We start from the raw sequence: 60,948 nt of genomic DNA on the forward strand, positions 1-60,948 counted from the left end.
TCACCAACATTCGCCCAGTCATTTCAACCCTTCGATCAGTCCATCAACATTTTTTAGACCGATCTGTGTGCCAGGCCCCAGGTGAGGTCAAGGCTGGCGTCAGTTCCCAAGGAGGTATGCCCACGTGCCTAGAGCTCATGTGTGTGTATGTACATGTGCCCACGTGTGTGTGCCATGGGGCCAAGTCCCAGCTCCTGACAAGCAGACAAGCCGAGCTGTCTGGGAGCCGAGGCTGAGAGGGCTGCCTTTTACCCTGTTTCCAAACAACTCCCCTTCCTGTGCCAGCAGCCGCTGCCTCTCCCGTCTGTTTGCCCCTCGCCTCCTCCCTCTTGTTGGGGCTGCCGCTGATGATGAAATTTGGCTTGCAACACCCTCTTCCTCCTTTCCTGCAGGCCGGGGAGAGGATTAAGCCGCTGGAGTCTGAAATCGGAAAGATCCCAGCTTCTGCTCCCCAGCACCTCCTCACGCCCCCTCCCCCTTCCCGCCCATGCAAAACCAGAAAATTAATCTGCCCTTCTGCCTGTGATATGGCGGGCTGCATTACAAGCTGGGCGTCGAGATAAAGTGGAGAGCCGCGGGACGGCAGCCCAGTGCTGCGGCCCCGGGTGGGGCCGGCCGGGGAGATAAGGGCCTCCCAGTCCCATGAATTATTCACGGGGCACTGCTTGCTCTGGCTTGGCAGCCCTGGGCATTGAGATTGCGCCTTCCAGAGGGGCCTGGATAGGATGGGAGGGAGTCAAAGCAGACTGTGGAGGGGTGCCCCTGTATGGGAGGAGGTGGGGGAAAGGACTGGGCTTAGCCAGTGGCCAGTTCCCTGCAGGGCCAACTGAAATCCCAAGGCTCCGGGGCACATCCAGACCCAGCCAAGGCTCCCAGGGGGGCTCCTCATTTTTGCAAACCACTAAGCACGATGAAGCAGCTGCAATTGCCAAGCTCAGGCCAGATTCTGGTGTCTTAGAGTCAGAGATCCAGGCCCTGCCTCAAGGCAAGTTGACCAGAGTGTAGTGCCCCTACTGAGCGCAGGGCACTGTATCTGGGACCTGGGCCTGCTTTGTCCACAACCCCTCCTTACCCATTTGGGTGGAAGCCCCGACAGTCTGCTCACTCTGGGGAGCAGTTGTGTTGGCGGGGTAGAGCGGGGAGAGGGGACGCATCATGTGTGCAATGTGCAGACCTGCTCCCAGGCTATCCAGAGCCCCCCAGAGAGAGAAACCAGGGCGGGTGGTACAGGAGGGAAACGGGAGGTCAGTGCTCAAGGCCGGGGTGGAGTCAGGAGTCTTGGGAGAGGGGATTGACCAAGAAGCTTCTCCGAAGAGCAAAAGTCCCAGGCTGGCCTTTTGTTTCCTTCTCTCACTCTCTGTTCTAAGAAAAGCAGGGAGGGGACCTTAGCCATCTCTTCTTGGTCTCCACGACATCTCTATTTCTTCTTCTCCTTACCCTTTCTCTCTTTCCATCTTAGTCCCTCTCTCTCCATTACTCCCTTGCCCTGCTGTGTTGTGCATCCCTCTGCCCTTCTAATCTCTGCCTTGGCCCACATTTCTCCACCTCTCTCTTGCTGTCTGCCTTTTGCATTCTCTACCTATTGTCTCTTTAGCAATCCCTCCCTTCCAAACCATAACTGCCCCAATGACACATTGACATACAAATCAGAGCATGTCCTGGAAGAAGGGTGGCCATCTGATGCCCCCATCCCCTGGGAGGGAAGAAAGGAAATAAGAAGGGTCCAGCATGGTCTCGGATGTGCAGATGGAACTGCCGAGACTCTGAGAGAAGCAGCAGTTTGGGGAGAGAGTCTCCCCTTACCTCCCACCCCCACCCCGAAATTGATGGATACTGGAGAGAAAGCCCAAGACCCCCAGAGAGCCAGGAAGTGTGGGGACCAGAGGAGACCTTTCAGGGTACAGCGGCAGGGCCTGAGACTAGCAGAACCCACTTTGAACCCACTGACTCCTGTAGCAGAAAGGGAGACCACAACCATCAGCCATTAGCAAGACACATTTACTGACATCCAAATTCACGTTGGAGAGGGAAAGGTGATGAGGGGAATGAGAGAAGGGGTGTAGAGTGAAGGAGGGCCAGCAAGGAAGGAGGATGTGGGGAGGGAGAAGGGATGAGCCCTTGAAGAATGGGGAAGGCAGCGATTTGGGTGGTAAAGAGAAGAAAAGCTGAGTAGGGGAGGAGAGAGGAGATTGGATAGAGAGGAGTGGAGAAGACAGGAGAGAGGACAGTACAGGGTAGGGGGAGATAAGGTGAGGGCAGCAGCGAAATGGTGGAGGGGAGTAAGGGAACATTTGGACCAGAGAAGAGAAGAAGCAGGGGGAGATGATGAGGGTCACCAGGACAAAGTGGAGTCAGCCTGGAGGTGTGAGGGAGGGGTGTGTGGGTGGGGCCCATCAGTCTTGGGTTCCCAGCCCCTTCCCACCCATCTGCTAATTAACTCCTTAATTGTCTCTGCATTTGCTGAGCTGGCAGATGAAGTGGATGCAGACAGATTGGGGCGCTTGTGATTTCACGCATGGGGGAGCAAGAAGAGCTGCCTGGGAGTCCCAAGGGGCCGTGCCCATTTCCCACCCCCACCCCCCCCATCCCCGGTGTCTCTGAGAGGCTGAAGGGTGCTTCGGCACCTAGAGCAGATGGGGCCATCTACAAGGGAAGCATCCCTGGGGGAATTTACCCCTATCAGCCTTTCAGGGATGATAATAATACTTGTCACTGCTGATGGACATTTACTGTTCCTTAGCCACATAATGTCTCATCAGAGTGAGCATTAGCCTGATTTTATGGTTTGTGGAGAAAAGTGGGGCTCAGACAGGTTAAGTAATTTGCCCAGGATCACACAGCAGTGGTGTGACAGAGCTGGGATTTGAATCCAGGTTGCCCAATGTCAATGCCCTGGGTGGGTTCTGGCCTATGCAAGCCTATTTCCCTCTCAGCCCTGGAGGAGAGGGGTTCCAAGGTCTAGGGAACTCCAGGGGCCAGAGAAAGGGAAGAAGTATAGATCAAAAGCTGGGAGGATGCTGAAAGAGCCAGGATCTGTCACTTCTCCCTGGACAAGAGTTGGGTGGACCCAAAAGAGCAGAGAGGAGGAGTGGAGACACTAATCATAGTCCTTGGGGCCCTGAAGTGTCATCTCACTGAGACCCTGGCAACACCAACTTCCTCTTCTCATCCTTGTCCCCAGGAACTCCTGTCAAAATGACCTGCCTCTTCTGTTGCTCTATGCTAGCATCCCTAGCCCATCTCTTTATTTAGCTCTTGACCTTTGCACTAGAGTCAGTTGTCAACATATTTGTGTCCCCTTTGACAGTAGAAGATTTTGAGGGCAGGGACTATGCCTCTACTCAGCATGTCCCCAGGGCCAATCCCAGGACCTGACCCAGGATGAGTCTCTGGAGGCTTGCTGAAATGTATAGGGTACCGTGAAGGGTGGCTATGTGTGCAGGGATCCATGCCACCGAAGGGAAAATGACAGCATGAAGGATTTAGGCTATGTATGAAAAAGAACTTCCTAAGGTTGGTGTCCGGGAACTATGAAGCCTTGATTCAGACCCCATGGAGGCTGAAGAGGAAGGATTCTCAAGACTGGCTGCACTTCAGAGTCCTTAAAAAGTTTGGAGACCTGGATCCTATTCCCAGAGATTCTGATTTAATTGGTCTAAGGTGGGGCCCAGGCATCAAAACTTTTAAAAACTCTCCAGGAAATTCAAATGTGCAGCCTGTGTTGAGAACCACTGTCTTGGATTCTGCCTGGATTTGACAGAAATAATTATTATTATGCTAATATGAACATCTATTGTTTATTGAGGATTTACTAAGCACAAGCCAATTCAATGCATTAGCTCATGCAATCCCCCCAAAATGTTGTGAAATCAGTAGTATCCCCATTTTAAAGATGACAAAACTGAGACTGAGAGGTCAGCGAACCTACCCATACCAATGAGATCTCCTGATTCCCCTCCTCCTGAGGCTGCTTTTGGCCTCAATCAGCCTTTGCCTGCTTCCACCTCAACTCATCACCTTCCCTACACCCCCGCTGCTCCCTCAATTACATCCCAGGTGACTGAAGCAATTTGCTGTCATTTGAAGAGGCTCTGTGTGTCACTCCGCCTGCGAGGCTGGGGAGGTGGGGGAATTACAGATGCTCTAAGACAGTCCTTCCCTCCCCCTGATGACAGTTGAGATTCAGGAACCTGACTGCCAAGGACCCGCCTAGGCAAAAATCCCATTCCCAAATGCCCCCCTTGGGTTGTTTCTAAGTATCTGGGAGAGTGCTGCCACCCAGTGGCTGCCCAGGGACAGGCAGCCTGCAATCACCGCCTGGTATTGCTGGCCAGCTCCCCAACCAGCATCAGAACTGAAGATTCACCCTACCTTTTGCAGCTCCACGACCAGATCCGCCAGCAAATAGATTCTACCCTCCCTCCTCCACAGTCCTAACCCCACATTCCCTCTAGGGGTGTCCGGATCCCTGCCCTGGTTTCCCATGTGACCCTTGCCACCCCCAACTCCTCACAACTCATTCAACTTCTTTCCACTCTGTTAGCCCCTTCTCATCACAGGTTCTTTCTCCACATTAAAGCTCTCCATCATGCTCCAGGAACACGCCTCTCACCTTCCTCCTGCCAGGGCTGCACCAGCCTGCAAGTGGAGTAAAGGAGCTGCCGGAGATAGAATCCTGCCCCCACCCCGCACCCCATCATAATCATCTGATACCATCAGACCTCAACAACCTCTGTGCTAAGAGCCCCTAATGAGCATCAGCAAATTAACAACTTCCCCTTGATTGCTCCTTCTCTGTTAATTGGATAGGGAGGGCCCCCCAAGGCCTCAGACAGGAGGAAGAGAGGGAGGGAGGAAAGAGGAGAAGTGAGAAGGACAGCAGCAGCCCCCAGCTGGGGTTTGGCGCCTCAGACTTCTGTTCCACCCCTGAGTTCAGCCCCCTTTCCATCTTATCCTCATCCTGCCCCCATTCTCCTCCCTCACTCCCTTTCCCCATTTCCCTACTTCTTTCCAAATTCCCTTGACCTCTCAGGAGCTGCAAACATTACCCCCCCCATCCCTACCCCCTCTTTCCACCCCCCCCCCCCCCCCACTACAAGGCCAGCTCAGGGTTTCCAGGATGGGATCTGGGAAGCCAAGGCTGTGCATTTATTTACATATGTACCTGTGCGGGTTGTGTCACATGTAGGTGGGGAGCAGGGATTAGAACAGATGAACACGCCTAAACCTGTGTGGGCCAGGCCCCTGCGGTGTGTGTGGCTGTGAGTGGCGTGGTCTGTGTCTGTGTCTCCACACGGGCAAGTACTCGAATCAGTCAAGTGTGACTAGGAGCTAGTATGTGTGTGTGTGTGTGTGTGTGTGCGCGCGCGCGTGTGCACGCGTGTGTCATCAGAGAAAGCAGCAGCAAGAGGCAGGAGCATCGATCCGAAGGAGACAGCACGGGGAAGGGGACGCTGGGGGCAGACACCCTCCCCCCCACCCCGCGCGGGCGCGCGCGCGCGCACACACACACACACACACACACACACACACACACACAAACCATAGGGCCTCGAAGGCAGGGAGAAAACCTAGGAACCGGAGGGGGGCAGTGCCACCCAGAGCGGCCCACAGGAGGGGGCGAGCCAGAGCGGGAAGCCCTCGGTCCCGCTCCCCGGACCGGGGACCCCGCGCTCACACCCGGCCCAGAGACACCCTCGCAGACACTCGTAGGCGCGCACGCGCACCCTCTCCCCTCCCCCAGTCCTCCCCCTCCCCTCGCCGCCTCCCGGCCGGACGATGGATCCCTGCAGATCCCGGGGCTGAGAGCACCGCGCACCGCGCGCCGCGCGCAGGGCAGACCAAGCCGAGGCGAGCGAACGAGCGCGCGCGAGCGGGCAGACCCCGGCGAGCCGAGCCGAGCCGGGTCGGGCCGGGCCGGCCGCTCCCTGCAGGGCTCTGCGCGGCGTGCCGCGGCGGCCGCCGGCTCACTCTTCCGACCATGAACCCCTCGGCTGCTCGGCGCTGAGTCCGCGTCCGGCCCCGCATCCCAGGACCCGCCGCCGGCTGCTGGGTTCCCGAAGCCCCCTCAGGTGGGTTTCCGATCCCTCTGCTTGGGTGGCGGGGCTCCCCAGCGCCGCGAAGCCGGGACTCTCTCCGCTTGTCGCTTTCCCCAGTATTGGGGCGGCGCGGTGACTGGGGCGGGGGCGGGAGGGGTGGGAGCAGGGGATCTGGCTGCGACGAGAATCTGGACTGGGGGGTAGTACGTCCGGGGCGGGGACAGCTCACTGTCATAGAGAACCGCGCCCCCCCTCCATCCGTCCACCTCGGGCTGCCCTCCACCCCCACCCCCCTCCAAACATACACACATACAGCCTGCGCTGATATGAGAACTGGAGGCACCCGCAGGTGAGGACTCAGGCTGGGCCCCTCCCCAGATGTACTTCACCTCCCTGGTGTTTTCCGGTCCAGGTTTAACTCACCCGGGAGAGCCCAGTCCTGGGGACACCTTTGACCAGGTGCTCCTGACCCATCGAGGGGAGTTTTTGTCTTGGGGTGGAATGGATATTCCTGTCCCAGAGTGACCCCACATCTGGAGGGAACTCCTGTGCCTGCCTATGGAAACATTGGGACTTTCCTCTCACCCTGGAATGACTACATCTGGGGTCTCTCCTGGCCTAGGGGCTTCTCTGGGAGTGTCCTCTCTTGACCCGAGTTGACTCCCACCTTGGCCCTGAGCCCCTGCAATAGGAGAATTCTGTTCTGGGAGTGTGTCCCTCCACCTGCCACCTCTGGGCTCACATATCAGGACAATCTCTGGAGATGGGGATTCTGGGTGAATGCATTTTTGGGGGCAGAGGCGGGACATGTGTACTGTTATCCCAGGGCAATGACAGACTTCCCTCCTCCCCCCAGGATCCCCTCGGCCAGGATGGAACTGAAGGCCGAGGAGGAGGAGGTGGGTGGCGTCCAGCCGGTAAGCATCCAGGCCTTTGCCAGCAGCTCCACACTGCACGGCCTAGCCCACATCTTCTCCTACGAGCGGCTGTCACTGAAGCGGGCGCTGTGGGCCCTGTGCTTCCTGGGCTCACTGGCTGTGCTGCTGTGTGTGTGCACCGAGCGTGTGCAGTACTACTTCCACTATCACCACGTCACCAAGCTTGACGAAGTGGCCGCCTCCCAGCTCACCTTCCCTGCTGTCACGCTGTGCAACCTCAATGAGTTCCGCTTTAGCCAAGTCTCCAAGAATGACCTGTACCATGCAGGAGAACTGCTGGCTCTGCTCAACAACAGGTGGGCAGCTCCCCCACCCCTCCCCACTCCAGCCTTCATTCTCCCCAAACCCCCAGCCTGGTTTCTGGAGTTGCATGCATCTTGGCTCCCAGACTTCCCGTCAGGTAGCTTGCCTCTTTAACCTGCCTTTGAAGCCTAGACAACGCTGCCCTCCAGCCCTCCCCAAAACTACCACTCACTCCAAAGGAGTTGGGGTACTCCAGGGCACTCAATTAATGATACCCAATATATGATCCCGGCACAGTCCAAACAGCTCTGCCCTTACCCAACATGAACTGTGAGATAGCATCATTCTCTCTGGAGTGACCTTTGGCCCCCTGCTGCCCCTATGTCTTGACCTCCTCACTCTGAGGAAGGCAAGCAGGTCATCTTTAAAGGGTAGAGACCATGGCTCCTGTCCTGATCTCTCTGCCTATTTCATCCCTATCCATGTTCCTCTTGCCTATGTGTTGAGATGCCCACCCCCTGGGCAGGCACTAAAGATGCTCCTGTTTTCTCAGATCCTGTGTGGCAGGTCCTCTGGGCAGGTCCTTGCTCTTGCCCAGGCCTGATCCCCAGAATTGGATGCTGTCCTTCCCCTGAGCTGGGTATGGGGATGCTGGAGGCCAGAAGGAGGCAGGAACCGAAGGTTGTGCTGACCTGTGTGTCGCTCACCTCTGGGTTCCAGGTATGAGATACCGGACACGCAGATGGCAGATGAAAAGCAGTTGGAGATACTGCAGGACAAGGCCAACTTCCGCAGCTTTAAGCCCAAGCCCTTCAACATGCGCGAGTTCTACGACCGCGCTGGGCATGACATTCATGACATGCTGCTCTCCTGCCATTTCCGGGGTGAGGTCTGCAGTGCTGAAGACTTCAAGGTGGTGAGTGAGTCCCTTGGTGTGATGCTTGTGTAAGCCCCAGAGGAGGAGGAGGTGAAGAAAAGGCAGGCCTCTCATTGAACTTGGTACACTGGGAGAGGGAGTGGTGTGCCCTGGAGTTTTGCTCAGCACAGGGGTGTCTTTGCTTTGGTGCCCATGGTGACAGGAAAGAGAGCTACAGTGCACACCACACTCAAACACACACATACACACGCAACCTGTGTGTCCCTAACCTGACCCATCTTTTACTGCCTGGGCCACAGGTGCAGAGCTGGGTGGGGTAACGACATGGGAGCTACAGCCTTATTACTCCAAGTGACCAGCAGTGTCAGCATCATTTGGGAGCTTGAAAGAAATGCAGAATTTTGCTACCCTACTCCCAAGACCTATTGAGTCAGGATTTCATTTTAACAAGGTCCCAAAGTAATTTGAATACACATTGAAGTTTGAGAAGCATTGTGAATCATGGAATGTAAGAGAAGCTTTCTCTAAAATAGCCAGACAGGTCATTCTTTCCATGCAACCCCTACACACACACACACACACACGTATGTACACATGCACTGCTGGCTTCCCTCTCCTTGTGCCACATAGCCAGGGTCTCAAGAAGAGCAGATGATTCAGGATGTACATTCATGGTTAAACTGGAGGCTCCCTTTGCTTCTTAAAACAGAGATGCCACACAAACATACCCCACCCCACAGATAAGGCTGTTTTAAAGCCAGAACCCAGAAAGCGTGTGGGAGAACCTACTTTGGCATCTGATGTTACAGGTGGTCCTGAGCAAGTCATACATGTTCCTAAAGAGAGGTAAGAACCAGGCAGACGCTGGAAAAGAGACCGAAGGAGCTGGAGCCCTGTGCAAATAACATCAAAGGAGAGGATGACACTAGTACCTTTTTAGAATACTTTCCAGGCTGTCCCTCAATCCCCTTGATAAACCTGAGAGTAAGATAGAATCTGCCATATTGTATCTATTTTATAAATGTACAAACGGAGACAGAGAGGTAGAGTGAGTTGCCCAAGTTCACATAACTGGTTAGCTATGGATTCAGGATTAGACCTTGTGCCTTGTTAAGCACTAGTGCAGGTTGCACAGGTAGTTCAGTGGTAGAATTCTTGCCTGCCATGCAGGAGACCCAGGTTGGATTTCTGGCCCATGCACCGCCCCCGCCCCCGCCCCTCCCCCGCCCCCACATAAAGTCCCATTGCAGTGTACCCTTTCCATTAATATCACTGACTCTGGAGTCATAATGTGCGTTGCCAATTCTGGCCATTGTTCTTTCAAAACTCAGTCTCCCCTAAGATCCCCTTCCTCTCCGTGTCTGTGTCTCAGATCCTCCCTCCTCCCTGCCCATTTCTTTCCTCCTTGCTTGCTTCCTCTCAGCGTTATGGGGGAATGAATTGCACTTGTTTCTATAGAAAGGTTGGAGCCCTGGCAAAGTTTGTCTTTTTTCCTCCTTGAGGTTACACAGGGCTTTCCAATTCTTTAAGTTCTGGTCTCCAAATTGGTTCCATGGACCTTTGTCCATCTTGCTGGACAGTGGTGTCATGACCACACTACTTGCCAAGCCAAACTGATGGGGAGCTTAGCCTGGGTGCAAGAACCATTTTCTTCTTTTCATTCTGTACACCAGGAGAGTCCTGGATTCCTGAGATCCTGAGAACAAGGGGTTCCCAGGCTCACCTATCAACCATATTCCCAAGAATAGCAGAAATGTAGATGATGGTAGAAGTGAAAGCCAGACATCCCTCACCACAACACATCTCATGCTCCAGGCAGAAGGGACCACCAAGAAAGAGAAAACCCTTTAGGGTGGATGGTTTGTATGATGGATGAGGGAGGGAATTGCTTGGTTCAACCTGGGAGGGTACTGAGGTATAAAGTTGGGATGGATGCACTTAGCCAATTGAAAGTACTTAGTTGAGGCTCTATTTGTCCATGTATCTAGGAGGATTCTACACGGTGATGCTGAGATGTGTTTGGTTCATCGTACTGGAGATACTGAAATGTAGTTGGTTCATGTTGTCTGAGGGGCCAATTCTAAGCAGCCAGATGGAGATATGGTTGGTTCACAAAGTTCTGGAGCAATCTGAGTTTTTCCTCTTTCTGTGGGTGAGACACATGGGCTAGCACCTTGCAGGCCCAATCGTGGCACTTCTTGTTCTAACTTAATCAGGGAAGCCCAGGTTTTCCCTGTTTCTTAACCCCAAGGACCTGACCCTGAATCTGGCTAGACCCAAACCTCTCATCCTGCCCTTCTACCATCTCTGGTTGACCTTGCTGGCAGCCCTTCCATGTCAAGAACTCTACCACTGCTGCCTGTAGGTATGTTCCAGATGTGAACATACCTGGAACATCTCCCTGGTGGAGAGGGAGGTCTCTAGCACTCCTCTTCATCTCCCCAGTCCTAATGGGCTTAGACACTTCTTCAATAGTACTCCAGCCTTGCTTGGTCTCATAATTAACATTTGTCTTTCCATCCTTGTCATTCGTCTGCTCGGCCCAGGGGGTGTGGATCCAGCCGCTGGATGGATGTGGCACTGACATCTGTCTGTAGGGTCAGGGCTTAGAGAAGGCCATCCTAGTCTTCTTCAGCTTTGAGAGCAGAGGTTCTTAACTGGGGGTCCAAGCCCTCCCTGAAAGTTTTTGTAAAACAGTGCGCACAGCACATGGGAACCCTTCTGTGGATTTCCTAACAATAGGAACTCATGCAAACAATTGGAACACGTTCTGGAGGTGGTCCTCCCATGTTGGGGGTCTGCAGCGACAGGTGTCCACAGAGATACTTCTGAATCCAGTTCAGCCACAGGGGATAGCTTGGTGGTCACAGAGGATTTGATGCGGGTCCATTCCCCCAGGAGTGACTGAGTCAACTTGGGAGGGTGTGGTGAAGGCGGGAAACCTCAGCTAAATCCGGGAGAAACTGGTTTGGAAAGCCTTTGGGGCTGAAGAGCTAGAAGGACAAAGAGGAGAATATCCCCCCCAGCAGTCCAGTTGGGTAGGCTTCAGGGCTTCCTCCAAAGCTACCAAAAGAGCAATCAAAGGCCACAGGGCCCCCTCTTCTCTGGCCTCCTCCTTTCCTTCCAACGGAGATGTTTGGTCACCAGAGCAGCAGGGTCTGAGACTCTACGCCCCCCCTCCCCCACCCCTCCCCACCTTCAGGCCAGCCAGGCCAAGGCAAGGCAGGGGTTCCATGGCACAGGCCGAGGGCGCAGCTGTCTGCTGGTGCCTGGGCGGGGGCTCGGGGAATGAGCACAGTAGCAGCTGGTGCCAGCCTCCAGCTGCACCTTATCTGTCCCTGGCAGTGGGAGCGGCCGATGTGGCTAGAATGTTGAGCAGCACCAAGGGGAGAGGGCTGGCAGCTGGTTGCCCGGTCTGCCCTATGTTGTCCCCCTCTCCAGCTGAGACCCAGAGCTTTCTTCGCTTCGGGAAGAGCAGTGGGAATTCATTTCTGGACTCTGGAAGAGGAGGAAGGGGAAGGGCAGCGAATGGAAATCCTGGGGGCGGGTATGCGGTGGGGGATAGTAATCTTTCTCAGGAGGGTGTAGAACTGGGGGACAGAGAATGGGGGAACAGGGGTTCCTGGAGGCACACAGGAGTCCCCTCGAGTCCAGAGTGGAAACAGGAATCCCCTAGAGGGTAGGTGGAGTGGGGGGAGTGGGCACGGTCCTGGAAGAAGGACCGGAATCTCCTGAAGCAGCTGGGAGGTGAGATGTGTGAGTGGGCCATCCTGGGACACAGAGCCGGGAGGAGAGGTCATCTTAAACCGAGCAGAGCCAGGCATGGCCCACCTGGGAGCCAGGACCAGCACGGTGGCTTCCTCTCCCTGGGGACTGCTCCACCTCTTCACTGTCACCCCTCATAGCCCCACACCGTGGCTGGCCTCACCCCCACTCCGCCATCTGCCCATAGAAGTCCGGACCAGGAGTCCCTGGGGGAAGGCCCGACCTTACAGCAGGGCTCTGCGGCCCCAGCTAGGCAGGTGGGGAGGGGCTGCTAGGGGAAAGGCTGGGAGGCCGGGTGGTCTGCGCGGGGCGATGGGAGCATGCACAGATTGCAGAGGTTTAAGAGAGGCTGGTGCTGAAGAGGTTAAGTTCGGAGCAGGGGGCCTCCCTGCCCTAGGGGTTCAAGGAGACCTCCCTCCCGAATCCCCTCATCCTCCCCCCATCTCTCCTTAGGAAGTACCTAAACTAGATGTAGGAGGTTGGAGAGAGGAAACTGGGACATGAAGGGGCAGAGCCAGTTGCAGGAATCCAGGGGACCCTGGGTTGGGGTTTCTCTCTCTCTCCTATTCCCTCTCATACACACACACGCACACGCACACGCACACACACGCACATCCTTACATCCTTTGTGTAACTTAGTTTTCTCTCTCACCTCTCCACTCCCACTTCCAGGCATTCGTCACTCCACCCCTCTCCCAGACTGCTGTCTGCTAAGAGGCTACTCTAAGTTAATTGATCTCCAGGCTGTTGGCTAAAGTAATAGGGAATTGAAGTAACTGAGTGTCTCTGGGGCAGAGCCCAGCAGGGGGGGTGTGGGGGAGCGCGAGTGCCCTGAGCCTTGGGCTTCTCTGGGTGCCTCCGCCTGGGGAGAGCAGCTGTCCTGGGTGTGTGCCCTGTTGTCAGGAAGCGGAGGACGAGGCCTACAGGGAGACAGGAATGCCTCCATTGGAATGGGGTTTGCATCCTAACAATTTCAATCCTGGGAGGATGGTGAGGTAGACTGAATACATAGGACTGAGGAGCTGGGGTTGGGGTAGTGTGAGTTCCCCTTTAGGCATCCCTGAGGCAGACAGAGCCGCTTCTGACTGCCGTGTCCCATGCTAGGTGGAGGTACACAGAGGTGAACAGGCAGACCTGTCCCTGCCCTCTAGGGAGCCTAGAATTCAGAGCAGCACAAAGTGAGGCCCAGTGCTGAGGCGGTTGGCGGGGTGGGGTGGGGTGGGGGGTGGTGGAGGTGGGGGGACACGGACGGGGGGACGAGGATGACACTGAAGGAAGCCTTGGGGCTGCTGGCCAGGAGGACTGAGCTGGGATCTCTACATGGAGGTGTGGTCCTGAATTTCCCTCCAACCTCCCTAGCCCAGCCCAGCTCTTTAAAAATCCCGGTTTTATGGACTGCACTGGTGTCCCCCCTTCCTTCCCCCTTCCCCAGCTGATGAACCAGTCCTATTCTTTCCAGAAGGAGCCATTTCTCTGCCTTTGGCCAGGACCTCCAGGCAGAAGCCTTCCCTCACCGGGTGTCTCAGGAGTCTCCGGGGAGCCTCTGCCCTCTGGCAGAGAACCTTCTAGTTAGGAAGCTTGGGTGGAGATCCTGGGGCAGCAAAACTGGGAAGCAGGTAGCAAGAACCACATTTGGCATCTAGTTCTGATGGAGGATAGGGCTAGATTAGGACTCTAGGGTTCTATTTGGGATATAGTTCCATCTGGCTCCATTTCTCAGCTTCCAGGCCCAATTTCCTATAAGGGCTGGTGCTGGTGGTGGCTCTAAATGGGCTGTTAAATCTTTTTTTTTGTCAAGAGGCAGCCCCTCCTTCAACCTCCCAATGAAAGCTCCCCTCCCCTGGGGCTCTCTAGCCAAGGCCAAGCTGGCCCATGAGTATAATGGATGTGCTGCTTAGCACTGACTTTCCTGGACGCCTGTATTTTAAAATGAGCATGAAACTGCTGTGTTTTCACCTTGGAGGGAAGTTCCCTTTAGAAACTGTAAGGACAGAGATTCTGTCCCTCCTGGCTCTCCAAGGCCACTCACGCCTGAGGAAGAGGAATGGCAGGTTGTGAACTTTCTAAGACCCCTGTGAATTCCTGGAAAGAAAAGCCTTCCCTATCCTTTCCTCAGTACCACCTGGGAGTCTGGGAGGCTGGACTGTGGAGCTTAGTGTTGTGTGTCTCTGATTGGTGTGCCAGGCTGGGAACTGGAGAGACTGGACAGCATCTGACTCAGACTTTGTCTTTTTTTTTAAATATTTTTACTGACAAATCTTCACACCCATACATTCCATACATGATGTATAATCAATGGCTCACAATATCATCACATAGTTGTATATTCATCACCACGATAATTTTTTAGAACATTTGCATCACTCCAGAGAAAAGCAATAAAAAGAAAAAAGGAAAAACTCAGACATACCATACCGCTCACCCCTCCCTCTCATTGACCACTCCAGACTTTCTCTTGACATACTCTCGCATGTGTGCCCCGAGTGTGCGAGCACGTGTGCACCTCCCTGTGTGTGCTGAGGGAGAAAGTGAGTGGAGACTAGGGTGCGAAGAGGAAGTGTGTGGACGTGCATGGGGATACACACAGCTCCGTATGTGTGGCTGCGGCCTAGGGCTTGGGTGCAGACAAACCCTATGGTCACGTGTGGAGCACATACCAGCAAAAGTAATCATTGCCCTCTGTCCTGTTTTGCAATTTACACATTCCCACTCCTGCTTTAACCCAGGTGATCCTAATTCTGAGAGGTAGGGAGATGTTCATGGCGTCATTTGAAAGATGAGACCACTGAGGCTCAGAGAAGTTATGTGATTTGTCTGAGGTCACACAGCCAGTAAATGATAGAGAGGGACCCTGACTTCAGATCTTCTAAGTCCAGGTTCTTTGTATGTTGTTGTGGGAGCAGGTGTGTGTGTGGAGGGGGAGGGTGTTGCGAGCTGCGAGCTCTGCAGCTGCCCTGTGCTTAGCGTGGTAAGAGGCCTGAAGGCAAAAGGAAAGAAGAGTGCAGAGGTGAAGACCCTAGGATACCCCTTCCCCTCAGGCTGAGTAACCAGGTCTTCAGATTTCTGCCTTTTCTTGGCAGCATCTGGCCAAGTTCCAGCTTTAGAAGAACCCATTCCATCTTTCCCCAACATGGCCCCCATGCAGCCTAGCGTTGCCAGAGGAAGTCACTCAACGGGGCAACTTGGTATCACACTGTGTCCATGACCAACATCCTTAAATAGGCCCTCAGCGCTGCCTGGCAAGCTCACTGGGTTTTTCTGGTTAACTTGTCCTCCCCAGTGACTACTGCAGACTTCTCTGTTCTTCTCAATCAGCAGCCCTTCCCAGCTCCCCTCCCACTCCCAGCAGGCGACCTTGCCTCCCCCTTCACAGAGAAAATAGAAGCCTCATACAAGATGCCCCGCTTCCTCTGGGCACCAAACAACAGGGGGAGCATCCACCTTATCTAGGCCAAAATCTCAGTGTATTCTTTCCATCCCATCTGCTTCTGCCTTTTTAGGAACTTTACCCTAACGAGTATGCCTCTCCCTTCTCTGCAGCAAGGCTCTCCCTCTCAAGTGGAACGATTCCACAGACATTGCAACATGCTTAAGATTCTTCTTTCTTAAAATATATGGCCATAATGATGGCATTTATTGAGCACTTACTTTGTATGAGGCTTTTGACTAAGATAAAAACCAAAACCAAACCTTTCTCAACTCTACTGCACCCTCCAGCTCCCACACTATCTCTTGGCTTCCTTTCACAGGCAGAGTTCTTAAAAGTGATGAATATATTCCACCATCTCCATTTTCTCATATTTCACTTACTCTCTAATCCATTGTAGGCTGCCTCCTTCTCCCATCCCATGCTCCACCAAAATGGATCTAAATAAGGCTGCTATGACCTCCAGGTTGCCAAATCCAGCAAACATTTTTTTTATCCTTGATCTCTCAATAACATTCAAAATAGTTGCTTACTACTTCTGTTTTGAGCTACAGTCTCTCCTAGTTTCCCCCCTACTTCTTCTGGCCACTCCTTCTCTGTCCCTTTCCAGTTCATTCTCTTCTACTTGGCCATTAAATGTTGGCATTGCTCAAGTCTCACTCCCAAGCTCTCCCTTTCTTTTAAATCCCAAGTGTGAGTCAGGGGTACAGCTTGATGAATTTATATATTGGTATATCTTACAATGTAGTAGTTTACGTATTACATTGATATATTTTACATTGGGATAAAAATATAGAACATTTCCAGCCCCTCAGAAGGTTTCTTTAGGTCCTTTCCTAGTCAATACTACCTTTACAAGAACCACTATTCTGACTTCTGTCAATTATAAATAAGTTTTGACTGTTCTTCAACTTCACAGAGCATATGTGTACTCCACACAATATATACTATTGTCTGTCTGTCTGTCTGTCTTGGCTTGTGAGATTCAGTCATGTCATGTGTAATAATAGTTGTTTCTTTTTCAATGCTGTGTAGAATCCCATTATATGAATATACCACAATATATTTATCCATTCTACTGTTGCTAGCCATTTGGGTTGTTACTAGTTTTTGCTATTATAAATAAAACTACTATGAACATTCTTGTACATGTCTTTTGGTTGACATGCACTTATTTGTCTTGGGTGTATAACTAGAAGCTGTGTCTTAGTCATAAGGTAGGATTCTATTTAGCTTTGTGAATACTGCCAAACCAAGCCTCTTTTCCTTTTATTTTTTTAACTTTATATTCTATTCTTGGGCAGTCTCATCTTCACTCATGACTTCAATTACCATCTACACTCCAAAAACTGCCAAATTTATGTCTCTGCCCGGCTCTCTCCCCTAATATTGGCCCCAATGGCCAATTTCCCATTTAACATCTCCACATGCATGTCTCCAAGGCTCCTTGAAACCCAGCATATGCAAAGTCAATCCTATCATTTTATCGCCCAAACTAGTCCTTAACCTGTGTCCCTGATCTAGAGAGCCACCCCACCCTCCACCCAGTTATGTGAACCAGACACCAGCTGTGATGCATCAGCTCTCTTACCTCCCCAGACAGGAGCTGCCAAGCTTTGACAAGTTTTGCTAGTTTTGCCTCTTAATTCTCTCTCCAAGGTGTTCCCTCCACCTCCTCTCCACGCTACCATCCTGTTTCAGGCCATCCCATGTCTTACCTAAACCATTGCAATGACTTCCTAATGGGTCTCTTGGCAGCCCTTCTGGCTTCTTCAATTCATGCCTTCCTCTGGAGCCAGGGTGGTTTTTTCAAAACACAGACCTGAATGCTTGAAATCCTTCCATAGGTTGTCTCCAATTGCTCTTGAACAAGAATCCTTACTGTGGTTTCCAAGGCCCTGCCTGCCTCTCCAGCCTGCTCTCACCCACCTCCCCAGCCATCCCACCTCCTTTCAGTTCTTGCTCCTAAGGGTCTTTTCACAGACTCTGTTCTCTGTCTAGAATACAACCCCCTCCCAACAGACCTTACTCTTTACTCCTTATTCTTTAGAATGCAATTCAAACATCACTTCCTCATAATGCCCCTGTCATTCAGTTGCATAGAACCAGGTTATTTTTTTTAATAGCACTTATCATAGTTTGTAAATAAATATTTATTTTTGTGATTCTTAAATTGATGTCTATCTCCTCTATTGGACAATAGCTCCATAAGGGCAGGGTCCCGTCCATTATTTTATTCTCCATTGTGTCCTTAGCACATAGGCTGTCAGTAAATATTCGATGAGTACATGAAAGAATGAAGAAGGAAGGGATTTGGAAGTGTATAACCTAATTCTAGTGTCAATCCCATTACTTTTTCTCTATGAGACTTTAACTGGTAACTGTGCCTCAGTTTCCTCACTTGTCATATGATGGTGAAGTTACTTATAGCTGCTTATTTCACTGGGTTGTGCAAGGACCCCATGAGATCTCAACTGAAAGCCATGAAACATTCCAAAACCAGAATTCAGAAAGATGTAGAGAAAGTCAGAAACCACTCAGTCAACACACAAAGCAGACAAGAGTTACTGGGTGGGGAGTGATGTGGGGAGGGTCAACTTCCTGGAGGGTTCAGAGTTGAGGAGAGTTCTCTGTGTGTGTCTGCGTGGGCATCTCTCCAAAGGTTCTCTGTGTAGGCTTGGGAAGGGGTATGTGTTTTTCTTTGAAACCGCTGTGTGTATACTCACTTGCCCTTCTCTCTGCTGTACTGCCCGGCAGTTTCCTCACCTCCCCATTACAGTGAAACATTTGGTTTTTTCCTACTGGGACTCAGATGAGGGTGGGGGACAGAATGTTAGAGGAGCAAGGCTACTGTTGATGTGTTTTAGTTTCTTGGGCTGCTCAAGCAAATACCATGCAGTAGGTTGGCTTAAACAATGGAAATTTATTAACTCGTGCTTTTGAGACTAGGAAAAATCCAAATCAAGGCATCATCAAGGTAATGCTTTTCTCCTGAAGACTGGCGTTCTGGGGCTGGCTGCTGGTGATCCTTGGTCCAGGGCTTCTCTGTCACGTGGCAATGCACATGGCGGCCTCTTCTGGCATCTCCCTTCTCTTCCAGATTCTGTTGGCTTTCAGCTTCTTGCTTCCTGTGGCTTATTCTCTGTCTGAATTTCATTCAATGTATTAAGACCCATCCTGATTGAATTGGGCCACATCTTAACTGAAGTAACCTCATCAAAATGTCTTACTATAGGTTCATACCCACAGGAATGGATTAAATTTAAGAACATGTTTTGTTGGGGTACATAGCTCCAAACCACCGCAGAGTGTGTGTGGGCCTTGTTGCCCTGCAAGAGGGCTTGGCGTCTGTGTGCAGTGATTTGTGATGTGTAGGTGTGCAATGTGGGTCTCTGTGTTGGAGTGGGGTAAGACGTGTCCAGCCACACCCAATTCACTGTCCTTTGAAACCACTGTGTGTGTACTCACTTGCCCTTCTCTCTGGTGGTGTCCCCAAGGTGGACGCTCCCCCTGCCGCCTTCCCTCTGGAAGTCCAATCTACTTCCCCTTCCAGGACAAGTTTTAAGGAAGGGGACAATGACCTCTAGTGGGCACAGCCCATATGGGCAGCCACAACCTCCCCAGACTAAACCTCAGCTTGAGCCTGCCCCACCCCCAACCCAAATCTGGACCACCCCTCTCAAATTGTGGGGAGAAGCAAAGGAGGTGGACTCTGCCCTCGGAGAGCTGTTAAGGAGGAAGAAAATATACACGGGACAGGAAACAGAAAAACAACCCTTGAATTCATACAGGAGCGCCCGAGGACAACATCGGAAGGCAGAGTCTCTTAATCTCTGCAATGACAGATCTCTGGTTGCCATGGTGTTCCTGACTCTGACTTAATCTCGCCTCCAGCCACGGCAGCATTAGTAATTCCTGGTCTTTCTCTGTTGTTTCTCTACATGGTCTTTAGGTCCTGCTCTTTCATTCTCACAGTCCTTGCCCTCAGGGAGCTCCTGGCCACTGCTCAGGCCTAAAGGACCTTGAGCAGACCTGAACCCTTTGATCTGCTCCCTGAATGGGCACTGACTATTCCCTGATGAGTCAGAGAGAACTTCTTGGAGGAGGTAATGTGTGAGTAGGGTTTTAAAAGATGAGTAAAAGTTTTCTCAATGGAGTCCAGGGAAGGCATGGAACTATGGATGAGGGTATTGTGTCTGGGGAGTAGGGACAGGTCCTGGGGCTGGACTCAGGACAAGGGATGGGGGCCTGGTAGGAGGAAGTGAGGCTGGAGAGTAAACTGCTTCCAGCTTCCTAATGCCTTGTACGTCCTCCTGGTGGGCTTTAATTTTACCAAAAGGCACTGGGGAGCAAGGGTGGGTCTTTAAGCAGGAGAATGGTCCGAATTACATCACACGGACTTAAGTGGGGGGACCAGTTGAGAGGCTGTTAGGCTGAGAGGCTGTTAGGCAAGACATCTTGAGGCCAGTCTGAGGCCAGTAGAGTAAAGATGGAGAGAGGCCAGCTCTAAAAGGCTCCCTTCCTCTGGGCCTCGGTGTCCCTGGCAGCAAAGCTGAGGTCAAAGGTCCCACATCAGTCAGTTCTCTAGAACCTGGCACCCAACCTCCCATCCCCAACGCCCTCCTGGGTCTTTGCATGCAAATGGAGAAGTGAAGAAGTGTGGGAACAGAGGGGATGTGGGGAGAAGGAGGGAAGTATGGCTGGGGCTGGGGGGTGGTTAAGGAATGGGGGAGTCCCAGGAGACTTGTCTAAACCTCCCTACCCCACACTCCCACCTCCTACCACTATGACTGCTCCTCCTCTGGCCCTGCAGAGGAAGAGTTAATCTGCCTTCCCTCCTCCCTCCCTCCCTCCCTCCTTTTCTCTTCTCCCCTCAGGTCACCTTCTTGGCCCTGGAGACCTGGCTGGTGGCTCAAGTTCCTTACCCAGTGGCCCCAGTAATCAGAGTACAGAGAGGGGTGAGGGGCCTGGGGGTAGTGAGCAGCAAATTGGAGGCCGAAGGAGCCCCAGGGACTAAGGGGCTGAGGGATCTGTGAGGTGGTGGTTTTAGGGGGCACCCCAGACTAATTCCTAGCGCTTCCCCCACTTGACCCAGGCACCCCTCTCTCTGCTATCAATTTCTTCTACCCACCATGGTAGAATTCCTCGAACTCTTGTCCTGGACTGTTGGGGGGTAGGCAAGCTGGGAGGGGCATTGGTGAGCTGCCAGGAAGCTTTTCAGCTGCAAGAGGCGAGACGGGGCCCCTCCCCCCAGTGCCAGGAACTGGACATAAATGAGTCTGTGGTCAGTGAGAGACATCTGCTAATGGAACCTGGGCGGCCCCACAAGCCGCAGGAGGGAGTGCAAGAGGCCATACCAGGGGAAGTACTCTAAGTGCAGTTTAGCCTGTGGGAGGGTGCTGACCTGAGAGTGGAGGTGAGGGGAGTGAGGGGAGGAGAAATGGAGGTCAGGGACTGGCTGGAGAGAAATTGAGGGTCAAGAGAATGACTACACGGGAATTGGGGTCCGGGGGAGTAACTGAATGTAAACTGGGATCAGGAAAATGATTGGAAGGAATTTGGGGGTCAAAGGAATAATTAGAGGGGAACTGAAGTCTAAGAACATATTGGGGGAATTAGAGGTCAAGGAAATAATTGGGGGTGGATTATGGGTCAAAGGGATTAGAGAGGAACTAGGGGTCTTAGAGACTGGCTGGACAGTGTTCGAGTCTTGGATATCCTGGAGGAATGAACAGAGAATAAGCTAGAAGACCCAGAGTTGGGGTGGGGAAACTGAAGACCATTCAAAGGAATCGAATGAGGTTGAAAGAGAGAACAAGCTGGTGTGTTGGGGGTGGGGGTGGGGGAGCTGAGAGCTGTGCTGGGGAGGCCCCCCCCTCCATCAGCCTTTCCCACTGACATCAATTATTCATCGGCTAGACGACCAGCCGCCCTCCCTGGCAGGACAGGCTGGCCTGCCTCTTCATGCCCCGCCCCACCTCAGCCACACATCCACAGAGGAAGGACGGCCAGCCAGGCAGTAGAGACCTGGCAGGAGGGCTGGGTGGCCGGTCCTGCCAGACCCAGCCTGGGATCACATCCTCTTCCCCCACCGGCACCTTCCCCCTTCTCCTGCCGATAGCCGGGTGCCAGGAGTCCCCTGGAGAAGATGCCCATTCAGGTCTTCTGCTCTGTGTCGTTCTCCTCCCGAGAGGAGGCCCCAGGACCCTTGGCAGATATTTGGGGTTCTCACCGGCAGCAGCGGAGCAACTCGGAATCCGAAGAAGAAGAAGAAGAGAAGGAAAAGGAGGCAGCGGAGGAGGAAGCCAATGAGGGGGATTTGCCCATGGACTTGGTGGCCTTTGCCAACAGTTGCACCCTCCATGGCGCCAGCCGTGTCTTCGTGGAGGGGGGTCCAGGGCCGCGGCAAGCCTTGTGGGCCGTGGCCTTTGTCCTGGCCCTGGGCGCCTTCCTGTGCCAGGTAGGCGACCGTGTTGCTTATTACCTCAGCTACCCGCATGTGACTCTGCTAGACGAAGTAGCCACCACGGAGCTGGCCTTTCCGGCCGTAACCCTGTGCAACACCAACGCCGTGCGGCTGTCCCAGCTCAGCTACCCTGACTTGCTCTACCTGGCCCCCATGCTGGGGCTGGATGAAAGTGACGACCCTGGGGTGCCCCTCGCCCCGCCGGGGCCTGAGGCCTTCTCTGGGGAGCCCTTTAACCTGCACCGCTTCTACAATCGCTCCTGCCACCGGCTGGAGGATATGCTGCTCTACTGCTCCTACCGTGGGGGGCCCTGCGGCCCTCACAACTTCTCAGTGGTGAGTGGGGGCCCATGCCTGGCCCAGCACCCTGAAAGTGTCCCCCGTGGCTCACCCTGTCTGGTGACTGTGCTGCCGGCCCCCCACACCTCCCCTGGCCCACCGACCCTCTGTGACATGTCTTGGAGAGGCCTGGGCCAGAGTTTGCCTGGGAGCCCAGGGTCCGAAGCTGGGTTAACACTCCCGGGTGCATATGGTACTGTTCTCCCTATTAGAATCTTGAAATATATCTGTACAGTTTGACAATTAGCTACTGCCCTAAGGCCCCTGGTGTCTCTTTAAAAATCCTTCCCGGGCACTTCCTCAGATCTCTAGACCCCCTGGTCTATTAGGGTCCCAACTTTTTGCATCTCTGAGAAATGGAGCTGGAGCTGAGGAGGGGTCTGGGCTGGAGCTGGGGAGGGGCCACCTGGTGTGTGGAGGTGTAGGATCAGGGGTTGGAGGGGATGGGACAGCCCCCACCTCCACCCCGCTGTGCCCCTTGTCAGCATGTCAGCAGCTCCCACAGTGGGGATTTCATTGCATTCTTACTTGTTCTTCCTGTTCTCTCTCCCCCAGACCTCCCTTTCCCCTCAGGCTCTGTGGGTCCAAGGGGCCTCCTCTAAATCCCTTCAGTCCCCACCAGCACTGACCCAGGGACCATGGACCCGCTTTCCAGAGAAGTCCATACTTGGAGAGTCTACCTCAGCTCGGCCCTCCCAGCCAGGTGTCTAGCACCATTTTTGCTGAGGGACTGATTTGTACCCCAAAGTCCCCCAGTCTGGCTTCCAGCTCGGTCTGGTTTGACTCCTCCTGCCCCTTTCCTCCCCTATGGGAGGGAAATATATATCAAAATAGTTGACAGTTAGATAGAAGCACACACCAACAGATCAAAGGTTGACCTCAGAGATGGAGAAACTCTTGGGACCCTACCAGACCAGGAGGTCTGGAGATCTGTCCCTCCCTCCGTCCCCTCCTTCCTCGTGTAAGAGAAGGTGGGTACCATCATTTCAGTGCATGGTGGACTGACTGGAGACAGCATGAACCTGGGGAATTTGGACTACTGGGCCTCAGGTAGGCCAGGAGATGTAGGAACATGGTTGGAAGGAAGACGTCAAGCAAGCAGACTTCCTCTGGTCCTAAAGGTAGAGCAGATGCTTGTCACCCAGAACCACCAGGTGGCAGCAGCTACCCACTGTAGCTGGGGCTCTGCCCATCTGAGCCACCTTGAATCCCTCACAACCCTTGATGGACTTTAAGGCATGGCTGAGAGTTCAACCTGGCAATGGGGCCTGGGGATTAGAAGTCCTTGGAGCCATCTTTCTCTGCCTCATCGATAGTCTCGCTCACAAAATGGGGGAGACCAGGATGTTTTCTGGAGCGGGTTGGGAGAGGCTCTTTGTAGGAAGGAAGAAGGAAGCAAAGACTCTATTTCCTGCTCTCCGCGCTACCCCCCCCCCCACACACACACTACACCAGTCTGTCCTGAAACTTTGTCTCTTCCTTTCTTTGGACTTAGTCTTACTTTCCTTATAACTTGCTTTTCAGACTTTGTTACCATGGAGTTAAAGCACTGCATGTATGGGAAACTTGGGGACATTCAGGGAAGCTGTGGGGAAAGCGCCATGAAGAACTGGTTTACTCTTTGGCTATGGTTGTATAATCAGAGCTGTGATAAGGACTGTGCTGGGGAATGGGAAAAAAGTTAGGGAGACAGCTTCACCGCCAACATAACTTCTGAGGCCCCCACAGTTCTGCAAAAGCATTATTTAAAATGCCATGTCCTGGATGCTCAGTCACAAATGCTGGGAGAAGAGGAACTGGTGCTCAGCTGGGCATGGTCTTTGGCATGGCCACCGGCTCTACTGTGAGGCTCTAGTGACCATAGGACAATGGTGACCTAATGGCTGGAGGAAACCAAAAAGCTTAGCTTCGTTTGGGAAGGGGTTTTGGCGAAAGCAGGATTTTAGATGGCTGGGATGAAATCCAGAAGAAACAAGATGTCTCAGAAGGCTCCAGGAGTTTGGGCCTGTGAGGAGGTGTCCAATGAGGGACGAGGGATCTGGCAGGGAGGAGATCCTGGTGAAGGGGGAATATATGTCAGGGTCCTGGCAGGAAAAAGACTGCATTCAGTTTGACTGAGAAGACTTTAACAAAGGGATGTGTACAGAGTTGTGGGCAGGATGCAGGAAACCAATGAGAGAGGCCGAGGCACTAGTTATGGTGGGAAATGTTATCATCTGTAGGATGAAAGAATACAGGGAGGAAACGGTGCTATGGAGAGGGGCCTGCTGGAAGGGTATGTAGTCACACAGGGTTGAAGCCACTGCCAGGATGTCAGGGGGTGGAAGGGATGGGGAAAGATACATATCCTGATCTCTCTCTCTCCTCCTGCCCTCTGAACCCAACCAGAAGTCCATCCAGGCGGCAAAGGAGTTTAGGCCATGAGACCCACAAGAACCAACACTCCAGGGCACCAGGAGGGCAAAGGAGGGTGGAGAGAATGCATGGGGAGAGGGAGACAAATGGAGAATGGGCTGCACGGGAGAAATCATTCCAGATTTCAGCAGCTGGGGGCTCTGGAACAACCCTTGGTGGGTAGGGCATGCTGGCAGTTCTCTCAGGGTTTCCATTCTGCCCCTGCCAGGTCTTCACACGGTATGGAAAGTGCTACACGTTCAACTCGGGCCGAGATGGGCGGCCGCGGCTGAAGACCATGAAGGGTGGGACAGGCAACGGGCTGGAGATCATGCTGGACATCCAGCAGGACGAGTACCTGCCTGTATGGGGGGAGACTGGTATGTCACTCTCTTCATGGGCTGCCTCGCCCTGGGGATCTTTCCCCCCTAGCTTCCGGCCCCAACCAGGGCCAGGGGACTCTGGGCTCTCCCGTGGGTCCTAGGGCAGAGCTTGGACCCCCCCCTCCAATCCTCCCAGCATCTCATTACTTCCTCACCAACTCTACCTGTCTTCCACACTCATATCTCCCTGGCTCCCTCTTTCTGGCTCTGCTACTCTCCAAGGTAACCAGCCATCTCTTTCCATCAGTGGCCGCCACTCACTCTATAAATAACTTCCTCTTTTCTCGGGCTGCCTGCTGTCTCTCTGGTCTTGGGGGCCTTGGGGCAGAGAGAGATGGGGGGGACAGGGAAGGAGAGAAATGGAGAGAGCCTGAGACAGTGACAATCTTCTAGAAATAATTTGAAATACTCAGATGCATAACAGACGCCAGGTAAGAAAAGAGGTGTGTGGGATGCAGGGGTGATGGCAGAAGCAGGGGGATGGTGAACAGAGAAGGAGGCTGGGGGTGGCCTAGGACATCTTAGACCTCCCAGCCCCAGCAAATGCTGTGCTAATTCCCAGGATCCATAGGAGGTCCCCAGCTCCTATGGAGGGGACCAGGGTGGCAGAAGCCGACACACACACCCCTTCGTTCCTGCAGATGAGACGTCCTTCGAAGCAGGCATCAAAGTGCAGATCCACAGTCAGGACGAACCTCCCTTCATCGACCAGCTGGGTTTTGGTGTGGCCCCAGGGTTCCAGACCTTCGTGGCCTGCCAGGAGCAGCGGGTGAGAAGGCAGTGGGAGACTGGTCCCAGGGTGGGGTGTTAAGATGTCAGGCTGGAATGGTGAGTGATGAGTAATGGGGGGGACAGGTGTGCTGAAGCATGGCTGGTGACCTGGCTGGTCAGAAGCAGGGATGATCTAATGAGCGGGAAGTCTCTGGGAATCTGAGGCCTGCAGCATCTGTGGAGGAAAGGGGGGGGGGGGGGGCAGGACTCGAGTTCTGAGTCTTGTCAGAGAAGCCAATCAAGGTGACGAGGGGAGAAGTCTCCACACCCCCCAGCTCCCCCGCTCTCCCAGCAGCTCATCTACCTGCCCCCGCCCTGGGGCTCCTGCAAAGCTGTTACCATGGACTCGGATTTCTTCGACTCCTACAGCATCACCGCCTGCCGCATCGACTGTGAGACACGCTACCTGGTAGAGAACTGCAACTGCCGCATGGTGCACATGCCAGGTCAGGCCATGAAGCTTTAGGCACGATCCTGGGGCACCTCAGCCTGCCCCGCCCCTCACCAGCTCCCTGCCACCATGGGAGCAAGACCAGCTGGCTTCACCCCACCCCACTTCCATCCCCATTCCATACCCGTCTGACTCATGTCTCTCTGATCTCAAAGACTGCCTGTATCAGGGAGGGGCTGAGTCCACGAGGATGGGTGAGAAAGGTCCAGGAGGTAAAGACTGTGTGTATGGGTACCAACTCCAGGGCAGACTGGGGGCTGGCTAGCCCTACCTTCCCATCCTCTCCCAGCTTCCACTTTCTAGGCATTTGGTACCACCATCGTCAAAAGATCCGTTTAATCTTCACCCTGCACCACTGTCTTTTCTCCTCTGTAGGAGATGCCCCATACTGCACTCCGGAACAGTACAAGGAATGTGCAGATCCGGCTCTAGGTGAGCACCACTGACCTGGGGCAGTCTGGGGGAGGGAAGGAGGGGCTGGCAGGCTCCCAGAGGTTTCAAATAACATCTTCTTCTATGTCCGACTTCAGCAAGGCTGGGAACAGCATCTTTAGAAGGCCCTTAGGAAAAATTAATGGGAATCAACTGGGAGAGGCCCTCCTCTCTCATGAGCACCTCAGCCCTGATGGAGCAATGGAGCCTGAGGACTCCAGAGGGAATAAGATAGAGGATTAAGAAATATCCATGGGAGGTGGGGAGAGGATCAGCGGGGGAGGGGGGTGCAGGGGCAGAGGGCTAAGGTGAAGGCCAAAGATGGAAAAGAGCACGGGGCTCAGAGTTCTTTTGAGCACGTGTGAAACTGATGCCTTCCGCCTGGCCCTGGTGCAGACTTCCTGGTAGAGAAAGATCAGGAGTACTGCGTGTGTGAAATGCCGTGCAACCTGACGCGATACGGCAAGGAGCTGTCCATGGTCAAGATCCCCAGCAAAGCCTCAGCCAAGTATCTGGCCAAGAAATTCAACAAGTCTGAGCAGTACATAGGGTAAGGGGTCTGACTGTGCAGGGCAGGGCTCTCAGATTGCCTGTGAGGGATACAATGGGGGCTTGCTGGGGCGCAGGCAGGAGGAAGTTGAGATAACACGGGGTCAAGAGGCAACCAACCAGTCTGCGGTGGGCATGGAGGGAAGACCAAGCCACAGTAAGCAGAGGAAGCATTCCTCTCTCCCCGCTCCCCAGCTTTATCCTCTGTCTTCATCCTCATTGCCGCCACTATGATCAGGTGTGCAGTGTCTTTTCCTATACACCATCTCATTCAATCCTTCTACAAGGTACATTAGCTTTAGCATCTCATTTTATGATCCAGAGACTGAGATTCAGAAAGGCTAACTTGTGAAGGTCACCCAGCTTGTGAAAGGCAGAGCTATGACTTGAACCTGTGTCTCCTCCCCCAACCTCACTGAAGGGAGAACATCTTGGTGCTGGACATTTTCTTTGAAGTCCTCAACTATGAGACCATTGAGCAGAAGAAGGCCTATGAGATTGCAGGGCTCCTGGGTGAGCTACTGAATGCACCTGTTCCTTCCCTTGCCATGGGCGGGGCCTGACTCCCTGCTCACCTCTGTCTCATATGGTCCCCACTCCAGGAACCCTTCCCCAAACCCTGCTGCCTTGGTATGTGGTGGGGCAAGAGGGCTGAGCCTTTTCTTAGGGTAAAGCGAGCGGCCCATGGGCATGGGGACGGGGGAGGGACAAGGGTTACAGGGGCTATTTCACACTCTCTGAAAACTGGTCCAGAGACTAAGAGTGTTGGGTATTTTGTAAGCAACTGTTTTACGTGAAATAATACCTATGCATTTTAGAAAAGTAGAAAATGCTGGAAAAAAAAAAAACACATAAAAACCCCACCAGAAGCTGGCTTTGCGCCCGTGCATGAAGGTTGTCAACACCCTCGTGAATAGGATTTGTTCGCCCCTGTTACTGCGAGCCGTGCCGCCCCCACGGTGACCTCCCTGACCTCCACGCACCCCTCCCGCAGGTGACATCGGGGGCCAGATGGGGCTGTTCATCGGGGCCAGCATCCTCACGGTGCTGGAGCTTTTTGACTACGCCTACGAGGTAAGCGGTGGGGGTGGGGTGGGGGTGGGGCCTACGCCGAGGGGCGGAGCCTACGGAAGGGGTCCCACCCCACCCCGCCGCCTGTCGCAGGTCATTAAGCACAAATTGTGCCGGAGAGGGAAGTGCCAGAAGGAAGCCAAAAGGAGCAGCGCGGATAAGGGTGTGGCTCTCAGCCTGGACGACGTGAAAAGACACGTGAGGAAGCCAGCGAGAGGTGGCGTCGGGGCCCACCCTCCCCTCGCTGCCCCGGGGCCCGCCCCCACCTACCCCCCACGCCCCACCCGTGCCTTCACACCATCCTTCCTTTGCCTCCTCCACACCCCAGTGACACCTGTGACGCTGATAACCAGTCCCTGTCCTGTGTGTGCCCTTCTAGAACCCCTGCGAAAGCCTCCGGGGCCATCCTGCCGGGATGACGTACGCTGCCAACATCCTACCTCACCATCCGGCCCGAGGCACGTTCGAGGACTTTACCTGCTGAGCCCTGCAGGCCCCTGTACCAAAGGCCTAGATGGGGAGGGCTAGGAGAGCAGGGGCCCCGTCCCCTCCCCCGGCTGCCCCCTTCAATCGGCTCCAGGACTTATGGCCACCTCCTAGGGCAGTCCCCCACTCCTGGACAATCCTTTCCTCTCCTCTGTGGTGAGGAAGGAGTTTTGACCTGACCATACTCTCCCTGCCTCTATCCCTTTTTTTGTTTGTTTTTTAAACAAAACTAAACTAATCTAAAAAAGAAATTAAAAAGAGAGAAGGGGGCAAGGGACCTCAGGCTGACCTGCTCTGCCCCATGCTGCCTCCCCTAGCTTCCAGCCTGAATTCTCTCCGTCTGTCATCTGAGCGTCCACCTACATTCTGCTGCCACCAGTCACCAAAGCCCCCCCAGTGGGTGGGGCAGGGGATCCTTGGGGTCTGGAATTTGGCCCCAAACCAGAGAATGTATCTTGAGGGGGAGGGCTGGGAAGGGGCTTTCCTAGCCTTAAGAGACCCCCTCAACGCAGTGATCCCCCACCCCCACCCCAATCCCAAGTCTTCAGGCAGAAAGTAAGACCCCAGTCTCACTTCCTCACACCATGTGGAGTCCCTAGGGGGCTGGGTGCAGTGATCCTCTGAATTGGAGACGGGGGCAAGATGCGGCCCTGGTGCTGTAGGCCACACCCCGATACTTACACGTTCACCCCCACACTAGAGCCGTAGCTGCTGGAAAGAAATCCCAAGAAGCAGCCGTCCTCTTACATCCCATAAAAGACCCCGCTGGTTGGTTTCCAGCTCAGGGAGAGGGTTACTGGTGCCTGAAATCACTGGTCCTTCTCCCAGGGGCCCCTGCAGAGGGCCACATCCATAAATTTTCTTATGGAACTCTCCCAAGTCCTTTTCCCCAACTCCATTTGCTTCTCTCAACAACCTCATCTGCATTTTCTATTTCTATATGATACAGACTCTATATTGCTATATCTCTGTATATACTTTTCTCCAACCCTGTCTGTCTCTCCCCATACACTCTTGTCTCTGGAAACCACCCCCTACCCTGAGTTCCCCCTTCTGTGTCTCTGACTCCCCCTCCCCCTGGTTTCTGAATGCCTTCGCCTGTATAAAGAGTTGGACTCTCTCCCCTGGTGTCTGTACTGTGTACACACATCCCTCTGAGAAGCACAAGGAGACGACACACGCATTGTAAACTTCGCACTGTCTTGGTGGCGACATAAAGGAAGCTGTGAATCACAAGCTCTGCCTCTTTCTGGCCTCATCCTCTCCTCCCAACCTGGGTATACTCTGCCCTCCCTGCAGCCTTAACATTCTCTTCCTCTGCTCCACCCTCCCCAGTACCCTTTACCTGGCTGGTTCCAGCCTCTGAGGAGAAGGGGGGAATGTTGCTACAGTGATAGCCCCCATCCAGGGAATGGGGACCTAGTCTACACCCTAAGCCAAGGAGAATCTTTCTCCCAAGCTAGAGGCTGGAGTGCCAGATTCAGAAGGAAGCTGGGGGTCAATCACTCCTGTAGTGGGGGTAGCGGAGTGCGGACAGGAAGAAGCTGAGGTCCTCAGTCATGGTCTTTCCCTCCTTCTGGGTGCCCAGTTCCCTTTTCTCACCTGATATTCAAGCCTGCCACTCACATTTTCTGGTGAGGTAAGGTGTGCAGTGGGAGGAAAGAGACAGGCCTAGAGGAAAAGTTGAAAGCTCTGCTGTTCTGTTCCACGCTACCTTAATGAGAGGCAAGTGAGGGAGAGGATTAGCCCCCTCTCCCTTCCACAGGCATCCCTCCCAGCCCACAGTCCCAACCCCTTCCCAGACCTTCTCTGCCCAGCCTTCTCTTGGTCTCCAACCCTGGAACAGGACCTATGGGTAGGTCACCTGTGCATTGGCCTGGAGCTGGTGAGTGAAGCTGTAGGATCTTTGGCAACTCCTGATTCTTAGGAGTTCTTAGAGAGCACACCTTCCCAAAGGGAATCAGGAGCAAGGCCAAAAGTGTGCACTGGATGGGGAACAGCAGGTGTGGCTCTGAGTGACGCATGCCTCTGGTGTAATAAACTGGGTTTCAACCATCTCCTTTTCAGTGTTGTTCTTCAGTTATTTGGAAAGTTATTCAGGTCTTCCCATCAATTGCCTAATGCTGAACTTGGCTTGGCTCCAAAGAATGAGGGGGAGGAGTAAGAACAGGGTTTGAGTAGGGAGGTCCTGATCCTCCTAGAATAGAACAGGCTGACCATCTCTCTGGGAATGGTTTGAACCACTGAGCAGGTAAAGAGGGAGAGGCCAAAGACAACAAAGACCCCAGAGAGAAGTCCCACCACAATGGATTTTTTGGAGAGGAGGACAGAGTCAAATTCAAGATAAACTGGAATTTAAAATCTGGAATCAGGTTAGGTTAAAGGTTAGGAACAAGTTGGGTTGAAGTTCCAGAATGAGGTAGTTATTCAGGCATTTTATCTGTGGAATGAGCCCCGGGCTAGAAGCCAGTAAGTAGATCTGGATTCTAGGCTTTGCTTTGTTACTAACTTGATAGATGACCTCTGCCAAGTCATTTACCCTCTGAGCTACATTGTAGAATAGAATAAATAGTGCGTTCTCATCCTCAGCACCCCGTAGATATAGCAATAGGGAGTGAAATGAAAACAGTCAAAGCACTTTGGAAGGTTAAGGACGCTGCGCCTGGACGAAGCAGTTACTCTGCCATCCTCTGCATCAGAAGGTTGAGGCTGGGGCTGGGGTCCGCCTTTTCCAGGTCTTTGTCTTCCTCCCGTCGGCTTGAGGGCGCTCGCTCACAGTGGCTCTCTATCCCAGAGCTCATCTCTGTGGTCGTCCCTCCCGGACCGTGAGGGCTGGAGGGAGTGGTCAAGCTCAGCCTTTTCCGCTAGCCCTCCCGCTCTAGCCCACAGTCTCGCTACCCTGAGCCTCCCGGGCCAGGCGGGCCGGCGGGCGGACAGCCGGGCTCTCGGGGGGCGCGCGGAGGACAGGGGGAGTTCCGGTTCCGGTTCTTTGTGCAGCTGCGGCAGCGGCTCCGGGGAAGATGGCGGCCCGGGCGGGTTTCCAGTCAGTGGCTCCAAGCGGCGCCGCCGGAGCCTCAGGAGGGGCGGGCGCGGCGGCCGCGCTGGGTCCAGGCGGGACTCCGGGGCCCCCAGTGCGAATGGGCCCAGCTCCGGGTCAAGGGCTTTACCGGTCACCGATGCCCGGAGCGGCCTATCCAGTGAGTAGGGCAGGAGGAGGAGCGCTCGGGCCGGAGGCGGGGCCGATGGGGGCTCAGGAGTGACAGGGGTGTGGTGGGGGGAGAAGTAGGAGGGGCTCCCCTGGGAGGAATTCAAGCCCTGTGTAGAGTGAGGAGAATTAGTGCGAAGAATAGGAGGGGGAGACATTTAGCATCCCTACCTACTCCAAAAGGAGTATTGTTTCCGTGCATGTCAGGGTATGAGATCAGGGTTGACGGCCTCGGGCCAGGGGTGGGCAGGTAAGGGCTGGAGCCCACAGGGGCTTGGCAGCTCTAGTGCCCAGAGGAAGACAGAGGGTATAGCTGGCAAATTGGGGTCAAGTTCTAAGGAGGTAATAGCTGGCAGAGTAAATGTGGGAGGTAAATGTGTCAGATCTAGGGTAGATAGGAGAGAGCATTTGAGTGTATTCTGGTTATCGCTTATTTTCTGGGCTATATTGACCCATGGAATCACAGTTGGAGTGGAGAAAGTCCCAGTTGCTTGTATTTCGACATTACCATACCAGTCTGGTTTCATTTAAAGAACTCAGGCATCCCTCACTTTTCCTTTCTTGTTGGTCTTAATAGGGGAAACCATGACATCTCTGGGTCCTTTTCCCTCTATAGCGACCAGGTATGCTGCCAGGCAGCCGAATGACACCTCAGGGACCTTCCATGGGACCCCCTGGCTATGGGGGGAACCCTTCAGTCCGACCTGGCCTGACACAGTCAGGGATGGACCAGTCCCGCAAGAGACCTGCGCCTCAGCAGATCCAGCAGGTCCAGCAGCAGGCGGTCCAGAATCGAAACCACAAGTAAGATGACTCTGGGGCAGAGGGAGGGAGGGGGGAGATCTATGAGAACAAAGGTGGTGGGAGTATTCTGAACCAAGAAATAGTGGTTCCCTGTCAGCAGTCTGGGGCTGCAGGACTCATTTCTCAAGAATGAGAATGTGAAAGGGGAGCTCTTTGATTTGAGAGGAGCTTTGCAGCCCCTCCACATTCTATAAATGGAGTGCTGACAGCTTGTTTTCATGTTCTGACTAGTTTCATCTCATCTAATAACAGTATTTATTCTGAACAGTGCAAAGAAAAAGAAGATGGCTGACAAAATTCTACCTCAAAGGGTGAGTCCAGACTATAGGTTTTCTTGAGGATACAGTGAGTTTGAGAATAGAGATGGTCAGCTCTAGAACCTAATTGTTATCTTTCTGTTCTGAAGATTCGTGAACTGGTGCCAGAATCCCAGGCCTATATGGATCTCTTGGCTTTTGAAAGGAAACTGGACCAGACTATCATGAGGAAACGGCTAGATATCCAAGAGGCCTTGAAACGTCCCATCAAGGTAACACAGGAGAGTGCTAGGCAGAAAGCCAAAGGAGAGAACTTGGGAAACTTCAGCAGTCTTAGTGAGAAATCAAAGGCATAACATAGCTCTCTCTGGCATTTAAATTGGATCTCTCCCTTCTGCCTACAAAGAGAGAATTACATTAGGAGCATAAGAACAGAATGGCAAAGGGGAGGGGCTTTTGATGTCTCTTGCATCAGAAATATACCTTGTCCGTGTTTTTGTTATAACTGCTCTCCCATCTTGGGATCCTGGCACCTTGCATGATTATCCACCCGGCATCCCTGTGTATGCACTTGCACTCAGGCCAGTGGCCTGTGTTCTTCTCCTGGATGGAATCTCCACCAACCCTAGGGACTGGGTAGACAGTAAGCCAGTTTGTTAGGAGTAATTTTGGGGTTTGGGGAGATCCTTGTCTGCAACATCAAACCGCTGAAGCCCCACCATCAATCCTGTTTCTGCCTTCCCCACAGCAAAAACGGAAGTTGCGAATTTTCATTTCTAACACTTTCAATCCGGCTAAATCAGATGCCGAGGATGGGGAAGGGACAGTGGCTTCCTGGGAGCTTCGGGTAGAAGGACGGCTCCTGGAGGATGTGAGTTCAAGGTCCACCGAGGTCGGTGTGTCTAGGGTGGGAGCTGCTGGGAATGAGCAGTGTCCTCTGGTCTGCTGAGACTGTGAACACAGCTCCTGTTGGGAGCACAGGGACGAGGGACACTCTGTTCTCTGTACTGAAAGACAATGGTTCTTTGTGTCTGTCTCCCACAACTTTGACCCTCACTATGGGTATCATTATTGTCCTGGGATCTGACTTGTTGTTTCCCTTCCCCTAGTGCTGAGGCCATTGGATTCACCAGTATCTGAAGATTACTTTAGTTTTTTTCCTTAATCAATTGAGTTTGCTCTTGACATTTGAGGCCATAATTTTCCTTTTCTGAGTCCTTGAGGTCATTGATTCCCACTATGGTATTTCCCTCTTCCCAACTTTAATTCCTCACAGTGTAAGTGGGATAGATGTCTCTGATAAACTTTTCATTGCTTTATGAAGAACATCAGCTGATACCACAGCAGCTCTGTGGGGAAGCTCACCTCTCATTCCTTCATACTCGACAGCTTTTAATTTAAGCTGCCACAGGCAAGCTAATTTGAATGCACGTTTGCAGGAGAAGCAGGGCTCGGTGTCAGAGCCTCCTTCTCTATATAGGTCCATTCCATCTGCTGGTGTTGTCATTTGGTCCAAATAAAGCCGTTTTTGTTCTGGCTGCTCATTGCCAGTGATTCATTTCCCTTCTAGAGTCAGACTTTTCTCGTTCAAGCTTGCTTTTATGTTGTGTGCGTTAGTTTTGCTTAACTTGTCTCATTTCTCTTAGGAAACTGAAGGGGCTAAGTCAATGACCCTGTCTGTCTTACAGGCTGCTTTTCCAGGGTTCTCTTGCTACTGTGACTGGTTTAATACCCACAGAAGCCTATCTTGCTATCTCCTGAGAGATATTTAAAAGACATTTTTGAGTTTTTTCCCACTGCTGTTGTGGGTTCTTTTTTTATTGGACTTTGTCTTGGGAAGTTTTTTCTGGTCTTTTCTAACATGAATTCTCCTGTCTCTCCTCTAGTCAGCCTTGTCTAAATATGATGCCACCAAACAAAAGAGGAAGTTCTCTTCCTTTTTTAAGTCCTTGGTGATTGAACTGGATAAAGACCTGTATGGGCCAGACAACCATTTGGTAGAAGTAAGTAGTTCTGCCTTCCAGGTTTTGACTCTGTGTCTGGAGAATAATGGACTTGGGAGTCAAACTTTTAAGTGTAGGGAGAAGGGGAGGTATAAATTGAAGGGTTTTACCCCAGGTGTATAATATCACCATTGCAGTTTGCCAGTTGATCTCCACATGGCACTAGCTAAACCCAAGTTTAGTTCTTGTTAAACCCAAGAGCACTTTGGATCTAACTTGTCCCACCTTTTCAATGTTCACTATCCTGGTTGCATAGAATATCTACTCTATGCCCCTGCTTTCAAGGGAGATTCTAGTGTAGGCCTCTTGTATTTGCCAGGCCGTCTCTGCATCTTGCTAGTTAATAATGCCAAGACCCCAAGACCTTGTTTTCCATATACTGTTCATACTTTTTCTGGTGGCACTTTCTGGTAAAAGGGGTGTAATAATAAGATACCAGTATTTACCAGGGTTACCTTTATCGATCTGGGATTTCCTCTTGGTCCCTGCTCCATTTAAATTCACATTTCAAATAATCACCAGAATCCTTTAAATGCCTAATTGTATGATATTCTGAAGAAGGTATTAGCAACACCCTTCTTTAGGATATTGTCAAAACCAGAATGAAAGAGAGTCCAGCACGCCAAGTGAACTTAACTTGCTCCTTTTTTTGCCATGTAGACACAGCCCCTTAATTTCAACCACTAAGAGACATGGAGAGGTTTTTACCATCTAATAAGGAAATAAGTCATAGAATCAATAGAAATTTGTAAATATATTTAATTTAATTTTATAGCAGTAAAGGATAGTGGCTAGGAAGTAAACTTCAGAATTAGACATACCAGAGCTCAAATCACATTTCCAAGTTACTCTTCTAAGCAGTAGTTTTCTCTTCTGGAAAATAGGTATAAGACTTTCATAGGAATGTTGTGGGAATTAAGTGAGATAACTCAGGTAATTGGCTTGGATACTCTCATACAAATAAAATACTTAGTAAACGGTAGCTATATTCTATTAGTGGGTACATGTGTATTATTCATTTTGTGGATAAAGTCATCACTGGAAATTCAGGTTTACATTTTAATAAGACTCTGAATATTCAGAATTGAAAGTTTAATCTGTTTATATGGACATTACTCCCAGAGTCAATTAAAAAAACAAAACTTTATTGTAACATATATACAACATAACTTTTCCCATATGCAGTTTTTAAAAATGCCTCATGCTATTGTTCTTCTCCAGTAGCCTCAGTAATCAAAAGTTGAATATTCAGTCATTACAGAAGCTCTTCCCTCCCACCCTAGCTCTTCCTCTGGGAGAGCACTCCCTGACATCTTCCTCTCTGTAGTGGCACAGGACCGCCACTACCCAGGAGACTGATGGCTTCCAGGTGAAGCGGCCAGGAGATGTGAATGTACGGTGTACTGTCCTACTGATGCTGGATTACCAGGTATTCTGTGGTGGTGTGAGGGGTTCCAACTTTCACAGCCACATCTCATCATCAGTTCTGGTGTTTAAGGATTTAATTCTGATCATGGATATTTTGCCACCCTTAGGGACTTTAAGTTCCCTAAGTACAGGGATAGGGTTTAGACATCTGAATTTCTCTTAGTATTTTTCTACCCCAGATAAAGCGCTACATTAATGTTTGTTGAATGGGTTGCATGAATTGCCACAGTAAGCACCACAAAATTCAGGTAGACTTGGCTCACTAGTTTTGTTCCTGCACTCTTTGTTTCTCTGCAGCCTCCTCAGTTTAAATTAGACCCTCGCCTGGCTCGGCTCTTGGGTATCCATACCCAGACCCGTCCAGTGATCATCCAAGCACTGTGGCAGTATATTAAGACACATAAGCTCCAGGACCCTCATGAGCGGGAATTTGTCATCTGTGACAAGTATCTCCAGCAGGTAAATAAAGCACCATTCTTTCAGTGGAACCCATTGGATCACTAAGGGTGCTCAAAATGTCAACTTCTAGCTGCTTCTCCTTTTTCCTATAGATCTTTGAGTCTCAGCGTATGAAGTTTTCAGAGATTCCTCAGCGGCTCCATGCCTTGCTTATGCCACCAGAACCCATTATCATTAATCATGTCATCAGGTAAGTATGTGTTTGGGAGAGTATGATGGAGGTGGCTTATACCAGCTTGTAAGAGCCAGTTATCAAATTTTCAAGAATTTTGCAAGCAGATTGCTAACTACAGCCATTTAAAATTAAATTGTATAAACTTACAATTAAATACATTATATTAAAAGTAAGAGTAATATATGTTCAGAACTCATCATTTGTAATTATTTTATGTCTTTTGTATCCATGTAGTGGAAATGGCATACAATGGTATGCTATTGCATGTCTTTCCAACTCTGATCAGTGGTGAAATATTGGTAGCTTGAAATCAGCTTGGTGGGAGTATTTAAACCACAGAAATAGGCAAATGCTACAAAAAGGATGTTTTTTTCCGTGTGGAGATTAAGTTGTTAAACATTTACTGGCACTCATCACTGATAGGAGGAATCAGCAGCAATCTTTTACCTGTATGGGAGGACCTTCCAATCTGAGATTCCAACTCTTTACCTCCTTCCGATGTTTTCAGAAGATGGGTGAGCAAGTCATCTCCAGGCAGTTGGGGAGTGAAGGAAGGCAATTCCTCCTCACAGCAGCGTGTCTCTCTTATTATATACAGTCTCATTGACTTTTTCCTTTATTCCATATTAATTCCAGTAGTTAAAGACCTTCCTTTCTTTATTTAGGCTCTGAACCATCACTCACTCAATAGTAATGCCCAGAACCTACAAATTACTGTACACACGCTTCCTGGCAATTTTGGGTCATTAGAAGCTGGTCTGTCCTGTATTCCTGCCCTTTTATTTTATATGTGTTTTATTTGAATTTATTTTCAGGCTTTAAAAGGGAGAAAGATACACTAGATAATATAGTAGCGGTTTCCTCTGGGTAGGGAGTTTGAGTCAGGGATGGGAGTGAAACTTACTTTTCTCTGTCAGTCTTTTGAGCTGTTTGAAGTTTTCACTATTAAATTTTTGAAACTCAGTTTTATTGAGGCATAATTTATATGCTATAAATTGCACACATTTAAAGTATAGTGTGATAACTTTTGGCAAATTTGTATACTATGTAGCTACCACCAAAGTGAACATGCAGAATGTTTCTGTCAGCCTTGAAGTTTTCTTACACCATTTTGCATTCAACCCCTGGGCCATCTTTTTGATCCTCTATAATTAAATCTTAGGAGCCAAGTCCTTTACCAGACTCCTTTGGTTTCCTCCCCAGTGTTGATCCTAATGATCAGAAAAAGACGGCTTGTTATGACATTGATGTGGAAGTGGATGATACCTTGAAGACCCAGATGAATTCTTTTCTACTGTCTACTGCCAGCCAGCAGGAGATTGCTACACTAGACAATAAGGTAGGGCCTCTGCCTTAAATGTTTGGGTGCCCCCAGCCCCTATCACAGCTTCTAGGCCAAACTTCCAGCTTTTGTTTTTTCATTCATACAGAATATACTGACACCCAGTATATACCAGGCGCTGTGCTTGGTGCTAGTTAGAGCCATACAAACAGGGGTTCTGATTCTGGTGATGCTTTTAATAGCTTTGAGCCTCAGTTTCTGATCTATGAAATAGAGACTCTAATACCTATTTTATAAGGTTGATATGAGGATTACATGAGACAGTGTATGTAAAGCACATGACACTGTGCCTGGTGCGTAAAAACAACAAATGATAGCTGCTGCTGCTACTGTTACTAGTCTCATTATTATTTCTCATTGACATTTTAAGCATAGTCCCTGCAGATAAAGCCAGTAGTGTTCTGAGAACACAGAGGAGACCAGGGAAGCTTTTTTGGAAGAGTTGATTCCTCAACTAAATCTTGAAGAACAAAGTGGGAGTTAATGAAAGGGGAGAAAGGATAGTATTGCTTGGTGGCAAAGGGGAGCAGAGGATGTTTCAAAAAAAGGGCATAAAGTAAATAAAGGCCCAAAGGTGAGAGAGAAAGCCTGGCATATTCAGGAAGTACAAACTGTGTATGTGCTAATATAGCTCAGAGTGCCAGGGATGGGAGCTGGATAGGGAAGTAGGGCCAAATCATGAAGGAATTTTGATGCACAGAAAACTAGTATATACTTTGTCCTGAAGACTATAAGTCCTTGTTGAAAGATCATCACCCGTGGAGGGATTTATTCCATTTGCATTTAGAATGGCCATTGGCAGGAAAGCAGAGAATAAATTGGAAGAGGGGTAAATATGGAGGCAGGAAGCCAGTTTGGAGGCTGGTGCAGTAATCCATATGGTATATGCTGAAGGCCAAAATTTAAGGTACTGACAGTGAGGATGGAAATAAGTAGGGAACAGCAGTAGGGGAAAAGGTAATAAGTTTAATTTAGGATATATATAAGGTGTCTTGAGATGTCAAGAAAGCAGTTGGATTGGTTGAAGTTTAGAAAATGGATTCTGGACTGCAGATTGGGAGCCCAAAAGTTTGTCAATGGTAGTGAAAGATAAGCAAGTGGATGAAATTGCCAGGAAGAGTGTGTACAGTAAGAAATGAAAAGAGCTGAGGACAAAACTCAGAGAACCACAGCTTTTGAGACAACCCTCTAACCATTTATTTTCTACCTGAAATGGGTTCATTTATTTATTTGAACCCATTTGTGCTGTGAATTGAGTGTCTACTGTGTAGCTTTGTCCATAATGGGCATTTTGGAGACTAAAAGGAAACTTCTTTCCATGGGGAATACAGACACACAGAATCAAGTGTAAATTATCTAAGAACAGTGTGTACGCATTCCAGGAGAATTCTGAGGGCCAGAGCAGTTGCAGCTCTGGGCAGCAATGTCATTTCTGGGCAGCACTGTGCATGTTGGTTGGGAGAAACACATGGAAATGTCTGGCAGTGCTTGCCATTTAACTTTGAGTTTCCCCAGTTTGAAATGTTAAGAGCTTCTCTTTTCCTCTCAGATTCATGAGACAATAGAAACTATCAATCAGCTGAAGACCCAGCGGGAGTTCATGCTGAGCTTTGCCAGAGACCCGCAGGGTTTCATCAATGACTGGCTCCAGTCCCAGTGCCGAGACCTCAAGGTAAAGAACCTAGGAAAGATGCAGAGGGACATAGGTCAGTCATGTACACATTTGCTTTATTTCTGTAGCACTTGGTAGAAGAGCCTGAGGGGAAAGTGAGAAACCAGGTTTTCATTAACACATTTCAGGGTCCGTTTTGCAATTAAGTAGGGACATGGAAGCTGAATCATTAAGTGTTTATTTAGTACTGTGTGCTGTCACTGTGCTCCATATTGTAGGGGATACAGAAGTGGAAGTTCTGATCTGTGCCTTCAAAGCAGCATGCATTCATTTTTTTTTTTAATTTGAGGAGCTTGTTATATCTTTTTTTTTCATCTCATAGTTGTATATTCATCATCATGATCATTTCTTAGAACATTTGCATCAGTTCAGAAAAAAGAAATAAAAAGAAAACAAAAAAAATTCATACATACCATACCCCTTACCCCTCCTTTCGTTGATCACTAGCATTTCAATCGACTAAATTTATTTTAACATTTGTTCCCCCTGTTATTTATTTTTAATCCATATGTTTTACTCATCTGTCCATAAGGTAGATAAAAGAAGCATCAGACACAAGGTCTTCACAATCACATAGTTACATTGCGAAAGCTATATCATTATACAGTCATCTTCAAGAAACATGGCTATTGGAACACAGCGCTACATTTTCAGGCAGTTCCCTCCAGTCTCTCTGTTATGCCCTAACTAAAAAGGTGATATCTATTTAATGCATAAGAATAACCTCCAGGATAACCTCTTGACTCTGCTTGGAATTTCTCAGCCATTGACACTTTGTCTCATTTCTCTCTTCCCCGTTTTGGTCGAGAAGGTTTTCTCAATCCCTTGGTGCATGCATTCAGTTTTGAGGAACTAGGCTAATATGCATTAAAAAAACAGTAAACCGTATAAGACATTATCAGAACTGGCAGTACTGGTATTAAAATAATTCAGAAGAGAAGAGAGATTGATTAGGCTTCATGGAAAATTGGGAATTTTCCATTAAGATATTGAGATATTTCCCAAAAAGAGCATCATAAACTCAGGCAAGAAGGTAGAACGTAGGAGTGAGCATGGAATTTATGAAAAGTGCTCCCATCTCTTACCTTTGGTGAATGCCACCATAATTACAGAGACTGAGCACAGAAGCAAAGAGAAGGGAGTACCAGGAAAGATTCCTGAACAAGGCAATGACTTGTCAATAGAAGGATTGACTTTGGGTGTGAAGGAATGAAATAAGTCTGATTCCTCCCCCTTCCCCTCATACCTCCCATCCCCCTACCCTACTATCCCTTCAGACCATGACTGATGTGGTGGGTAATCCAGAGGAAGAGCGCCGAGCTGAGTTCTACTTTCAGCCTTGGGCTCAGGAAGCTGTGTGCCGATACTTCTATTCCAAGGTAGGTGTATGGGAGAAATTAACAAAAGGCAAAGGGCATACACTCCTCATGGAGGTCATTGGTGTTAGGTACCAGCTTCTGATTTGTCTCATCTGCCATTCCTTCCGCTATTTTCTCCTTAGGTGCAGCAGAGACGACAAGAATTAGAGCAAGCCCTGGGAATCCGAAATACATAGGGCCTTTCCCACAGCCCTGATTTGGCTGCACCGATTGTTTTTTTTGGGCCCTGCACTGCCTGCCTCATAGCACCTGCATTGGTCTTGCTTGGGGCCTTCCAGGGGATGTTGCTGGTTGAAGGACAACACCAGAATGAAGAGGGTCTCACATTTCTGTCTCACAAGACACCTATTATCCTCTTCTCCCATCCCATCCCTTCCTACCCTCAAGCTTCCCAGCCCCACAAAATTCCCATGTGCCTCTACCCTGCCCTGGTCTACATAGGACCTCTAGATAGTGTTAGAGAGAGAACCTGTAGGTATAATCAGTGCTCTGAATGGATCTGGCCTAAGGCCAAGTGGTCTTCAAAGGGACTGGCTACACTGATCTGCCCTTCAGAGACCCAGGAGTTGGGAACTTTGGCCCCTTCTCTGAGACTCAGGCCTGGGGGCACTCTATAAGCTAGTTGATCTTGGCTCTCCTGATAACAGACTCTAATTTCCCTCCTTCCTTCCATAGGTTTGGAGTGAATGCGTCCTTTACATGTTGCCCTCTAGCACTAATGGAGCTCTGACTCTAGGGCTCCAGTGAGGCCCAAGTCATTCCCCAGCCCTCTGGATTGGCCTGCAGCTCCCTGCTTCTCTTACTACCTAGTAGGGAGGCCACATCAGTATTGGAGTTTGTTCTTTAACCATTGCTCCTACCTAACACACTCCCTGTCACTGCCCTTTTTAGGATTCCCTCATATTTGCCCTAATCCAGGGCATTTGGGTGGGGAAATCTTGCCTTTTCCTGTCAAAGTCCCAGGGATCAAACCTGGGTACTGTTACTGCCAGCAGAGGCTGTTTCTTCCTCCTGTTGCTCAGAGGGATGACTGATTGATTCACTCCATCTGTCCCTTCCATTTCCCCACTGTTTAATGGAGAAACAGGCCTAAAATCAAACGGGTAAAAGCCCTGGGCCACCCTGTCTTCCTGACCCTTGTCTGCCTAGTTGACACCCACCTGTGGCTTCAAGGGCACTGAGGAGTGAAAAGCGCCTAGGGCTGGAGAATAGCTCTGAGTTGGGTTTGTGACTCTTCCCTCTCCCTGCCTCACAGGATTATGATTCCCTAGCCCCTGCCCTCAATGCTTCAGACCCCTCAGGTAGTAGCAGGACCTTATGATCTTGGCCCATTGGCGCTGAGATGGTTTTGCATCTTTCCAGGAGAGCCTCAGATTCTTCCAGGTTGTGTCACCCCAGAGTTAGCATATCCAGGGCTCGCAGATTCAACACAGCAGGGTGGGAGACAGCTGGGTATAGAGAGAATTCTGTTCAGCATGGGCTCTAAACCCACAGAACTGACAAGCCCCTGCTTCCCCACCCCCTCCTCAGGCTCCTGCGAGCACATCGTCCAGTCGTTTATCCCTGCTTGTTCCAGACTGGGGGTGGCAGAATTTTCTCCCCATTTTCCCCTTTTCCTGCTATTTTCCTACCCCTCCCTTGAAAGGTTCTCCCCACAGTGGCACTGGATGACCTCTGTCTTAGGGGCAACTGAGCCCTGGCCTGGCTCCTGGCTGGAAACATGAGAAGGAAGTTCAGCACCCCTACACAGTGTCTCTGTTGAAGATAACTGTTTTTATTAACTGAATTACTGTTTTTTTTCATGGACCAAAATTTTTTTTGTACTGTCCCCTTATTGATGTCACCCAGTTTTAATAAAAGAATCTTCTGAAGGATGGGTGCCCCCCCACCTATGGAGGGTGAGCTCTTCCTTGAGCTCTTTCTCCTCTAATATTAGCCATGCTATGTGTTTGTTCATTTATTTGATAAATATTTATTGAGACCTGCTGAGTGCCAGCTATGACGCTAGGCGCTGGGAATATGGTGGAAAACAAGGTTCCTACCCATGTAGACCTCAGGTTCTCTTATAGATTGTTCCATAACAATCCAGTGGTCCAGCTGGCTAGATGCTGGTTGGATTGTCAGTTTGATCTTAGAATCCTGCCTCCATTTCCTCTGTTGAGTAGGTACTTGATGGGTCAGTGACACTAACTCCTCCCTTATCTTTTGGACTCCCCAGGGTGTAGAAGCCTTTTAGCTGACGCGGACTGTCATGAGTGCCTGTTATTCCTTAGGTGTGACAAATTGAGCCTCCTCTGGAGGAGTTCCACCTCTTCCGTAGGGCTTCTGTCTAGAAAGGGACCAGGGCCTAGATAACCAAAGGCATTTCAGTTCTTAAAAACAGAATGGAAGTGCTATATTGTCATCTTCCTACTACCTCATACTGTCCTCATACCTTGTTTTGGCAGAATCTTGAAGACTTGCTTAGGAGTAATTATTCCGTAAGCAAAAGCCTGAAATTTAATTGCACTTCTCCCTGCATTCCACTTGGTAGCTTATTATTTCTCTCTGTGCCGTTATCCAGCTTGGTTTACCCAAAAGGGGGTTTTACAGTGGGTGTCTCCTGCATTCCAAAGTTGTAGTTAAAAAACTCGTTTGCCTATGTGGATGGGCACACACAGGCATTACCTGTATGCAGTCAAACCCATTGAAGATATGACCAATGGAAGTTGCAGGTTTATCAGACTTGAGTAGGAGAAGCAGGGAGAAGAGTGTGTGGGTGGTGATAACTTGGAGTGGAGAAAATTGATGTTAAGGACATTGAAATGGCATCTGTTTTTACTCAGCCTGACTACATGTGTAATGAGTGACTGATGAACCATTATTAATTTTAAGCAAACAATCTACAATTTGCTCTTGGGAAAAGAGCTCTAATGGTACAGATAACTTCCTATGACCAGCCAACCCTCAATCTTTGTCTCCCTATTACCTAAAGTGACTGTAGTACTGAAATGAAAGATGTAAACATTTAGGCTAAAGCAAGGGTATTATTTTATGCATAAACATTCATTCTTCAGGGTTCCTGTTATGTGCCAGGGACAGAAGCACCCTCCTCTTCCATCACCCATAAGTAGTGCTCCCAGCTGGCAGCCTGGCACTGGTACCATGGTTCCTGGCCAGTGCAGTAACTGAGTGGATCTGTGGGAGGCTGGTGCTGTATTGCGTGCAGCTTTGTTCTAGGGAAACAACCAACTAATTTCACGTTAAGTTCCTCTTATGGGAACTCCTTGGCCATGGGAGAACATGGTGGGCTTTTCCTTGGCAGTTTCTGGAACTTAGAAAATCATTTCTCCCCAGATTTGACCTCCTGCCTGTTTACTCTTACACAGTGGTTGCATGTAGACTCCCCTTTAGCCCAGTGCTTATCACTGTTGCAGGCCAGCAGCAGCCCAGGGGAATGGAAACACCCACTTAACAGTCTGCCAAGCCAGGAGGTCAGCATGTGAGCACACGGTGGTGCCTGCCCTCTAGGCTAAGGTGCCCCCAATAACTGGAGTTTCAGGGTCCTCTTGCCCCATTCTCTGAATTGGTATAGAAACCAAAGCTCCCTCTTAGTCAAATATTGCTGTGGGTATTGTAGAGCCCTGGAACTGCTAAATGCATTCCTTCCATTCTCAACTCCCCAAGTCACACATTCCACTTACTCTCAATAGTAGCATTCTGAGACCACAAAGCTTGTTCAGAGGTCTCAGCTGCCCCTGAGAAAAACTGCTGTCTCAGGTACTGCTTCCCTGGGCTCTGCACACTTGCCTTGAATTTGAGGGAGTCCCTAGTGTGGTGGTAGGGTAGCTTTGGAAGCAACAGGGAAGGAAGTGAAGGAAGCTCAAATCCTCTTAAGGACAGTGTACATTTTGGCTGCCCCCTTTTCTCTCTTCCTTAAATCCAGAGCCTGCAAAAGGAGAATCATCTACCACTTGGCATTAGAGCCCTCTTTCACCTTTTTGTCTTTCTCTTCCTGGAACAAATTCAGGTGGGAGTCTTTTGAGGTAAAGAGGCCCATTGGTGAGTCCCTGAGATGACCACTGTGGCTGACTGGGATGGTGTCTCTTAGGTTTATAGGTTCTTTTCCTATCCTTGGGTTGCCCCTAAAGCAGGCCCTTAGTTCTTGTGTGGTCTTTTATTTAAAAGCGAGCCACCCCCCCCAACCCCCACCCTGCAGTAGAGCTAGTATGGGACCAGTGACTTTTTACTACTAGAGGACAAACCTGTAGGGCAGTTTGGGAATCCTGAGGAGACCTGTGTGTGTTGGGGCGGGGGGGGGGGGGGGGGGGGGGGGGCAGGATTCTGCCTTTGAAAAAAAGACATTACCATATCTGCTGCTAGGGCCTGAGTATAATTTATTCCATTGTGGGAGGACAGAGAGGGAGTGAGGGGGAACAATCAGTCACTAGCTCCATACATCTAGGCTGTTTCTTGGCAGATCTCAAAAATGAGACCATGGGTTGGGGTGGGAAGCAGGGGGATTGACTGCTAAGAGGCCTGGTGCCAAGGGAAGATGTGTGCCAGCACCAGCAGCTGGCAGACCTAAGAGGGAAAGCCAGGCCTGCTCTCTGCCCCATTCCTGCTCTCCACCTGTCTCTACCCTTCTCTCCACTTTTGCTGGCTCTGCCAGACTCTCCATCTCACTGGGCACCCGCCTCTTCACCCACCCCTCGAGGGTGGAGCTTGGCTGCACTCAAGTGTGGCGGAGTTAAATGCTCCTAGTCAGCAGCAGAGTTGGAGAGAGTGGCACCAAGCCGGCTCGGACAGAGAAGCAGCATGGCTGGCAAGAAAGTCTGCATTGTAGGCTCCGGCAACTGGTAAGCTACTCTGTCATGGGGTGTGGGGGAAGGGTACGTTGTCCCAAGTACAGAGAGGTTTAGAGAGGAAGGCTTGGCAGGCAGGAGGCAGGGAGTGAGTAGGTAATGTCCTCAGGTTCCTATTCCACCCCTGATATTCTCTTCTGTGCCTACCCCCACCAGGACAGACAGTGCCCAAACCTCTCCTGGCTCTTGCCTGCCAGGGCAGCTGCACCTGTTCATAGGAAGGGAGCCTCCAGAGTGCTCCCTCCTGAAAAGCTGCTTGGGTTTGGGGGGATGGGAGACTAGAAGGGCCGGCCCCCCTTCTTCAGCAGCAAAGTGTGAGGTAAACTGAATCTCCTTTCTTCTACTAGGTCACTGGAGGTGCACTCTGTCATGGGGGTGGGGGTGACAAGGAAAGTGGCAAGTAAATCTGGTGAGCTGCTGAGATCCTGAAATGGAGTACTGTCCCTGCCTCCCTGACTGTTGGTCAATACCATTTTCTCCCTTATATCCTCTCGTCTCCACTTTACTGTGTCCCCCCTTCCTGCTAGGGGCTCAGCCATCGCCAAGATCATAGGTGGCAATGCAGCCCAGCTGGCACGCTTTGACCCACGGGTAACCATGTGGGTGTTTGAGGAAGATGTCGGAGGCAGGAAGCTGACAGAGATCATCAACACACAGCATGAGAATATTAAATATCTGCCAGGGCACAAGCTGCCTCCCAACGTGGTAAGCTCCAACACTGCCAGGAAAGGAGAGAGAAAAGTGGAGGGAGGGAAGTTAAAGCACACATCTCAGAGGTGCCCCTGCTGAGAGGTGGCCATTTCAAGTGAGAACTGGAGTTCCATGCACGCCTATGCACAGCTCTATAACTGCTCAGCAGAGCTCTTTTGAGATCAAGGAGAAGGTGAACATACCTCCCTGCCTTACAGGCTCTCAGGTATGAAAGGGAGGACAGAACAAGGAGGTTGGTCTCCAGGGCAACCAAAGACTGGTTTGTGGGCTCCCAGATTTGGGGTCTAGGTAGTGCCTGCCTTGGGTTTTCATCTTGTTACTCATTTACCAGGTTATTAGCAGACTTGGAGGCTGCTCCTTGGACTTAAGGTCTTTGGTCAAATCCATGTGTCATTCTCCCCACCTGGAAAAAGAGAGCAGGGAAGAGGGCCAGAAGACTGGGGCTCCCCCTTCCTAAGGAACAGTGATGAAATCTTACTTGGCCTCTCCCCCTTGCCAAGCACAGGCCTCCTTTAGCCTCCCTCAAATATCCCACAGTCAAGAGCTAGAAGAGCTGGGAGGAGGTTTCCAGGAGCCTTCAAGAGCTCAGGACAGCTGGAACTTCAGGGGAACGATAGCTCGGGGGAAGGAATTGTAGTATCTTTTTCCTCCAAGTTAAGACATTTTCAGGTTCAGTCCCCCAAACCCCCTTTTCCCCCACCAACCTCATTCTTTGGTCCCCAGATTTCTTGAGTAGGGTTCTGTAGGGCTGGGAGAGGTCTGCCAGGCACTGCCTGATCCCTCCTACAGGTGGCTGTCCCAGATGTGATCCAGGCTGCAGCAGAAGCTGACATCCTGATCTTTGTGGTGCCCCATCAATTCATCGGCAAGATCTGTGACCAGCTCAAGGGCCACTTGAAGGCAAACGCCATGGGCATATCTCTTATTAAGGTGCCAGAGACACCTTCAAGTGGATGGTGTGGGAGATCAGCTATTGTGGGGCGTAGGGAGGGTGAAGTGAGGAGAACAGAAAATGGCATAAGTAGATCAAGATTTTCCGGGAGAGAGGAGAAGAGTTTGCTTTGGGTATGTTAGAGAACGCTGTCAGATGCTGGGAGTGGTTGGGAAGGGGAGGTTGGTTAGGGAGTAGGTAACTGATTAGTTTAGAGGCAGATGTCTTAGGGGAGTTTAGGGGATGTAAAAGAGATGTCTGGGGGGATAAAAGAAATAAGCTGGTTGGAGGAGTGAAAGAGAAGTTGGTTTGGGGCAGCGACTGAGATGGAAGTTTGGTGTATTTAGGATGAGAGTTGTTTGGGGTATGAGAGAATACATTGCCTTGGAGAGTTTGGTTCAGGCTATGCAGGAGAGTTTTGAAATGGATTCGTTTTTCACTGCTGTTTGCCTTTCTCACAGCAGACTTTAGCTGTACTGGAATGGACAGGATCTCTGGAGAGGGACACAGATGAACAGTGGATTTGGAGGGGGCAGGATTTCTAGGTAGGAAGCTCTCTTTGGGCATACAGGGAACCTGGCCTGAACTCCATCTTGTGCCCAGGGGGTAGATGAGGGCCCCAACGGACTGAAGCTCATCTCTGAAGTGATCGGGGAGCATCTTGGCATCCCCATGAGTGTGCTGATGGGAGCCAACATTGCTAATGAAGTGGCTGATGAGAAGTTCTGTGAAACCACCATTGGTGAGAGCACCCCTTTTCCTCCATACACAAGACAGCTTTAGTTGTGGCTTCTACCCATACCCCACCCCCACCTTCCCCTAAGGCAGGGATGGGAAGACCAACACATCAGAGGAGAGGGAGGATTGGGACACCCCCAGGAATGGAGTGCAGGTTTGCTTAGGGCAGGTATGGGAAGAACAGTCATAGTCTTCCCTTCAAAACCACAATTGCCTCCTCTCCACTTCAGGCTGCAAGGACCCTGCCCAGGGGCAGCTTCTGAAAGAGCTGATGCAGACACCAAATTTCCGTGTTACCGTCGTGCAAGAGGTGGAAACAGTAGAGATCTGTGGAGCCTTAAAGGTGAGGGACATAGGCACCCATTGGTGGGGAGAAGGTCCTGAGGAAGGTGAGCTCTAGACTTGCTCCTGGGCACTTGCTCCACTTTCCCACCAAGTTCCAGTCACATAGGAAGAATTGCAGAAGTCAGGCCTGCAGATTATTCACCTTTACACACTGGACCACCTTCTCATCGTTTCCCTGTAGCCTCTTATGGAACCTCTGTCCCTGGCTTCAGGGGGTGGTCCAGGGGAAAAAGACGATACCGTGGGGGTATTTCTCACGCTAACTGGAAATGAGACATGCAGGATACCCAGATTATAATGGCCAGAACTATGGATCCTGGACACTACCTAGCGCTATAGAATAGAATGGGTCATGAATGGGAGGACCACCTGTCCTTTCAGAGAAGAGTGGCTTTTGGAAAATGTCCTCAAGATGGGGAGCCAGGAAGCACAATCTCAGGGGAGATAGAGCAAGTGAGAAAACCCAGAAGTGGAAATAGTTCAGGGGCCCATATACTATATTTCACTTCTGTAGCAAGTATGCCATGGATGATGTAAGGAGCATGAGGCAAGTGCTGAGATATGCAAGTGGGGCCTGGAGGGGGTATGATGTCCTCCTCTCAGCTATGACCTCTTCTCCCCAAAGAATGTCGTGGCTGTAGGAGCTGGCTTTTGTGATGGATTGGGCTTTGGTGACAACACCAAGGCAGCGGTGATCCGGCTGGGACTCATGGAGATGATAGCCTTCGCCAAGTTCTTCTGCAGTGGCCCCGTGTCCTCCGCTACCTTCTTGGAGAGCTGTGGTATTGCTGACCTCATCACTACTTGCTACGGAGGGCGGAACCGCAAGGTGGCCGAAGCTTTCGCCCGCACAGGAAAGGTGGGGCCCAGTAAAATGAAGAACAGAGGGTAGGCCATCTAGGTGTCAAGGTAGAGGTTCTAGGCAGAGAACATCTCCTAACTGTCAACATTAAGACTGTTGCAAACATCCCTACCTTTTCTTTTCAACTAAGATCCCACATCCCATCTGAGTCCCAAACTCTCCAACTCACACTGGCAACTCTCTTTTTCCATTTCCGCCTACCTCCTGTTTTCTTCACAGTCCATTGAGCAGCTGGAGAAAGAAATGCTGAATGGGCAGAAGCTGCAGGGGCCCCAGACAGCTCGGGAGCTACACAGCATTCTCCAGCACAAGGGCCTGGTGGACAAGTAAGTGGCCGCCACAACCAGGAGTGCTCTCTCTGTTCATCACCTCCCTGGACCCCCCATTATCTGTGAAGTAGGCAGAGAGGGAAATGATAAAGAAACTAGAACTTGGGGAGTCTGTGATATGCCCATTGTCCCCAAGCTAGCTCATTTAAACCATCAGATTCAGGACTTTGAACTCCTTCCAGTCTAGTACTCTTTACATTACTTGCCCCCTCGGTATAGCCTTCCCTTTGTGCCCTTTCTTGTCTGCTAAAGGGATTAGAGCCCTGGAGCACCAGAGATAAGCTCATCTATCTGTACCACCTCTGTCCATCAATCCAGTCTCTGCTTTTCCCCTAAGGGCAAACCTATCCCCAGAATCCTGTCCTGGTGCTGAGGTGTAGGACAGTCTGTTCTTCAAAGTCCTTTTCAGGGAGTGCAGAATGAGCCCCAGCTCATTGGGCTGATTAAAACAAAGCTCTTTTTTTCTGGGAAAGAGTCCTAGAAAAGAATATGAAGCAGGGTTCAGGAGATCAGATCATGGCTGGTTAGGGAAAAACCTCAAAGGAAGCAGCCTGAGCAGGAGGATGAGAAGGAAGGAAACTGGCATTTATTGAGTACCTTCACATACATAATCACATACTCACTACTTTGGTATATTGGTCACATTTTACAGTTGATGTCACTGAGGCTCAAAGAGGTTAAGTGGCTTGCCCATTTGAAGCAAAAAATTCAAGCCCAGGACCCAAGCAGGCAAGTTCAGTTAGAGAGGGAGCAGGGCAATGAAAATCCAGGGCTTGGGAGTTAAAATTCTCTGCAAGTGGGAATTGAAAGCCAGTCTACCTGAGCTTATGGGAGGGAGGGTAGGAGAGTGGGGGGTAAGTGGTGGATAGGAAGTAGGAGGCTAAACTGGGCCTCTCCCTCCCCACTATAGGTTCCCCCTGTTCACAGCTGTGTACAAGGTGTGCTACGAGAACCAGCCAGTGGGTGAATTCATCCACTGTCTGCAGAATCATCCAGAACATATATGAGTGGGTCTGGGGCCCAGGCCAGGCATCTTCTTTACACCAATGGGGACAAACAGAAGCTTGGGACACGAGGTCACCAGGATCTCTGGGATTCCCCATGGAACAGCCTGTTCTCAGCCTTTCTACTGCCTGGAGATCCTGAACCCTCAAGTAACCTGCAGCTTCTTGCCACCAAATCTCAGCCATACATGGAGTGGCCCTCCCCAGATGTGGGGCTCTCTCCCTATCCCTAGAAAGAGGTAGAATCAAGCCCCAAGCCCCAATGCTGACTGCTTTGTGTGTGTGTGGGGGGGGGGGGAGGGGATAGGGGAAGAGAGGCAAGGCAAGGGCTACCAGTTGTTCCCTCACACAGACCTGGAATACTGTCCCTAAGCACATTTAAGTGGCTAAAGAATACTCACCCATAGGAGAGATGAAGCAAGTTTGGCCAGGGAGGAGACTGGGCTTTTGAACTGACATAAACCCCAGGACCCCTTGGCTCTGACATCTGCCATGCCCCACACAGCATCAATGGATCTCAGTGTTTGTAAACAAAATACAAAGATCTCAAACAACCACCTTCTAGCTTCTCCTAGCAACATCTGTGTCCTCAGAAACTCCTGGTCATCCCCTTTCCCCTCCCTCGGGCTGCTCTGGCACAAGTTGCTGCGATGTTGGCATCTCTGGGCCTGGGGCCTGCCACTCTCCCAAGGACCTCCTGGTTCCTAGTTCTCTGCCAACTCCTCTCCATCTTGTGTGACCTTTCCAAGCTTTCCCTTGTCTTCCCCTCCAGCACCATGTTTGGGGAGCAGGAACTTAATCTGCTGACAGAGCTACACCTTTACATAGCAGGCTTGGATCACTAGGCTCCCTGTGACCTTTGTATTTGCCCTGCCTCCCTTTTCAGGAGTTCCAGTGGGGGAGGTGTCAGTTTGGCTCCTCCTGCTGCTATCTCCCTGACAGTCATCCCTGACTCCACCCCTTTCCTCCTCCTAAGCTCTGTACCTTATTGTTTGTTGTCCCTAGAGCGGCTAACCAGATTTGGTGTATACACAGGCCAGGGAGAAAGTGGCCCAAAGGCTGAGCAAGGGTTCCCATGTTAGTGGGTCCTGACATTTCAAAGCCAGATCTTGTTGAATGAGACCCTTCTTATGGGATGGTGACATCAGTGCCTCAGGAGCTGGGAAACTTAAGGAAGAGGAAGAAAATACAAACCACCTTAGCTCTGGAGTGAAGGAGGCAGGGCAAGACAGGACTCGGAGGAGGGTGAGTGCTCTGTACTAGTCAGGAAGGAGTGGGGGGAGGGGAAATGTCACAGGTCAGCAGCCTGGGCCCCTGGCTAAAAATATTTCTTCAAGGGCTCCTTCCATGGCCAGCAGAGGGTCTCAGCTTCTGTGTGGCAGCACCTGGCACATTGACTCTGTCCAGCATTATGTTATTCCTCCCTTACAGCCTGCCCAAATCAGGAAAGCAGGCACGGCTTTGACCCTAGCCTTTTATCATTCACTGATCTGCCAGTTAAGGCCAGAGCTGTCAGAATCAGGTAGGGAGTGTGTGAGGGGCACAGTCACCCCAGGGTTGCTGGGTCCAGGTCGGACACAGAAACCAGAGCTGCCTCCCCAGGAGGTCAAGGAGGGGCCTGAAAGACTAGCTTTCTTCCCTCATCTGCAAACTTAATGCGAACTTGTTAGGTGTTCACATACCTCCCTGTGTTTGTTCACTCCATAGTCAACTGTGAATTCGACTCAGATCTACTTGTCTATGCAATAAAATGTTTTTTTTTCTTCTTCCAGAAAAGAATTAGGGAAGGGAACTTCGGTGCATGGGGCAGTGAGCGTGTTGTCGGGTATCATTGTGTGTGCTTGCTTTCTTCTCTTACCCGAAAGCATCTTTTTCGGCAGGAAAAAAAAAACTCGTCTCGATAAGCCCAGTTACTCTCTGTCCCCAGCAGCGGCACCCACTCAGTTCGCGAGTAGCTTCCACCCACGCCCCTTCCACAAAGCTGACGCCCTCCCAGCCTTCCCCACCCCTTAGGGGCTTTATCACACCGCAGCAAGCGGGGATGTCACATACGGATCAAGAAGCCCACTACCTCTGTGGTCATGGCCAAACCTGCCACTTCCTCTGTGGTCCGGGCCTTGAGGTGCCCGTCCGGGTCCTACCTGAGCTCGGCCGGCATCCGGACGGACAACTCTAGGCTCTAGAGGGCGCGCGGTCCACTCCAGAGGCGTGGCTCCCGGAGAAATTACAAGGCTACAGGAGACGTCAGCGCGGCGTAGGCTGGGAATTGGCTGACTGTCACTTGAGTTAGGAAGATCAAGTCTTAGCGCGAGTGAGTACTGTACACAGTACTAAATGTTTCGGTTACAGGGCCTCGGTCACCAAGGACCGTCCCTAAATGTTAAAGACTACAACGTCCAGAATTCAACGAGACTCAGCGAGGAAGGCTCGTCTGAGGATGCATAATAAGGCCGGAAGCCGGAAGTACATAGGAGATAAGCGGCCGGCGCGAGGTCCCGCCTTAGTGGGCGGGGTTGTGCGAGGTCGGGCACGGGATTCCCTCTCTCCGGTTGGGAGCCGAATGCTAGAGGCTACGTGGGGCGAGTTCGTTTTCCGCACCAATAGCTGAGGAGTTTAGTGCAGTTCCTGGGCCGCACGGCTCTGGTTCCGGGTGCTGCGTTCGGCCGCGGTGGGAGTTGTGCAGATCGTACTAACGAGACGCTGCTTTGCGGAGGCCTCGCTTGGCTGGGAGGACGCTGCAGCAACCAGGTACGCCGTCTGCGAGGGCCAGGCAGGGGTCACCTGTCCACCAAGTGCGCGCCTACTTGGGCCCGGCCTCTGTTTACCGAAATCCCCTTACTCCGGGTTTTCAATCTTAAGTGTCCTTGAGGTCACGAGCGTATTCTGCGCCCTGGACCAAGAGCCACGGTCTACTCTGCTTCTAACCCAGACTTCTTGTAGCAGCAGACCAGTCTTGCTAAAGCGCTGATCCTCTCAAACCTGGGCTTGGATCTGGCCTCTTGTCCTTCTACACTCAGACTCCAAATAGTCCCTCCTTGTCTTTTAGTCCGTTGCACTTTGATAAGTGCCCTTACTGAGCATCTTTTGTGCATATCGGTTATCCAACTCCATCCCTTTGCTGCTTTCACCTCCCGGAAAGCTGTCCCTCCCACTTCTCTGCTGTTGTAAATCGTGCCCACCCTTCTAAAAAACCCCAGCCCTTTCGCCTTTCTGCTAACTTCTTTCGAGCCCCCCACTCAGTCTCTGAACTTCTTACAGTGCCTCTTTTCTCATTCCTGGTCACGTACCGTCCTCTGCCTCATCGAACAAATACTGGGAAACATAATTTATCCCCATCAGCCCGTTAAGTTCCTTTCAGACTGAAGCAATGCAGCGTTCAGAGCACAATGTGCGGTCCATGCGGAGTAAGTAGTTAAGAGAAGTGAGTGAATTTAAACTGCGATGATGGACTCATTTGAGGGAAATAGTCTTCCAGGGAAGAAACCTGTGCCTTCTGGTCCACATAACCACTCTCCAGATTGCACCCCGGTGGCGTTTTCCATAACGATTTTTCCCCTTTATTCTGTGTGTGTGTGTGTGTGTGTGTGTGTGTGTGTGTGTGTGTGTGTTTCCCCCCAAAACCTGCCGTCAAAGTCCATCACCCTTCAGCGTTGCCCACCTTTGTGCTTTATTGACAAAATGATTGTCGAATGAGAACGTTCTCCTGCTAACCTCAGAAATTACCTTCAAGGTTAATCCTTCCAGGGATTCTAATTTCAATTTCATCCTTTCCTAGGCCGTCCTGGATCTTGCTCCATCCTCTCTCCCGTTTTTATCCTCAGTTTAGCCACCGGTTAAAACATTTCTTCCCCTTAAAACGTATTTAATTTCTTCCCCTCCAAAACATATTCAAATCTTTCTTGTCAAAAAAGCAAAACAAAGCTAGAATTCTTTTGACGATGTTACCTTCTCAAGCTACTGCCCTATCACTCCTGTTCCATTAACCAGCAAATCGAAGGAATAGCATTTATTATCTTCGGGTTAGGGCTTAGGATCCTTCTAATAATCTGCTTCCTGCTGTCCCAGGAAAAGGCACAGACACCTAGAAACCTTGGACAGGGGTTCATAGGCCTGCTGGAGCCCTGGCTAAGAATCTGCTCTTTATTTGATGCCTGTATTGTCTCTTCCAGGCCAGTGCACTAAACGTACTTCCACTGTATGCTTACCATTGCCCTAGACATCTGTGGTCCCATCTTCAGACACTTAACTTTGCAATAGTGGTTCCCAGTTCTTATTCTGGCCCAGAACCCCCGAAGGATACAGCACACCTCCAGCAGAGATTTTCAGCCAGGATGGAGGGTATAGTTAATAAAAAAGCCTCCCAGAAGTTTCAGGAATTCCTCTGGGAATTTCCTACCTATCTTTTTTTCCCTGTTTCTTTCTTCCCTTGGCTTCTCTACTCTCTTTGGTCTTACTCTCTGCTTTGGTGTCACTTGCTAAGCCACAGTTTGTATCTTTAGCCTAGCCTTTCTCCCATGCTCTGTCCAGATTTACATTTCTGTCTGCCTGATAGGCACCATCACACGAGTGTTGTATTGAGCATCTTAATTTTAACAAGTCCAAAACCCAGCTCCTAATCTTGGTTGACACCATTCCACCCCACCTCCACCATACGCACACAGTGACATGTGCCTGCTTCTCTTGTTTCTTATTTCTGTTTACAGTATTATAGCACATGACAGTTGCCTACTGTGCTACCTTGGAGGTATTTTCTGCTTTTGCCCTACCAATTCTAATCTATTCAGTTGATAAATCCTGTTCTACTTCCAAAATAACTTCTGCATCTTTTCTCTTCATTTCTTCTGCCACTGCCTCTGGACAGATTCTCATTATCCAGAGTCTGTGAAGAATTTTTGTTAATTTGAGAATAAAATAAATCCCAGGATGGAGTAGAGACAAACAAAGGAAATGAGTTTCTGGACACCAGGATTGCATCTGTGTTATTCAGTCTTCTGTCACTCTTCTAGCCAGCTGTACCACCTGTTTTTTTGTTGGCTGGTGATGCTCCCAGCACTCTTCCTCTAGCCCCATGCGGAGGTGGATTCTAGAACTGATCATCTGGCCAAGCTCAGAGTAAGGGGGATGGGAGGGGAAGAATAAGAGTGGGAGCTTGAAGGCTGCAGGTCTGTTGAGGGTGGGGCACTTGTTTCCTACATTAGTGTTCTGCTGTGTGTGTGTGTGTGTGTGTGTGTGTGTGTGTGTTTTCTTCACTGTCACATGCAGTTTGGATTCCTTTCAAACCTCAGCTAACATGAATGCAGCCCTTTCTCATCTTGAATCTGTGCCATTTGGTTCTCTTCCTCTGACTTTAACAGCACTTTCCACAGTATTATAATTCTGTGGAAATTATAATTTCCACAGAATTATAATTCAAGGAAGCTATGCCTCAGCTCAACCTGGGGTCCACCAGGCCTCCCTCAAAGACTGGCTCAAAGGCAGTGTTTATCCCCATATGGCTCACTCTGAGAGCACTTAGTGTCCCCTGAACCACTAACCCAGAGCTTTTCCTCTTCCAAATGCTTGACTTTTTTTTTGACACAATATTGTCTTTATTCAGAAATTAAATGAGTGAAAAGATTATATAGAGATGCTAGATTGCTGTTAATTCTGATTCACCACCATCCCCTTCTGAAATCTCTGCATTGCAAAAGAGATGACTAGAATTATATTTCCCAGAATCCCCTACCCTGATAGTTCCAAGTTAGAATTTACCAATAGAAGGGACTCTCATAAGATTGGGAAGATGGAAGAGAAGATGAAGCCATTATCCTCTTGGTGGTAGTTGCAACCAGATGGGTAGACATCAGTCACAGTGGCTTCCCAATGAACTCACGAGATTTGTGGTGGGATTTTCTAAGAGATTCTTGAGAATTTCAACAGCTTCCCAGTGAGCATTTGAGAATCACCCATTTCTGTGCTTTATGCTGTGTTCTTCAACTGAGGCTTTCTTGACCTTCCTTGTTCTTTTAGTTTCTCCAACTGTTTAATCTAATTCCTAAAGTAACCTTTTCTACCCAGAATAAATACTGGCTTCTCTTCCTGAACAAACCTTGACGGTTACAATTCTGGAATGGGTTATGAATATATCTGTGAAGATCAGCATTTATAATTGTTATATTAAAGCAATCCTATAGATGACTGTTTTGGGTGGTTTTAAGTAGTCCAAATGCTTGATTTTTAAGAAATCTTTTCTCATTTAATTCCAATCAGTCTTAATTCCTTCAACAGAGAGGAGCCTAAGAACACATCCATAGTGTCAAATTGAGGAACACGTTGGTTAGGAGTTAGGATGAGCGGTTCCCATGCTTGTTCCCTAGCTCAGAATATCTAGGGAACAATTAAATTGGAAGTAATTTATCTCATGCAAATGTGAGTTAACAAATTGTTGGGACCCAGTAAGTTTCTTTTTAGTCCTTGGGATAGGTGCCTGGTATTAAGTTTGGAACTTACAATTAATGGTATAGAAGGTTAAGAATAATTGGAAGAGTATAAAAGTACTCTTGGCACTGTTTCAGATATATTGTGGCTTAAATGCTTGAGGGCTAGCCTGAGAAACTAGCCACCATGAATAAAATTGTTTTTATGGGAAACAAATTGGATTTTGCCTGGAAGGTTCCCATTTGGTCTTCCTAGAGAGAAACATTCACTGCTAATACTTAATCCCTTGCTACCTCCATTAACTCCCTTCTAGCCAGAAAAACTGATGCTTGTTTAAAATAATACACTAATTAAGAGCATTTCTGGATAGTCCATACTGGTCATTTCTGGACATAAGAAAAAAATAGAGGGACAGAGAAATGGGAGGGCATTAGCTATGATGTCATTCAGGTGCACCAGGTTTCAACCTTTTATCTGTCTTGTATGTAGACGTTATTTGCTCTTTTGAATCCTAAGAGTTCCCAAATGATATATTTTCAGAATCCTTATAAGATTGCCTGCATGTAGGGACCCCTCAGTATACAGTACAGACAGACTAAGCAGGATACATAAGTTATGGGATGGCCTTAAACAGGGAAGGGGGCTGGGCAGAGAAGACCTTTTCCTCAGGTCTGAAGCTAGTATGTCTTTTCAGGGAACAACATGCCAACTGCCAAGCAGCTAGCTGACCTTGGCTATAAGACCTTCTCCGCCTCTATGATGCTACTCACTGTGTATGGGGGCTACCTCTGCAGTGCCCGCGCCTACCGCTATTTTCAACTGCGCAGCTCCCGGCGCCAGGCTGCAGAACAGAAGACCTCGGGAGTCCTGTAGAACTTGGCGCTCTTTCCCCTGAGCAGAGAGGCCTGAGGCTTGCTGTGGAAAGACTTCATCTGCAGTAACTTCCTGGTTAAGAGAACCGGGGCCTTGATGGTTTTCAGACCCTGCCGGAAGAAATTGTCCATGTTTTCTATGGTACTCCCAGTTTGGAGAGGCTGTCGAATCATAACAGGAATATGAGAGTGAGGTGTAGCCATAGGCATTAAATATTTTGCCATATCTGTGTCTTGGTGTTTTTGTTTACTCAAATAGGGTATGGACCAGAGGTGGGTTCTCATCTGGTAGTTTTCTAGTCACAGACTGGATTTCTGTGTCTTTGTGCTCTTATCACCAGTGAAGTGGGTGCTATAGTTTTAGAAATAGTAATATCAGCTCTCATCTCAGAAAAGAGTGTCCCAGTATAAATCCTCGGAAAACCCTACTTCTGTCATTGACCATTTGAAGACTAGTCACTGTGTCCAGGTAAGGGGGTACTCTAGCCAGCATGGCCACATATGCTCCTCTGTGTCAAGGCAGGCAGAGACCCTTGTTTGACAGCTTTCCCAAAATTGCAAAGTGAAGGAAGGATAGTTCCCAAAAGAAAGGGCTGTTGAACAGCCAGTAACAAGAAGGCCACCTCTTTTGGCTCAGGACCTGTCGAATGCACCTAGCTGTGATGAGGGATCACAATAGTGGGTGTAGTAATAGCATAAGGGTAGACTCCTCACTGTGCCGCTGTATGGGGAAATCTACCTGTAGGTCTTTGTTACTAGGTTACCTTTCTTCAGCTTATTGCAGAGTTGTAAAGGCGATTTGAAAGAAAACACAGTGCACTCAAGGTAAACCCAAGTATGAGGAGAGATGTTCTTGTCACCAAGAGTTCTGCTCTGAGGCTTGCTAGTTTGTCATTCTTGGTGGTCACCCAAAATATTAGCCCTCTCGGACACCGGTTCTCTCCCATACCCTTGTCTGCATCCTGCTCTGCCATTTCCCACCTCCTCTTAAACCTCTTAGCTGAAGACTCTCTTCCATAATTAAAAGCCATTTTTTCTATAGCCTCAACCATTTTACTCCAGCCCCTCTTGGTGTGTTAAAAGGACCCTACTCTCTCCTCTGGTTTCTCACTTGTCTGCATAGTAGGTGTGCCTGCTTGAATCTGTTATGTATCCCAGAAAAGCCAAGTTCTTTAATCCTCATTCAGTATTGCTGGATGAGATTTTGTTTCCATGGAAATGTAACCCACTCAGTTGTAGGTTGTAGCTCTTGATTAGGTGGTTTCCATGGAGATGTGTCTCTGTCCGTTCAAGGTGGGGTTGCTCACTGGAGCCCTTTAAGAGGGAACCATTTTGGAAAAAGCTTTAGAGCCAACAGAGCCCACATAGTCAGAGACCTTTGGAGATACAGGAAAAAAAATGCCTCCAGGGAAGCAGTTAAAGAAGCCTGGAGAGAAAGCTAGCAGATGTCATCATGTACCTTTACAGCTGAGAGAGAAACCCCAAATGTCATCAGCCTTCTTGAGCCAAGGTATCTTTTCCTGAATGCCTTAATTTGTACATTTTCATGGCCTTAGAACTGTAAACTTGCAACTTAATAAATTCCCCTAAAAAAAAAAAGCCATTCTGTTTCTGGTATATTGCATTCTGGCAGTTTACAAACTAGAATAGGTTCATCATTTTCTCAGCTCTCCAGTGCTTTCAAACAGTGACTTCCCTACCAAAGTATAAATGAGTCATTTTTGAGGAGCTTTGCATTCTTTCTAGAATTTGGAGACTTTGAATCTTTTGAGTTCTATTTTCTTCCAGCTGGTTAGCCCTATTTTAGTCTCAGCTACTTCTCTGTCCAGCCTATGCCCATAGCCGATCCCCAGAACTGAGCACCACCTGCAGTCTCTGCCTCCATACTGACCTACCCTTTCAAACCCCAGACCTTGCTCCATTAGTTATCCCCTTTCTCTTGTCTTTAACTCACCCTCTATTAGTTCTTTCTCCTCAGTATATAAACTTGCTCAAGTCTCACCCCAACCAAACCACTCAAAATTACATAAGTTGCATGTGCTAGTTTGAAAGGATGTATGTCCCCTAGAAAAGCCATGTTTTAATCTAAATCCCATTTCATAAAGGCAGAATAATCCCTATTCAATACTGTATGTTTGAAACTGTGATCAGAGCATCTCCCTGGAGATATGATTTAATCAAGAGTGGTTGTTAAGCTGGATTAGGTAGAGGCGTGTCTCCACCCATTTGGGTGGGTCTTGATTAGTTTCTGAAGTCCTATAAAAGAGGAAACATTTTGGAGAAAGGAGATTTGGAGAGAGCAGAGAATGCTGCAGCACCACGAAGAGTCCACAGCCAGCGACCTTTGGAGATGAAGAAGGAAAACACCTTTTGGGGAGCTTCATGAAACAGGAAGCCAGGAGAAGCAGCTAGCAGGTGACACCATGCTTGCCATGTGCCCTTCCAGATGATAGAGGAACCCTGACTGTGTTCACCATGTGCCTTTTCAGATGAGAGAGAAACTCTGTGTTCGCCATGTGCCTTCTCACTTGAGAAAGAAAC

General features: G+C 50.2%; 4 protein-coding genes and 1 long non-coding RNA gene across 11 annotated transcripts; 4 read left to right on the forward strand and 1 right to left on the reverse strand.

Moving 5' to 3' along the window:
* The first annotated feature begins 6,910 nt into the window (after window positions 1-6,910).
* ASIC1 (acid sensing ion channel subunit 1) lies at window positions 6,911-29,537 on the forward strand. 3 transcript variants are annotated; one of them, XM_077170854.1, is made up of 11 exons: window positions 6,911-7,272; window positions 7,940-8,135; window positions 24,717-24,867; window positions 25,512-25,639; window positions 25,937-26,087; window positions 26,468-26,524; window positions 26,921-27,074; window positions 27,495-27,586; window positions 28,068-28,147; window positions 28,238-28,342; window positions 28,524-29,537. In XM_077170854.1, the coding sequence occupies exons 1-11, from the start codon at window positions 6,911-6,913 to the stop codon at window positions 28,626-28,628; spliced, it is 1,581 nt and encodes a 526-aa protein (XP_077026969.1). In that variant the 3' UTR covers window positions 28,629-29,537. The 3 variants fall into 3 exon arrangements, with proteins under 3 accessions (XP_077026969.1, XP_077026967.1, XP_077026968.1); XM_077170852.1 differs by lacking the exons at window positions 6,911-7,272; window positions 7,940-8,135 and adding an exon at window positions 21,437-22,090 and having other exon boundaries at window positions 25,934-26,087; XM_077170853.1 differs by lacking the exons at window positions 6,911-7,272; window positions 7,940-8,135 and adding an exon at window positions 21,437-22,090.
* A 1,893-nt stretch (window positions 29,538-31,430) lies between these two features.
* Window positions 31,431-43,289, forward strand: SMARCD1 (SWI/SNF related BAF chromatin remodeling complex subunit D1). The gene is made up of 13 exons (XM_077170856.1): window positions 31,431-31,827; window positions 32,452-32,639; window positions 32,908-32,950; window positions 33,046-33,168; window positions 33,645-33,767; window positions 34,783-34,899; window positions 36,227-36,328; window positions 36,625-36,786; window positions 36,879-36,976; window positions 38,165-38,300; window positions 39,853-39,975; window positions 41,253-41,354; window positions 41,477-43,289. The coding sequence occupies exons 1-13, from the start codon at window positions 31,651-31,653 to the stop codon at window positions 41,528-41,530; spliced, it is 1,548 nt and encodes a 515-aa protein (XP_077026971.1). The 5' UTR covers window positions 31,431-31,650; the 3' UTR covers window positions 41,531-43,289.
* A 2,417-nt stretch (window positions 43,290-45,706) lies between these two features.
* Window positions 45,707-51,139, forward strand: GPD1 (glycerol-3-phosphate dehydrogenase 1). Of its 2 annotated transcripts, XM_077170857.1 has the most exons (8): window positions 45,716-46,192; window positions 46,726-46,903; window positions 47,699-47,839; window positions 48,444-48,582; window positions 48,809-48,921; window positions 49,549-49,782; window positions 50,005-50,111; window positions 51,025-51,139. In XM_077170857.1, the coding sequence occupies exons 1-8, from the start codon at window positions 46,152-46,154 to the stop codon at window positions 51,119-51,121; spliced, it is 1,050 nt and encodes a 349-aa protein (XP_077026972.1). In that variant the 5' UTR covers window positions 45,716-46,151; the 3' UTR covers window positions 51,122-51,139. The 2 variants fall into 2 exon arrangements, with proteins under 2 accessions (XP_077026973.1, XP_077026972.1); XM_077170858.1 differs by lacking the exon at window positions 46,726-46,903 and having other exon boundaries at window positions 45,707-46,192.
* Window positions 47,593-53,564, reverse strand: LOC143691804 (uncharacterized). Its single transcript, XR_013179696.1, has 3 exons — window positions 53,190-53,564; window positions 49,987-50,174; window positions 47,593-49,841 (listed from the first exon to the last, which is right to left on the reverse strand). It is a non-coding gene; the product is annotated as an uncharacterized LOC143691804 (long non-coding RNA).
* Window positions 52,251-58,633, forward strand: COX14 (cytochrome c oxidase assembly factor COX14). Of its 4 annotated transcripts, none has more exons than XM_077170862.1 (2): window positions 52,251-52,363; window positions 58,230-58,633. In XM_077170862.1, exon 2 carries the CDS (start codon window positions 58,238-58,240, stop codon window positions 58,406-58,408), a length of 171 nt encoding a protein of 56 aa, XP_077026977.1. In that variant the 5' UTR covers window positions 52,251-52,363; window positions 58,230-58,237; the 3' UTR covers window positions 58,409-58,633. The 4 variants fall into 4 exon arrangements, with proteins under 4 accessions (XP_077026977.1, XP_077026974.1, XP_077026976.1 ...); XM_077170859.1 differs by lacking the exon at window positions 52,251-52,363 and adding an exon at window positions 53,711-53,866; XM_077170861.1 differs by lacking the exon at window positions 52,251-52,363 and adding an exon at window positions 56,857-57,000.
* The last annotated feature ends 2,315 nt before the right edge of the window (window positions 58,634-60,948 follow it).

Source organism: Tamandua tetradactyla, chromosome 7 (genome assembly GCF_023851605.1).
Source record: "Tamandua tetradactyla isolate mTamTet1 chromosome 7, mTamTet1.pri, whole genome shotgun sequence".
Taxonomy (NCBI): Eukaryota; Metazoa; Chordata; class Mammalia; order Pilosa; family Myrmecophagidae; genus Tamandua; species Tamandua tetradactyla.

Excerpts from the sequence above, each read along its gene's own strand:
- ASIC1 (XM_077170852.1), top strand. The coding sequence starts at position 21,437 with ATGCCCATTCAGGTCTTCTGCTCTGTGTCGTTCTCCTCCCGAGAGGAG. Across the intron at positions 27,075-27,494 it reads AAGTCTGAGCAGTACATAGG|GGAGAACATCTTGGTGCTGG; the intron begins GTAAGGGGTCTG and ends ACCTCACTGAAG. Across the intron at positions 28,148-28,237 it reads TTTTTGACTACGCCTACGAG|GTCATTAAGCACAAATTGTG; the intron begins GTAAGCGGTGGG and ends CGCCTGTCGCAG.
- SMARCD1 (XM_077170856.1), top strand. The coding sequence starts at position 31,651 with ATGGCGGCCCGGGCGGGTTTCCAGTCAGTGGCTCCAAGCGGCGCCGCC. Across the intron at positions 32,640-32,907 it reads GTCCAGAATCGAAACCACAA|TGCAAAGAAAAAGAAGATGG; the intron begins GTAAGATGACTC and ends TATTCTGAACAG. Across the intron at positions 36,329-36,624 it reads TACTGATGCTGGATTACCAG|CCTCCTCAGTTTAAATTAGA; the intron begins GTATTCTGTGGT and ends GTTTCTCTGCAG.
- GPD1 (XM_077170857.1), top strand. The coding sequence starts at position 46,152 with ATGGCTGGCAAGAAAGTCTGCATTGTAGGCTCCGGCAACTG. Across the intron at positions 46,904-47,698 it reads ACAAGCTGCCTCCCAACGTG|GTGGCTGTCCCAGATGTGAT; the intron begins GTAAGCTCCAAC and ends TCCCTCCTACAG. Across the intron at positions 48,583-48,808 it reads GTTCTGTGAAACCACCATTG|GCTGCAAGGACCCTGCCCAG; the intron begins GTGAGAGCACCC and ends TCTCCACTTCAG.
- COX14 (XM_077170862.1), top strand. The coding sequence starts at position 58,238 with ATGCCAACTGCCAAGCAGCTAGCTGACCTTGGCTATAAGACCTTCTCC.